Here is a 72,089-nt window from a genome sequence, read left to right as displayed (position 1 = left end):
AGTATTTTCAGAAATCTTCTTCCTTCGGCTGCTCCCGTTAGGGGTTGCCACAGTGGATCATCTTTTTCCATATCTTCCTGTCTTCTGGATCTTGCTCTGTCACACCCATCACCAATATGTCCTCTCTCACCATATCCATAACATTCTCAGAAATAAAATGCTATTTCTTTACTTCCAATACTCGTTTCTACCTCTCCATCTCTACCTGATACTCTTGCTGTGGAAGCAAGCAATTAATGTCTATATTATACTAACGACTGGGAGCCCGATCGAATTCGGCTACAAATTCCACGTTTGTTAAATTCATACTTTCTCTGCAAAGAATTATTTGTTTTTTTTAAGTTCTTGAAATGATTTTGTTATCATGGCACTGATTTGTGCTTAAAATAGACTTTTTCGGCCGATGTATGAGCTTCCCGTTTAAATGGGGCTGCGAGACGTGAACTCAGCTCTTCGGCGCACCTTATTTGATTGTTTCCGCCAAAGAAATTTTCAAAACAAACCGTATTTTATGACTCTAATCAGAGTCGCAGTAATAATTATGTTGGCGTGGTCATTTTAGATCTGAGATCGGCTAAAATTTTAACAATGACTGTTGTTAATACCCACCCGTCATTACTCAGTTTTCCAATAGATGTCAGAAGGATGGATGCCAAAACCGAACTGCCCAAAGATAGATTTCGACGTACCACGCAAATGGCAATACGTTCTAAATTATTTACGTTCCAGAGTGCCGAAGGGTTTAAGTCAGTCGACAATGTTAGTCCTGGAAAGAACGCCCCACCAAACCAACGTTCCAAAAACCAACCGAACTTACCTATCTGCTCAAACCAACACCTACTTACTATACTCGGCCGTCCAGCGGCGTCACTGAAGCATTCGAACATTCTTAGCCAATCATGCAATACTGCGTCCGCGTTTGCCACGTTATGTTCTAACTACAGAGGCAGAGTCCCATTGCATGGTTCTAACTTGTATTGAGTCGAGGTATTGACGCGAACACCATACATACGGATAGTATCAAATTATATATAAGGATATCATCTTTCTAAATAAATACTATGTCAAAGAACTGTGCAAAGGCATGTGCAGTATTAAAAAGTAAAAATGCATACAGTGTAGTAAAGTCAGTAGAATAATGAACGGATGAGGAAAGGACAAATATAGGGCATTTGTTCTTCCAGTTTACAAATAATTTTTCTTCATTCACAGTTTTGGGAGCAACAGGAGTCTGACAGAAACAGGTGCTCCCTGTGCAGGATCTTGTTACCAGAGAGGGAGGAGTGCCAGTTTTAGACATTAAACTCAAGCACAAAGCTCCTCACTCATGTTCTCCATCTGGTTTTTCTTTCTCTGCTTTAAGCACATTCGCATGTGCACAGATACTACATGCAGCCGTTGCATCATCTGAAGCAAGCTACTCAATCTAAATATTTAGAAGTTAATAGGGTTAATAAATTAACTGTAGCAGCTTTGTGAAGAGGACTGGACTATAGTAGAGTTCCATCAGTTACTAAATTCCATTGCTCATATTCATTTCCCATCCTTGACCTTGAATATTAAAGCAATATTGTAAATACACGTGCATGTTCTGTTATCCATACCTATCTAGACCAAGAAAGTATATGTTTTTACTGCAACTTTGTGTCAGTAATGAAATTTGTTTAGGTATTTGTTAGACATTGGTTTTGTCCTGTCACAACCACTAAAAATAGTTGCATACATTGATACCATAAAAAATATAATCCATTCAGGAAAATGTGGAAAGAATTAAAAAGGAGCATATGAAAATAAAATTTAAAAACAAGAGGTGTTTCCAGGACAACATATTGGCAGTGAAACCTGAGACAAGCATAGGCAAGTTTCATCTAGTTAACAGCCAAACATGTCAGCTGACTGTCCCTGGCTTGTTTCAGTCAGGACCTGAATTTAGACAAAGTTATTTAAAGAATAATGATCTCAGGTCTTGTCTTTGCTGCCCCCTACAGTATATACTGCTTTAAATTAAACACAAAAGAACAGATTGTGTGTTATGTTTAATCCTTTCGTCCATCCATTTTCAAACATGCTTATCCAAAGAAGGGTTGCTGGTACACAGTGATTAGCCATATATAGCAACAGGACAAAGGTGGAATGAATCCTGAACAGTCTGCCTGTTAATTAAAGGGCCACACTCATGTATATACTCACACTTGCTCACAAGGGCCCAATTTTGTAAATGAGTAAATTTACAGCAGAAGTTCTGTATAATTTAACTGGAAGCTAGGGGTCGGCAATTATGAGATAATTTACTAAGATGAATTATCTTAATTTTTTGTAACTCTTACAGTTGCAGCAGATTTAATTTATTACAACCCCAAATCAGAAAAAGTTGGAATGATATAGAAAATTCAAATAAAAAAAAAAACATAGTTATTATTAAATTTACTTTGACTTCTATTTCATTGCAGACAGTAAGAACCCAATATATTTCATGTTTTGCCCAGTCAGCTTCATTTTATTTGTTAATATACATCTGTTCCTGCTTTTCAGGCCTACAACACATTCCAAAAAAGTTGTGACACTAAAACAATCCCCAATTTGTAATGTCGCCATTCCTTCCCACTACAATTAAAACACGTTCTGGCACTGAGGATGCCAAGGGATTAAGTGTTTCAGGTGTTATTTTGTTGGTGTGCAGCAGTGCAGGGTCGCAATTGTCACATTTTTCATTTCAAAATTCTCCACACATTCTCTACTGGGGATAGGTAAGGACTGCGAGCAGGGCAATCCAATACTGATACTCTTTTCTTCTGCAGCCATGCCTTTGTAATGTGTGCAGAATGTGGTTTTGTATGTTGTTGAAAAATGCACGGATGTCTCTGGAAAAGATGTCATATTGATGGCAGCATATGTTGTAATTAGTGCTGGGCAGAGATTAAAATTTTTAATTGCGATTAATCACATGATTGTCTACGATTAATCGTAGACAATCACAACAATCACATTGTTATCTGCAAAATTCAATAATGAATTAAAAAGTAGTGTATTGTGTGTATTTGGTTTGCAAATACTTAAAACAAATACGATTCTTTTTAACAGCAGTATTCCCTTTACATAGTAGCAGTTAAAATATTTGTTGTAAATCTCAACTTAAACATTAATTTAATCAAATCAAATATAAAACCAAAGCTATTTGCCACTGCCAGGGCATTACCGTTTTATCTAGTTTGTTATCGAAAAACAAGTTACCCTCAGAGTTCAGAGCCACGATCAAACATTATAACAAGCACCATCCTAGCAACAGTAAGTTAATATTTCTAAATGTGTTTTCTTTTTTATCTGAACAGATACCAGCAGAAACATTTCTTTTATCAGGGAGCAGCATAAACACTTTATGTTCAGTAGCAACTCTTTGAGGGCTAATATTATTTCCAAAAAACTCAGTTTCCTAAAAAGCGCACAAAGCAATGGTGTCACACATAAATCAACATAAAACTTTTGTTGCTGCCTGTTGTGCCTGATGTCGGCACCTGTTTGGAGTTTGCGGCAGCAGTGGATGTAAGGGGGTGGCTCGATGGCCAGCAGGAATAAGTAGTGGGCTGGCTGTCTTTGTTAGACAGGTGCACGGGGGTGCCAGTTGCAGTGAAACACAATATGGTTTGTACCTACTGTCATCGTGTCTGTCCTCCCAAGCGAACGTTGCCATAGGTGCATCAGCTACACGGATGTATTCAACACCACAATCAGCTGGGGACCAATCAGCTGATGCCGGTACCTCAGTTTTGTTTTTGATCTACATCTCCAGATCACTTGCATCAAAATCGGAGTCTGATTCAGCGATAATAAGAAAAAAGTCATCCACAGATTATTTTGCTTTGAGCATTCACTTTGGCATCTCTCCATGTGTCATTTTAGAAGTTGTTTGCTCTTTGCTACTCATGCACACACAGGGAATCAAGGTCAAATCAACAAAGCTAACTTTCCTTCTAGCAAAAGTGAATCGAAAAGCGCTGTAACAAGAAGATCACTGATCTCTATCAATCGCTAGCAAGACCGAGGCTTTCAAAATAATAACTAGTGGACACCCGCCGTAGCATACGGTGGTGTAAAAATAGGAACGGAAAATGGTGAGAAAGGAATTCAGAAATCAAGAAGAAAGAAATACTTCTTGAAAGACGTATTTGTGAATAGGTGTTTTGCTGGAGACGACAGATAATGAGTTGAAAGATCTAATCTCGGAAAGAGCTTGAATTTCAACTTCACCACAATAAACTGTAGATGTTGCCATGTATTGTTAGTACTCGTGACTTGTTGTGATAACTCGACTTGTGTTGGAAAGAATAACAGGAAGAACGTCTGCAAATCTGTTCCAATGTGATGCAACGAAATCTACTGTCCTATGTCGTAGTGACAGCGCATTGCCTTTGTCAAACGTTTGTGACAAGAAATAACCCACTGATAGGAACGAGCAGTTGCCGGATCCCGGAATACAGATGACGTTGTACAAAAACCTGTCGACAGAGAAGATACTGTCGTTCATTTTATAACAAAGGCTTAGGAAACAACCGTCACAGTATAACGAAAATAGCAAGGAGCGAAATCAATGGCAATGGTCGAGAGAGTACCTTCCTGTTGCAGCCTACGGAAAAGACTCCCAGGAGCAGACATGGCCGAAGTGTAAGGTCATGCAGTCAGGCTAGATATTGGGTGGTGACGTGACACCAATGGGGTCATGAGAGAGGAGCGAGGAACACAGTAGTCCAAAGGAGGAATAGGACTTGAGAAAATTGCCGTGGAAGTGTATGGGCGGCCGCAGGCTGCGTGGGGAAGGGTTTGGAAGAGGACGAATACGAATCGAGAAATGCCGTGTGGGTGGGACCGGGTTTGAAGAGGAAGCAGGACAAACCAGAAGAGAAATATATATATAAGTGATAATAACAAAAACTGCGTTAACATGCAATAAAATAGATAGTCGGTGTTAATTAATTAATGCCTTAACGCGATAGTAACATATTAATTTGCACAGCCCTAGTTGCAATACATGTTTCCACTGTGTGATGATCCATTCCAGAGGCCTCCAAACCTGGAGAAATTGAAGCTGGTTCTGGACCTGGTTAACATAAAGCTTCTTTTTTCCACAGTAAAGTTTTAAGTGGCATTTGTAAATGTAACTCCATATTGTAGTGCTTGACAAATGTTTGTCAAAGTAATCCCTTGCCCATGTGGTTATATCAGCTATTGATGACTGACAGTTCTTTGTGCATTGACATCTGTGGGATTGGAGATCACGGGTGTTCAGCTTAGGCATGCACTCTTGCCCTTGAAATTCCTCCACATTCCCTGAATCATTTAATGATATTATGCATTACAGAGGGAGAAATATGCAAATCCCTTCCGATCTTTCTTTGAGGAATATTGTTCTTAAATGTTTCAATAATTTTCTCATGCATTTGTTGACAGACTGGAGATCCTCAGCCCATCTTTGCTCGTCAAAGACTCAGCCTTTCATGGATACTGCTTTTGTACCAAATCATGATTACAATCACCTGTTCGAAATAACATCATTTCTTTTTTGTAATGAAAACAGGACCTCTAAATTTGCATCCAACTGTTTTAGGAAATATATAGGATATGGCATCCAAGGTATAAACCTAAAAATAATTTATTTTTTCATTCCAATCCTACATAAATAATGCTGTTAAAATTGATTCTGCTGTATGATGCAAAAAAGACGTATCAGTCTACAAATGTTTAATCTCATTTTCATTTTCATTATTTGAATGTAAAGGGGAAAATTACCTTTAGTAATTTTTGATGGTTCAATAGGCTTTCTGAAATTCTGATACTCACAAATTATCCTTCCTTCCACTGTAATCAGCCTTGGAGTCAGGTGCAGGCATACACTGATCACCGAGTTTTGTTTCTCAATTAACCATCAAATAAACCTGTCCAAAATGAACTCCTTTGTTTCAATCTGATGTGGAAATACAGTCCCAAATTTTAATACAAGTACATTCTGTTCATTTTCAGTTTTATTTTATTGTTGCATGACACACTTCCTTCTTCAAGGTCACAGTCAAAAAAACTTTTTTAAACATAGTACTGTTACAATATAAGTAACATGCAATATGTAAAACATGCTGAAAATAAAAAATCACAATGTAAATATACTTATCAACTACTTGAACTTGAGCATACAGATTTAGTTTAGAACTCCTGAATTTTAATATTAGTAGAAATAGCATATATTAGGTAAGAGTCAACTGGCAGCAGAAAAGAATAAATCTACATCAAATCCGGTTACAATAAGTCTCTATGGGTGTAAAAAATTAGTAAAAAAGATGACAAATTGCATCTGACATATGCCAAATGACTGTTCAGCGACTTCCAGACTACTATAAAATAATAATCAGTGAGAACTAAGTGTGACAAAGTTCTAAAAATGAGTCTGTCATGTGATGACATGCTGGTTTCAAGTTCATGTTTCAGGATTAAGAGGGATAACTTGATCAAAATGGCAGCAACGTCATGTGTCATAATAGGACTCCAAAAAGAGAATTAGAATAGCCTATTTATCACAGTAGCTCTAACAAGAAAATGCTGTGTCAAAAGCATGTTCAGTACCTTCAGCTATCTTTAATGTTGACAGGTAGATAATTTCCAGATATATATCATCTCTACCTTCTAAATTTTAACAATTTTAGCATTATATGGTTATATCGTATGTGTTTGAGGCATTCTTTTAAGTTCTACAAGTTAGAAGGGAGATAAGCCACTTACAGTCATAGATAGATAGATAGATAGATAGATAGATAGATAGATAGATAGATAGATAGATAGATAGATAGATAGATAGATAGATAGATAGATACTTTATTGATCCCAAGGAAAAATAACAGTATTACAGCAGCTGCCACTAAAAACCATACAGAACACCATAAAGAGGGAACAGTAAGATATTTAAAAAGTAAATAAATTTACAAACAAACAAAAAAAAAAAATCTAATTGCAATTAACATAAAATAACTGCAGAAAAGAGTTTCTGTTATTCTAAATTGGTTTCTGCACTAGCTGGATCCAACATTCATATTTTAATCAGGGTCACATAAGGCCCTGTCTATATTAATATATTTTCTCTGTCGTACCATTCCTTACTCTCTTTAATCACCATGACATTTATCTCTTACTAAAGAATTTTCTTTTTCCCCTTTTTAAAAATAAGTAATTTTCACTCGTCTCATGATGTACCTCACTACTGTATATCTACTGTAAATGATGGTAAAAATCAATAAATATCATTTGATATTATTGATAAACACCTAAATGTCATCAAACTTATAAATTAAGTTAGAAAATTAGTATGATGACTTCTGCCTCCAAACTATGCTTCATAATATCAATAACAAATCTTCAACTGAGGCTGAAATAAAATGTAGCATGTTCAAAAATTTATTCTTAGCACTCATTTATGGTGATTGCATACACAGGAATGCTTTGAAATGATATTTTTCAAAAAGAATAGATTAACAAATATACAATAAAAAGCATGTGGTGGTGAAAGGAAGATATACATTTTTATATAGAAAACAGGGGTATTGAATGCTTTGCTGTGTCTGTTCCGGAAACTCAGTTTTTCTTCAGCATTCCTAGGGCATGTGTGTTAGGTTAACTGATGAGTAAATTGGCCTGTTATAAGTAAGTGTGAATGTGTGTGTGTGTAAATGTGCCCTGCAATGGACTGATGTCCTTTCCAAATAGGACTGATGCCTTTCACCTGATTTTGCAGGTAAGAAAATTGGTACACAGTGAATCCCAACTGGATTAATTGAATCTGATGTTGATAGGATAAGTGAATACATTGTAATGCAAGGAACAATTTAACACTTTTCGGCAAACAGGCAGTACATGATTAAAAAGCAAACAAAATATTCAGAGAAATCCGGCCCAGTCAGTAGATCTATAGAAGTCCAATGTATAGTACATTTTTATAGGGTTTATGGGTTCTTTATTGCCGTGTGTACAGAGTACAATGAAATTCTTACTTTCATTTATTAATCAAGGTGCACCATGTCACCACTCTCTTGCACCTTGATTATGCTTAGGATAACTGAAGTATTTTTGAATTTTCTGATGTAGACTACACAGGACAACCAAAGACCTGAAAGCAAAATTTTTTCTCATTGCCTTTTAGGTTACTTTGGTTTTTGTCTTTATTGATGACATCCCGGTTAAAGTCATTAGTGCAATTTACAGACATTAACATAATCCTCCTTTCCACTACACTGGACATTTCTAAATTAGCTGTTATTCTCAATGACAAAAATCTAAATTACACATTATGATTCCAGATATGTTCAAAAACAAGGAAATACATAGATATTATAGCAGAAAATGTACCTTCTTTAAACTTTTTATTTGCAGTATCTTTCATTTTTCCATAAATGTACTTGTTGAAAGACATGCCATGTTTAGTGGGATGAAACCGGAAGTTGTCATAATTGTACTCACACAAATGGAAAGCTTAGGACGTTCTCCTCAACATACAAAAGTTTGAAGGGAATTTCAGTGAGTTAAGTAAAAGACCCAAGAATAAAATGTCCACTACACAAGACATACAGTAAATCTATAGCTGGGGTCTCAGTAGACTAGATCATAACATAAAACAGATAGGTGGTATTTAATACTTATTCCAAAAAGTCCTCTAAAAACGAGTATTAAAAACACGCACTTAAACTCTTCAATTTAAAATATACACCACCAGGACAAACTAAATTTATGACTGTAATGGAAAACCAGAAATATAAAGAATTCTTAACAATTGGTGAACTAAGAGAGAGAGAGAGAGGTTGGGAGCATACGCTGATTACAGCACGTTGCTGCACCCACCACTAAACCCTAGAAAATATTTTAGAATTTGATAGAAAAAAGATGTGCTGACCAGGCTAAATGTACACTTATTTACATAAGTAGAGTTAGCTGAATAAATAAAACACATAATTTAATTAATATTAATTTCTCAAACTGAATATCAGAATGCAAAGGAAAGTGCTTTAGAAACGTTAAATCTCCAGCATTAGGAATTGGCCTGAACAGAAAACAGATTAGAATAAGACATTTGGAAGATTCATCATTGATAATGCGATCTTTAAAGACCTCAGTTGCTCTGGATCAAGCAGGTGTTTAATTAATCCACACGATACAATCTGTCAAATTCTTCCTTCCAACTCAGTACAAGATTCGTTATTCTTTATCAGAAAAAAAACTAATAATGTAAAGTATGTACTACAGAAATTCTTACATATCAACTATACATGTTCTAAAAACTTGATAGGTCAGATGTAGTAGATAGCTGACTTAAGAACAAAACACAATATATGACACTAGACATTAAGCCTGTTACAATAATGGGCACTAGAACAGTAGTGCATAAACATTAGTAGGAACAGTCTATATTAAATGGGAAGGGACCTTGTATGTGGCTGTAATATGCATCACTGTATTGTGTGCCTTTAATTTTCTCTCTCATTAATACTGGTTTGTATTTCCTTAAAATGCCTGTAATTTTGTCTGACAGTAATACAGTGGAACCTCGGTTCACGACCATAATTTGTTCCAAAACTCTGGTTGTAACCCGATTTGGTCGTGAATCGAAGTAATTTCCCCCATAGGATTGTATGTAAATACAATTAATCCGTTTCAGACCGTATGAACTCTATGTAAATATATATTTAAGTTTTTAATATATAGTTAAATTATACAAATATAGTTAATTACACCATTGAATGCACAGCGTAATAGTAAACTAAATGTAAAAACATTGAATAACACGCAAACTAACATTGCAAGAGTTTACGCTATAGCCTTATAACCCGCTCACTAAAAACACTTTTTTTAATGAGTTTTAAGCACTGAGAAAAAAATGAACATTTGAAAAATCAGTAATTTAATAAACAATCAGGAAAAATAACATTGCAACAACGTACGCGACTGTGTGTGTGCGTGTGTCTCGCGCGTGCCTGTGTGTGTGTCTCGCGCGCACCTGTGTGTGTGTGTCTGTCTGTCTGTCTCGCGCCTGTGTGTGTGTGTGTTTGTCTCGCGTGCGCCTGTGTGTGTGTCTGTCTATAGCGCGCCTGTGTGTGTGTCTGTCTCTCTCTCTCTCTGCACAGGGAATGTACAGGAAGAGACTGAACACGTGCCGTGTAGCCCCGCGCATGCACACTTCACCAGAAGACGGTTCACCGACAAAAACGAGATAGACATATGCACCCTGACAAAATCGCGACGGACAAATGAGCGCCGACAAACCTGCTAACTGGTTTTCAACAAATGCGCGCTGACAAAATTGCCACGACAAAATCGCGAGAGAGGCTAAGAGAGTGGGACGTGTACGTGCGCATTATGTACATTTTATGTGCGAGGTTATAGCTGTTATAACTGCTGATGGCATGCCGCAAACAAATAACTCAGTCAAGGGTTGGCATAATGCGTCGTATACAAAGCGGAATTACCAGCAGTCAGGCAGCCAGCAAGTCTAAATACGCTCAACTATCAAGACATCTAGCTGCAATTCTTCCTACATATGCAGGGCGTGATCTTAAGGACTATCTCCGTGCCGTGCTGATGGCATGCTGTGTCTCATAATATTGACTTCTAAAATAAACATTATTATATATGCTTTAAACTACTAATTCATATTTAATGAAACTTTCGCGATTTTGTCTGCGCGATTTTGTCGGCACAATTTTGACGTTGCGTTTTAATCAGCACTATTTTGTCGCCGCTCATACGTCTATCACGCAAATGTCGGGTCACACCAGAAGACACACACATGGACACCTGGACGCACACAGGGGGTTTATTAAAGAGGATGTAGTGTTCTGTTCAGACTGTTAAGTGATTTGAAGTTATGTGGAATATTTTTAATTCATCATTATCCATTTGAGGTTATTGCTCCATTAAAACTACTCTCTCAGTTCAGGAAAAGGTACATTCTAATTTCCAGCATGACAATGTATTGTTGAAGTGACTCTTCTTCCTAAGCCCATGACTCTATCCCTGGTCTTCATTTTGTTTATGTTAGTTTGTTTATTTAATTGTGTTTTTATTGTTGATTCTATTGTGAAAAAGTTTTTTGCAAATATTTTTAAGTTAGTATTTTTGGCATTTAGTATTTAATTCATTTTTGTTTATTTTTACATTATTTTGTAATTGTTTATAATACAGTGACTACCTGTTGAAGCTCATCGAGAGAATGCCAAGAATGTGCAAAGAGGTAATCAGAGCAAAGGGTGGCTATTTTGAAGAAACTAGAATATAAAACATGTTTTCAGTTATTTCACCTTTTTTGCTAAGTACATAACTCCACATGTGTTCATTCATAGTTTTGATGCCTTCAGTGAGAATCTACCAATGTAAATGGTCATGAAAATAAAGAAAACACATTGAATGAGGAGGTGTGTCCAAACTTTTGGCCTGTACTGTAGTTTATCAAACTCATGCGCTTGGGGAGCAACTTACAGTCTTAGATGATGACAATGTTATCCGAGACCAACCAAGGGCGCTAAGCAATAACAGTATCACTTCTTCTTTCCACTCTGCAGAAAGGAAGATTGACATGCCACCATCTATGATGTCACTTCCAGGGCCAGCCTGTCTGTGTCTACCTCTTCCCCCAAGAAATCATCATAAACAAAACCACTGCCATCTTGGGGCAGACTCGACCTGAACACTAGGACTAATCCAACCTTGAGTTTACACACATTTTCTTTAGCATCTTTTGCATGCTTAACAATATACTGGGTTTGCCATCTGGTGCCACAGACCCTTTAGATCCTGAGGTGCTCCTGCAATATGGCATCACTCCAGATCAGCAGGTAAGGGTCTGCCACGAATGGACCTTCTACTCCGAAAAACCAACCATGTCTCAGGACTATGAAATCTGGGGATATCACAGAATTGGTTGCCTGTGATTTCCTGGTGCAGACCCTCTCTGAACATCTAGCTAGGCAGGTACAGAGTCAGGAGTATATGTCCATGGACAGCCTCATATTGGCCATTGAATGTCACCAAGTCGCCTTGGAAGAACATTTCAACATGCTGAACGCTACAGACCTCCCAAGAGATATGCTGCCCTCATGGATCCCTCTTGGCGCGAATCGGAAGCTGCAGCATGCCCGAAGGAGAAGCCCTCACTACGTTGTTAAGTGCAGAGAGCTTGGACACACTATTCCTAACTGCTCCCACTTTGGGAGAGAGGTATTGTTTATTCACTAATCCTTTATCTTTACCACGGGAGGAGATGGTGATGGTGGTTGTAAATGGGTATAAGGTCTCCTCCTTACTTGACTCCGGCAGCAACAATTCAGTTGTTGCTCTCTGATATGTGCTTTCATGACAACGAGAGAAAGATATAATCAGTTTAACCTGTATCCACGGGAAAACCCACAGGTATAGGGCCACCAATGTATCATCGGCTATCAAAGCTTAATCAAGAAAATTTGGGTGGCTGTAATGCGCAGTACACCCTGTCCAGTGATTCTTATGCAAGACTGGTCAGAAAGTATAAGTGAAAGTACGATTGCCACCTCTAAAAAGACAATAGGCCTGGTGATTGATGGAGAAAACCCATAACAAGTTGTTCCAATACAGAGTATACCACCCAAAGGCAAACCCCATATTTTGTAAAGAGCGCAAAAGGCTCTAAAGAAAACAAGTATTAACTCAAGGTCGGACTAGTCCCATTACTCAGGTCGAGTCTGCCCCAAGATTGAAGTGATTTTGTTTATGGTGATTTCTGGGAGGAAGAGGCCGACACAGGTGGGCTGGCCCCAGAAGTGATGGCATAGATGGTGGCATGTCAATCTTCCTCTCTGCAACAGGGGAAAGAAGAAGAAATACCATTATGTGCTTATTGACCTTGTTGTTATTGAGTTATCCTCTTTATGTTTAGCTTTATTCTCTAGATGTATAGGCTTTTTGATATTATACTGCAATGTTTTTGGCTTATGAATTCTGGACCTTGTATTGGGACTTTATTTGCTTAAGATTGTCTTTTAGGCAACATATTCATACCTCTGTTTGCTCTTCTGAGCTTTCTTTGTTTTTTGCTCTTTTTTGTGAATACACTTCCTTTTGTAAAGATTTTTTTGCATTACTCTATACTAGCTATGTGTTGACAGTTTTCCCCTCCATAGTGGGACATTTTGTGTATATTTCGGGACATTTCATATTTTTGAAGTTTAAGAAATAAGTTCATTTTAGCTAGGTATAGGTCAAAGTCTGGCATTACAATAGAAGCTAGGTTGCCTTTTCACCTCCTCTAGGAAGGCTGGTAGGATTTTGGCTTGCTTCTCTGGATATTTAAGAAGGTCTTACACCTCTTAAGTAATTTCAGGGTGAGCGAATCACAACCCCAGTTTCCAACAAATTAACTAGAGAAATCCCAAATGGGTGGGAGTAATAGTGGAATTAATAAATCTTGTTGTTAGGATTCAAGAGATTATATGATGGAATTATACATTTCAAGGAGTACCATTTTGTAAGGATCAAGTATAGTATTATGATGAGAAAACAATAAGCATAATGCATAACTCAAATTAAATGAAGGACAAGTATGAAATTAAAAGAACAATACCACAATATTATACTAACAGAAAATTTACACATGTACCAAAAATTGTCTCAAACAGTACATTTATACATAATTTAATAATAATAATAATAATAATAATGGTGGTGCAGTGGGTAGCGCTGCTGCCTCACACTTAGGAGACCTGGGTTCGCTTCCTGGGTCCTCCCTGCGTGGAGTTTGCATGTTCTGGCCAAGTTTGCCTGGGTTTCCTCCGGGTGCTCCAGTTTCCTCCCAGTCCAAAGACATGAAGGTTAGGTGCATTGGTGATTTTAAATTGTCCCTAGTGTGTGTGTGTGCCCTGCAGCGAGCTGGCACCCTGCCCAGGGTTTATTTCCTGCCTTGCACCCTGTGTTGGCTGGGATTGGCTCCAGCAGACCCCCGTGTCCCTGTACTTAGGATATAGCAGGTTGGATAATGGATGGATGGATAATAATAATAATCTATTATTATTTATTGATATATTTTATTTATATAGTACCTGTCCCATGCTCAAGGTGCTTACATACGTACATGTACCAAAACTCATCAGAAGCATTGTAACATTAAATTCAAGAAGTTAACTATGCGATACAAAGCATAAGGAAGAAAAAAAGAAACTTACAAATTATTAAAACAAACATAGTAAAAGTATATTTTATAGGTCTGGGCCAAATGCAAGTGGATTACCTCAGCTTCTTGAAAAAATAAAGTACACACACTGACACAATCAAGCCAAAAAGCTAAATTGTTACATCGCTAGTGCAAACTGAGAAAATGTAAAAAATTAAGTAAACTATACATCTACAAAGTTCCAAAATTTTTCATAGAAAACAGAAACATGGCTGCGCACCTATATAAGAATGCCAACAATATGTGATTCAGCCCTCAGAACTTGGAAGTGGCAAAAAACATTTGAAATAGATGGAACTGTTTACAGAAAATATCATTCAGGCTCCTGCAAATGTTTTGTTTAAAAATACAGAATGCTTCATGGTAAAAAATTTGTTTTTTTAAAATCCCCTTATATGGGAAAGGGCTTTATGACCTCCAAAACTGTCAGTAATCCAAAAACAGCAAATGAATAAACAAGCAGGAGGTCAAAAAAACAAGCAAAAACGCAAAACACAGGCAGAAGTGTCGAAACCATAGACAAAAAGCAGAAAAAGCAAGGAAATAAGTCAAGTAATTAATCATTAAACTAAACAGAAGGCTAAAATGACTTTCACAAAGATGGAAGAGATCAATGCAAAAGATTTCTTTTAAAGTTCTGATTTTTTTCTTCTGCACTTCTCATCATGTGACTGCTAAATAATTAGTGTTATCAGGCAACAGAACAGATCAATACTAATGTTCAAACCCAGCTTAAACAACCAACCATAGAAACATTACTTTGAAAAACAAACACACATCAATCTGGAGCATAACGAGTTATTCCACTCTCTGGAACCTGGTAGAGGCAGCTTGAGCACATTATTCTATGAAATAAGCACCTCAGGCACATTCAACTTTGAACGAGTGGCAGGAGGGGTCAAAGAAGATGTCTCCAAATAAGAGGAAGGAGGCACTGCTGAAGGAATCATTGGCCAAGAGGCAGAAATCATTGGAGCAGGTCACATCTCCCAAAAATCAATACAGGCAACACAGAAGCAGAGACACTAGAACAGAAGTGTATGCCATATTGAAGAAATGTATTAAATATGATGATTCTCCTTACAAAGTACTGTAAGCAATTCTTATAAATGTCCACAGAAAAAAACTGGCATGTAGTTTTCAGTGAAATTAAACAATCTGTGTTTTTAGTGTTCCACCAAAATAACAACGGCCTCCATGAGATAGGTGCTGCTGCCCTTTCTTTATTTTTACTTTTCAAACAAATATTACTGTTCTACAATGTTGTAGGGGGAACTATACAATGCTTTCTACAAATGTGCATTGCTCTCCTGCCATGTCTTTTAACCATGCTAAACTGTCTATTTCAGCGCTTCCTTCATCATTACAATGTTGGACATACACATAAGAATTTCATGGATACTACTCCTACTACTCCTACTCCTACTACTACTGCTAACTACTACTACTGCTATGGCTGCTAATACTACTACTTCATAGGAAAATAATTTAATACTCCGGAAAAGCAGACACTAGTGATCAGTAAGTGAATTCGGTATTTATGCTGTTCAAAATTTTCAAGGGCATACATAAAATTTTAAATTATAGGTTAGAACAATTTTTTTTCAAATTAGGTTAGATAGAGTAACTGAGTATTAAAGTGGTAAATAAATTCAACTGGAAAATATTAGGGTGGCATTAGGCCTAGTCCAAGAACCAGAGCTATTTTCTTGACCCTCTGTCTGTATGGAGTTTGCACAAATATTCCATGAATATGTGGATTGTACAAGTATATGGGTTTCCCTGTTTCCTTCCATATCCTAAAGATTTATTGTTTAGATTGATTGGTAGCTTTATAATCCTCATTGTTTGAGTAAGCGTGTCCTGTGATTGCCCCATGTCTGACTAGATCCTGGCTTGAGCCTAATAGTTCTGGGGTAGAAACTAGTCCACCAAAATTTCTATTGTAATTGGCTGTTCAAGACAATTAAGGAATGAAAGAAAAATACTTTGTGCACTCAGTAGATCATTATGCTGAAGACTGTGTAACAACAAGAGACAAAGCAGCATGATGAGTTGGGATACCACTTTGGTGAACCCCATTTAATCTACTGAAAGAAAAATTAATAAGACCAAAAAAATCAATGACATCAGCTGCCTTGGATCAAAAGGACTTTTGTTTTTGAGCAGGAACTCAGACATGGGTAGAAAAATGAATGCTGTCTTCTATTACATTGTGTAATTAGTTCCTGAATTTTTCCAAAATAAAATTCATAGTATATAAGAATTATCATCCCGTCCTCCATCTGACATTTAGACTACTGTATTTTTATTAGCATTAATACTGTTAAGAACTTTAGTTGCTTTACTTCCACTAATTCTTTGCACATGTAAGATCTGAGCTCATATTTATCAAGAGTGAGAGTAGGAAAATGATCCTAAGAGACCAAACAAAATTTGGTTTTACTTTTCAAAATTAGAGTAAAAGCATTTTATCAAGTTTCCTAAGTTAGAAAACTTCTCCCTTCTTCACCAGAATTTAGGAGAGCTTGTTAACTGTCCTTACTAACTGGGAGCTGCCAGAAGATGGTGTTCAGGCACATTCAAGGAAAAGCTGAATGTTGAACAACAATGAACTCATAAAAATATATTGATTTGACAAAGATGAAATACTATTTAAAATATTATAATATTCTTGTACGTTACTCTTATAAAACTACTTTGTTCATTCTGACCACAGACTTGTTGTTGCTATTCTGAAGATCCAGCTTAGATTCAGTAGGCTACCACCTTCTTGGAGAATGAGGCTGTACCTGGCCAGACACCAAGATCAGACTGTTTCTAATGAGTCTGCACACAGTTTGTGTGAGGAACTTTACAGACTTAGGTGCGATGCTGAACCTAATGTAATGTGGCAGACCTATGACAAGACCATAAAGGTTGCTGAGTGTTGTGTTGGTGTTACCAGTGTTTGCAGAAGGAGGTGTTTCATCTCGCAGGGCACCCTGGATATCATTGAGAGGAGTCACAGTGTATGTCTTGATGGCAACTCAGGTCTGTACCGGGAACTCAGACGGATGGCTGTGAGGGCTCTGAGGGCAGATAAAGAGATGATTATTAGATGAATCTCTGAGCAAGTAACACACCATCTATGGTCTAGTGACCTATGACCTGTTTACAGAAGAACTGAAGCATTATGCACATCTGAATCTGTTGCTCGGAGAGTCGCAGTCAGAGTGGGTGATTGAACGGTCCTTACGGATGACACTAGAGTTGTGACCTGCTGAGCTGGCTACTTTGAGCAGCTGTTTAAAGCTGATCCTCTGGCTAGAATGTTGGACTTCTCTGGGTCCATGGTTCTTGATGCTGATCCTCCAATTAGCTGTGAACCACCCAGTCTCACTGAGATTGCACAGATGGTGAACCAGCTGAGGGTAGGGAAGGCTGTAGGGATCTGTGGTATCCAGGGTGAACTTCTCCAGGTTGGTGGTAAGGCTATCCTCCTTGCCCTGCAAGCAATTTTTCCTTTAATTTGGGAGACAAGCATTATTCCAACTCACTGGAAAATGGGATTTGTCTTCCCTATCTGGAAAGGGAAGGGTGATCGTCTGGATTGCAGCAACTACAGGGAGATGACATTATAACTGTGGTGGGTAAAGTCCTTGATAGAGTCATCCTCAATAGGATCCATGATCACTAGCTCAGCTACCAGAGACCATAACAATCTGGTTTTATGCCAAAGAAATCTGCTATCGACCACATCCTGGCACTGAGAGTTCTCATGGAGCACAAATGCGAATATCAGCAGAATTTCTTTGCAGCCTTTGTTGATTTTTCTAAAGTGTTCAACTCAGTTGAGCAAGCTGCCCTGAGACTTTGCGGGATCCCGCCAACGATCCAGGGTTGCTGGATGACATGGCTGGCCTGAACTCTGGTACAGTAAGTAGGCAGAGGCAGAACCTCTGTGTTTTTTCCCACTTGATTCTGGGCTTCATCAGGGGTGTGTTTTTGCTCCTACTCTGTTCAATGCTTGCATGGACTGGGTGTTGGGCAGGATTGTGTGATCCAGTGGCTGTGGGGCATCTGTTAGTGGAGAAAGATTCACTGATCTTGACTTTGCTAATAATGTTATAATCTTCGCAGAGTCAATGGAAGCTTTGATCGGGGCTCTGGAGAGACTAAGCGAGGATTCTGAGTGTCTGGGCTTGCGAGTGTCCTGGATAAAAACCAAGATCTAGGCCTTTAATGACCTCTTGGGCACAGCCATCAGCAGTGTGTCTGTCTGCAGAGAGAGGGCTGACATTGTTAAGAGGTTTACTTGCCTTGGCAACGATTATCATGTGTCTGGTGACTCTTCATATGAAGTCAGTAGACGGATTGGGAGAGCTTGGGGGTCATTAGGGCTCTGGAAAGGGATGTGGTGCTCCCGATTTCTTTGCAAAAGAACAAGGGTCCTAGTCTGTATAGTTCTGGTGCTTTCTGTGTTGCTACAGTGGAACCTCACTTTGCGAGCATAACTCATTCCGGAAATGTGCTCGCAGTCCAAAGCACTCGTATATCAAAGTGAATTTCCCCATAAGAAATAATGGAAACTCAGATGATTCGTTCCACAGCCCAAAACTATTCATATAAAAATGATTAATACAAAATATAAAGTAAAAATACATAAAACAAATTAACCTGCACTTTACCTTTGAAAAGAATCATGGCTGGTGTGAGTGAGTTTCTAAATTCTTGTGGGATTCCACCCAATGGGATGACATGTGGAAGAATGTCCTAAAGCAATCGCAGTCTCCCAGTGCTGTAGCAGTTCGCTGTAAAAAGCGAATCCAGAAAGATTGCGGACATGCTATAAGCACCTGCCGTCAGTGGGTGATACAAGGAACAAGGAACATTATAAATGCGCAGGGCACAGTACTACTTGGCCACGACCCTGCCTGACTGCTGTGTCTATGTATTGGAGAGTGGCAGATCCTGCGCAAATAAATAACCGCGCTGTTGCTGTTTCAAGCTGAATAAAACCGGTGGTGCAAGACAGGGACTCGCACGTCACAGCACACACACGCGCACACACACACACACACACACACACACAGTCACAATGCTGTACTAAACAGTATACGCTCGTACAGATGTTGACTATATGAGTGAGGCACGCTGACTCAGATGGAGAATAGGAGATGATTGCCCACAATCCCACAGCGAGAGAGAGAGAGAGAGAACCATCAGCTCATTTGTGATTACATGACGCTCAGCAGACAAAGCGTATACATACTACTCGTATTGCAAGATGTCGCTTGTTTATCAAGTCAAAATTTATTAAAAATTTTAACTCGTCTTGCAAAACACTCGTAAACCAAGTTATTTGCAAACCGAGGTTCCACTGTATATGGTTGCCAGACATGGACACCATCCAGTGATCTGAGATGAAGACTGGACTTCTTCAGTGCTGTATCTCTTCGGAGAATCCGTGTGCACTGCAAGTTTGACTTTGTGTTGAAAGAGTGGTTGCTCATGGAGTCCCAAATGAGACACATTACCTGCATTGTGAGGGAGCATTACATCAGTTACGGCTCTATGGCTTTGTGGCACAATTACCAAAGGATGAATCCAGCTCACAGGATCCTCATTGTTGTGGACCCGAGCAACTGGACCAGGCCAAGGGGACACCCATGTAACACCTGGCTGTGGCAGAGAGAGGGTCATTTCTGGGGGATGGACTGGACCGCATGTCTGCCTGGGGGATGCCAACCAGCATCCGAAGCTATTTCGTCATGTGGTGAGTGCGACAACGCACTGGACCAGTGCATGTTCCTCAACCTGACCTGACCTGACCTGACATTGTATGTTACATGATTGATCTATGTGAAGAAAGCATGTGCTATTAGATGAAATTAAAGTGTTGATAACACTATGCTTTTTGGCCACAGGAAAAATGCAATTTTACAATAGTGATAATTTGTGTATGTCACAACTAAGTATTTCTTGAATTTTGCACCAAATGTTTCACTTACAACGCCTGAGGTAAAAATGCAGATTTATGTATTTCCCCACCACTCCATGTAACATAATGATAATGCAAGCTGCATTCTTGTAAATCAGCATGCACATAAAGATAATTGTCACAAGTATGGATGAGCATGCATATGTCAATTGCAAGTAATATCACAGTACAGTATCCACACACAGGTGCAAAGTGTATTGTAGTTGCCAGCATATTACCCTGAAGATAAGGCTGGCTTGAGCTTTGTGGGTAATCAATGGCGAAATGTCACACAGGTACGTGGGGTTCTCCACTTCACAAAACCCAGTGTTATGAATACTCTTTACAAGCAGGGAAGGTTCTAGAAGGCAGATGGAGACTCCCAGGGCATTGGATGAAGGAGAGACATGCAGTAGGCAACTTTGGAATACGATCAAGAATGTTGCAAGAGTGAACACAACTTCCATAGCAGTGCAGAACTAGTTGTGGATAGTTTCAGTACATCTGTTACTTTACTAAGCATTTCCTGTGCCTACAACAGCAGTAAGGTGATTCTTCTCAATGTGCCCATTATTTGGCTTAACTCTCATTCATGTGTGCTTTGGCCTTTCCATCTTGATGTTTATTGCAATATTATTCATGATATTAAAAAAGTGAAACAATAACATGCAGCTTAGTACAATAAACTACCTTATTAGGTTTTCCTTTTTCTTCTTGAATATTATTATTGTTATTATTATTTTTATGGTGAAGCTTCAGTATTAATATCAAAAAACTACAAAACATCATGCCTGTTAATTTTGAGGAAAGGGATTACATAAAATTATTCATTCTCAGACATAGCCTTCAACTCCTCACTGGGACTGGGACTAGGATGCTTTGTTAGTTCTTCTCATGTCCTACTCTGAGGTAGGACAAAATCTTACCCTAGTCTGATTTTTCACGCAATTTCTAGGAGTAATTCTGAGACACTCAATAAATATGGACCTTGATAATGAAATCCAATATCTCTACTTGTCCACATGACCCAGCCCAAGCATAACTATCATATTCCTTAAACTTATTATCTCTTGCATTATAAACAGTTCCCTTGCTTCTGGCTTGGTTACTGTCTCTTTGAAAACCACCATTGTCACTCCTATTCTCAAAAGCTCTCCCTTGACTCTGCAGTTCTCAATAGTAACAGGCCTTTCTTTAACCCTCCCTTTCTTTCAAAGGATCTTGAGAATGTAGTGGATTCTCAAATACAGGCACATATGTCTAATAACAATTTGTAGGAACCTTTCTACCTCCTCCACTCTGCTAATTTTGATCTTGTCCAAAATATTACATTTCTCATTGATCTGAACGCTGCCTTTGATAGGTTAATCATAACATTCTATTCAGCTGCGTTGAGTCTCATTTTGGAATTTGTGGTACTGCTTTAGCCTGGTTCAGGTGTTTAGCTACTGCAGGATAATTTTATTTTTAATTGGAAAACATAAACCTTATGCTGCTCCAGTTTCTCAAGGCATTTCACAAAGCATTGTTAAGGTCCTCTTTTGTTTATCGGCTTGCTTCTCCATTCTCAATTATCCATCAGCATGATTTGCATTTTAATTTTTAGATAGATAGATAGATAGATAGATAGATAGATAGATAGATAGATAGATAGATAGATAGATAGATAGATAGATAGATAGATCCATCATTAATCCCAAGGGGAAATTCACAGACACTTCCCAAATATACAGTTTCTGAGTACTCATCCTACTGCTTTCTTTTTCTCCTTCTTCTCTGATAAACTGCCTCAAGGATGTTAAGTGCTGAATGGAATCTAATTTTGTTATGTTAAATAAGTATAAGACCAAGATCATGTTGACAGGGTCCAATGTTGCTTTTCTCATGGTCACTGATATTTCTCTTAACTTTGATTGTATTGCAGTTACTCTCTCTGGTACAGATTATAATCATAGTGTTACTTGTGATTCCACACACTCTTTCTAGACACATATTAACTCTTTAACTAAAGCCATGTCATATCACCTAATATTGCCTGTTTCTGTCCCTCATGTATGTTCCATGATGGATAGATCCTAATTCATGCTCTTATTTCCTCATATGTGGATTACTGTAATTCATTATGTAATGTTTTTCTTCTCAAATCTCTCAGTAAATTTCAGTATATAGTATACAAAACTCAGCAGCCATTCTACCCACCAGTACGCATATCACTTCTGTTCTTTTCCAGTTACTCTGGTTTTTCACATTCATTCCTATTTAATTTAAACTCCTCACACTTGCCCATTTATATCTTTCTACTCTTCTTCAACATCATGCACAAGCTCATTCCCTCACGTCTTCTGACATCAGTCTTCTCTGTGATCCCCACCCAAAATTGTCCACTGTTGGAATACTCGGCTGGACTACTGTAATGCACTTTATGTAGGAGTCAGTGCCTCATTGATTACTCATCTCCAGAGGGTCCAAAATGCTGCTGCTCGTCTTTTAACTGGCACTCGGAAATTTGAACACATTTCCCCTGTTTTAGTTACACTTCACTGGTTGCCCGTTTCTTTTAGGATCCATTTTAAAATTCTTTTATTTGCTTTTAAAACTCTTCATGGCCTTGCCCCACCCTATCTCTCTGAGCTCCTACAGCCTTATTCAACCACTCGCTCTCTCAGGTCAGCTGATCAGCTGCTCCTGAATGTACCAAGGACTAAGCGTAAACTTAGAGGAGACCATGCTATTGCTGTAGCAGCTCCCAAGCTATGGAATGATTTGCCTCTAGAGATTAGACAGGCCTCTTCTCTGTCTGTTTTTAAATCTCTTTTAAAAACCCATCTCTTTACCCTGGCCTTTGATACCTTGTGAGAAGTTCGTTTTAGCTCATTTTACTTTTGTTGTTTTTAGCTGATTTTATTCCATTTTATATTGTTTTATCGTAGGGCTGTTTTATTTATGTATTATACCATATTCTTATTTATGTGCAAAAATGTTGTGTTGTTTTACCTATCAACTATTTATTGTACAGCACTTTGGTCCTGTGCTGGTTGTTTTAAAGTGCTTTATAAATAAAATTGAATTGGATTGGATCCACTCATTTAGTGTACCCACTCCCAGATTGTGGATCATTCCTCCTTAATCTGTCTGGAACTGGATAAGTCTTTCCCCTTTCAAGTCCAACCTTAAAATATATTTATTCACCCAATATTACAATTTTTTTTACTAAGACCTATCAGTTTTTATTTATTTATTTTCTTGTCTGAAAATGTCTGATTGTATTTTTAAGTTATTTATATTCTGTTTTTGTATTATGTCATCAGAGATATTTTGACTTTCTGTGTACCTATTTGTTAGTTCATTTTTGTAAAGTGACCTTGGGTTTGAGATGAGGCTATTTTTAAATAAAAATATTATTATTATTCATTTAACATTTGTGAAGATTATTACATTAATTAATACATTTTAAAACCAATAATAAAGTATAGTACTTGATGCAAGGCAGGAACAAACCTTCCATGGAGCAGTAGAGCATTGCATGATCTACAATCACACTCACACTGACACAAGGTCAATTTGAAATTGGCAACCGACCTAATATATGTGGACGAGGGAGAAAAAACCTGCAGGCATGGGAAAATGTGTAACCTCAAATGAGACAATATTCAGACATAAGATGTGAAACCAGGATGCTGGCTTGATGAGAAAGCAGCGGGTTCAGGAGAATTAACATCAGTAAAATGGAATACAATATAATATAAATAAATTTTGTTAAAATGGAATGCAAAGAGATCATTAATTATATTAGAAATCTAAAGCAGAGGGAGGTGTGGTGTTACTTAACTTTCCTATTACTTTGTGACTATATGTAAATTGAGATTACAGAAAAAATAAGACAGTAACAAATTAGCACCTGCTTATCTAACAAGAGCTATATCTAGTAAATACTGAACCACTTCATCCTGATACATTCTACTCTCTACACAATGATTAAATATAATTAACAAAGCAAAGGGCAGTGATTCAGTGTTCACTTCAAATATGGTACCAGTTTAGGTGACACTTCAGGGTTGAGATATTACTGTCAATTAAACACTTATAATTGTATTGCTCCATAGTGATAAAGTATACAATAGGCATTAAATGGAATATGCTTAGTATTGATATATTTAGGGACCTGTATAGCATTAATATATCCATTACTTATTAGGAGCTTATCACCCCAAACCCCCTCTGGGCGTCCAACCGGGCAGCAAAGTTTTCACACAGTCCATACATGTCAGTGTGCGGTACAGGATGAATGGATGCTTAGACTTGATGCCAAAGTCAATGAGAGGGGGTAGAGGGGGCTGAATGCCTAAGATCAGGTGCTAAAGCAAACACTGCCACTGACCAGTGCCTTCAAAGCAGGTTATTTTTAGATACAGCATTAAGTATGCAACTTTAAATAAGATTAATAAGTAAGGAATGGAAGCTTACTTTAATTAAAATGCTTTCCACTTCAATATTTTTTAAATATGGTATAATGCAACGCAGAACTATACACATGTTTTATGCTTTTCTTGGCTTTAACTGTCAAAAATGAACCTGAGACAAGGTTCTACCTGTGTGAAGTACAGTGACTGCTTTCATGGGCCAAATGTTTATTGGATGTTACCTGCCTAAACTTTATTGCCATAAACTATTTGCCAATTAATCAGACAGTCTAGGCATTGCAGTAATTCCTAAACCTTTAATGGTTTTATGTGAAGTAACTCTCAATGGAAATGTGCTGCTCTGAATAAAAAAGCACAACAGAACAGTTATGTTCTATTTTTTAAGTTAAAAACGTATATAGCACAGCTTTTTTAATATGGAATGCTTTATTCATGCTAATGTAATCAAACACGCTGAACTGTTGCTAACCCTCTGGCTATGTTTGTGCCTTTGAACGATTACATGCATTGCTTACTCAAATTGAGCTGACTGGTGACAGAATCTCATTCAGTTCATGATCTTTTCTTTAGCAGCTACTGTATTTCATAAGATCAAGTATTTCTTTGGCTGACTTAAAAGTCATACATTTTCCTGACCCCACTTATCTCATAACAAGCTCAGAGGGAACCAGTTGCAACATTTGCATGATAGGAATGAACTACAGTTCAGAAACTAGTCACACACTTGGACTGGCGTAATTTTGAAATCCATACAGCATCCAGCTGGCAATGTTTATTTCAGTGTAGATAGATAGATAGATAGATAGATAGATAGATAGATAGATAGATAGATAGATAGATAGATAGATAGATAGAATGGTTTTGTCCCTAAGGGGAAATAAAGCACCATTCATTTAATGTAAAACTCATAAGTGCTTAACAAAGCAAACAAGAGTAAGGGTCTCAAAAGAGCATTGCACTGTGAGAATAACAATTGCATGTTGATCACTGCCTGCAGCCAACATTTTCTATCATTTGCTGTCACTCCCAACTGAGACATAATAATTCTTATTTGGAAAAGGTAAGAAATAGAAACAAGAATGAAAGACAGAAACTCCATATAAGTAAACACTTAAAAGGAGCAGGCACAATTCTACTCAGAATAGAGGTTGAAATACAAAGCAAGAAACTAAGATTGGTGTGTGTAGGTGAAAACGTAGTCATAAATGAAGTGAAAGCAGAAAAGCAGGAACACAATACATAAAGGACTCAGCAGAAACCTGAGAATTAGAGCAGAGCTATGAGAGACAGCTGAGATATGAAACACAGCTGAAATCCCCATTACTGTATACCTCTGGCCCCACGCCACAATCATGTGATTGCCTAGTAGCAACCGTCACCTAGTAATTGTAAGAGGGAGGAGTGGCTCATAACAAACTGCATGTGGTAGGAGTGACAAAAGACAAATAGCAATAGTCCTGACATTGACAGCTTTCAATGTCAAGAAAGGCACTGAGACATTAAAAAGTGAATGTTAAAACAGTGCAAAAACTACAGAACAAAAATATTAAAAATTAAATTAAGCTAGAAGTTAGGAGGGTGACTGTAATGGATCAAAAAGCTGCTTGCTTTGTGGTGGTATATAATGTGGCATAGTTTGCATTTAAACTTGACAAGCATTTGAGCTGCTCTCTAATAGAAATGACTGAAGGACAATGTCTGGTCATCAGTCAGATTATGCTGCAAGACAACAATCAAAGCATATGAATACATTCACATCTGAATGACTGAACAGAAAACCAAAATTAAGATTTTTGGGGTTTTCTAGTCAAAATCCTGCCAAAATCCTGACATGAGCCACACTGAGATGTTGTGCCTACCTTAAATAGAAAGTTTATAGTTGAAAATCCTCCAGTGCGGCTGAATTGAAACAATTCTGTAGAGAGGACTGGGCCAAGATTTCTTCACAGTAATACAAAACGATAATCTCCTTTTAACCAGAAGCATTTGATTGCAGTTGTTTCTGCTAAAGGTGGTACAAACAAGAATTAAGTTTAGGGGGCATTTACTTTTTGACAAAGATGATACAGGTTTTAGTGACATTTTTCCTTCAATATATCAAATGATCATTTAAAAAATTGTGTATTGTGATCACTCAGGTTGTCTTTTGTATGATACTAGATTTTTTTGCCAGTCAGGGAGAATTAAATGTTATGGATTAAGCAAAAATAACAGAAATCAGGAAGAGGGCAAATGCTTTTTTATGGCACTGTAGATGGAATGGAGAGGCAATTTGTGTGCACCCTGAGTGTTGATGACAATGACAGTGATAGATGAAGCACAAAACTAATTATCAGAACTCAAAATAAATGATATGTGTTCATGTCATTACTGTTAATTTTAATTTTTGTATATCACATATAGGGGTATGGTATATATTATGGTATACATTTATGTTTAGGTTTTTGAGGAGATGGGTTTTACAGAACATTAAGGCAGGAACCAGTTCTGGACAGGGCATCAGTCTATCACCAGACTAATTTGTACACACCTAGATTTTGCAAATTTACAATAACTAATTAAGCACAACTTTGGAGATTTGGAAGGGAAAATGGAATATCTGGAGAAAAACCTATTGAAGCATTGGGAGAACATGCATACTCAACACAGACAGAATGGGCACAGCATTCATAACCAGGATACTGAATTTATTTGTAATCAGTTCTAATCACTGGACCACAGGGCTGCACATATACATCTGACATTAAAGTTTAATGATTAAACTTGAACTTGAAATATTAATTAACTTTAAATATCAGAAAGAAATGTTAAAGTATGAATGAGCATCAGAGAAACAGTGGAGTGGTGTGTGGTAACACAGATACGAATTCCTCCATATTACACAACATCACAAAGTGTCTCTCTTAGGAAGTGTATGTAACTCACAGAAAAAATAAACATCTGTATGAAAGCTAAAGTCTTCCATATGGTTAGAAAGTTGAATACTATGACAAATTTGGTAGATACTTTTTATTTATGCATGCAGTTCGTACAAAGGAACAACAAAACTCAATCATTTCCTGTGCATGTATTAAACAGATTTTTACAGCCCCTTTATAAGATGGTATACTTTCCCACCATCAGTGTCTTTGTTTCTTGTCCACTATTCTGTAATCAACAGCTCCTCTTATCCTCTTCCCACTTTAGATCTCTGTCCTGGTCACTCTCAAATGCCTTCTTATCAAGGAGCTGATACAAATTTCAAGCAAAGTTTTTTTTTCCTGTTAGCTAAATCTGCTTCGCTATATATTTTGGCAACTTGCCAGATGCAGCCTGAGCTGAACCTTTAACCCAATTATAGCATTAAAGCAGACAAGATCCCTGGATCTCTGCCCAGTTTGTATCATACAGTTTAGAAACTGCCATTTCCATATATGTCTCCTTGTGCAAGATGAATCCAGAATTGCAATGTACGCCTATTAGGTACAGCAAACAATTAGTAATTTCTTGTAATAAAAACTATCCTGAAGCACAAGTTGACATTAGTAAAAATTTCTACTACTGGAAAATTGGTAGCTGGTAATTGGACATTAGTAAAATTATTTACTATTGAAAAAGTGCTAAGTAATGTATGTAACAGTGGGCTGTTTTCTTTGATTGATAATAGTAAGCCCCAGTTTTGGTTGAGCATTCAATTTCAGGCTTACCAACAGGCTTTATAACAGGTCAACATACACTGCCAGGCCAAAAAAAAAAGTCGCCACCTGGATTTATCTAAGCAAATAGGTACGAGCCTCCTATTGGATAATTGCTGCATGGGCAATTATCTTTCAACTGGCAACACATTATTTAACCCCAACTGGTGCAATGACTTGCTTCTCATTACTTAAACAACCTTGTCGAAAGACACATCTCGTGGTCATGGAAAAGATGTCAGTCTGTTTGAGAAGGGTCAAATCATTGGCATGCATCAAGCAGAGAAAACATCTAAGGAGATTGCAGAAACTACTAAAATTGGGTTAAGAACTGTCCAACGCATTATTAAAAACTGGAAGGATAGTGGGGACCCATCGTCTTCGAGGATGAAATGTGGCCGGAAAAAAATCCTGAATGATAATATCAGAAAGAGTCAGACAAAATAGGTACACTGTAATCTAACTGACTCATTGGAAAATACTAACACAATTGTTTACAATTAAATTAGATCTAAGGTTAAGAAAAATAAAGCAAATACTTGAGCTAATAAGGAAATCTTAGGAAATAAGGTGCAAAAATACATTTCAGAACCAATCAGGGATGAAGAGTAAAGCACACCTTGAAATAAGATATTTTCTGTAGGATTTGAAAGTTACATGCCAAAGACATAGTCCCACATATAAAGCACAGTGCAAATGGAAAAACAGCATACTCAATCAGTGATAATGACTGAACTGAGACTTTCTTAGGTCACAGTTCAATAACTTATCCATTAGGTCACACTGCTTGCACACGACATTAAATGACTTGTTAGCTTTTGACTGTCTTCTTCTTCTTCTTTTGGCTGCTCTCGTTAGAGGTTGTCACAGCGGATCATCTTCTTCCGTATCTTCCTGTCCTCTACATCTTGCTCTGCCACACCCATCACCTGCATGTCCTCTCTCTCACCACATCCATAAACCTTCGCTTAGGCCTTCCTCTTTTCCTCTTGCCTGGCAGCTCTATCTTTAACATCCTTTTCCCAATATACCCAGCATCTCTCCTCTGCACATGTCCAAACCAACACAATCTCACCTTTCTGACCTTGTCTCCCAACCGTCCAACCTGAGCCGACCCTCTAATGTACTAATTTCTAATCCTGTCCATCCTTGTCACACCCAATGCAAATCTTAGCATCTTTAACTGTGCCATCTCCAGCTCTGTCTCCTGCTTTCTGGCAAGTGCCATCATCTCCAACCCATATATCACCTCTGTCCTATAGATCTTCCTTTCACTCTTGCTGATAACTGTCTGTCCTGACACTCTTCTCCACCCAGTCCACCCTTACTGCACTCTCTTTTTCACCTCTCTTCCACAATCCCTGTTACTCTGTACTGTTGATCCCAAATATTTAAGCTCATCCACCTTCACCAACTCTACTTCCTGCATCCTCACCATCTTGTCTTGTTCCTACCTTTATTCCTCTCCTCTCTCGAGCATATCTCCACCTCTCTAGTGTATCCTCAACCTGTTCCCTACCCTTTGCTACAGATCACCATGTCATCAGCAAACATCATAGTCCAAGGGGACTCCTGTCTAATCTCATCTGTCAACCTGTCCATCACCATTGCAAATGAGAAAGGGCTCAGAGCCGATCCCTGATGTAATCCCACCTCCACATGGAATGCATCCGTCACTGCTACTTTTTACTTTTACCTGGTGGAAGGAAGAAGAATGCTGCGGTGCTGTCCTTGATGATGTCTACACATGCTGAACCATTGTTCTTTTTTCGATCTTAGATATAAGATAGAATGCTCAGTGGGCTCTGAGGAATCTATAGTTTGCTTTATCAGATATGCCGCAGTCTGCATTTGACAATGTTATAGTTCTGGTAACCTATGAACACAATCCAACCACCTCCTAGATATTCTACAATATTATAAGTGTGCGATAGGCATTCTAATAAGAGGTTTGAATGCTTTCACCCTTGGATGCCAAGGTTGCCAATGTTTTTGTTGTCACTTCTCTTGAGTAGGAGTAGCAGCTTTGTAATAGAACAGTGGCACCACGTGCCACAGTAGAGTACCAAGAACAGAAACATCCATCTATCCATCCCGCTGAATCTGAACACATGGTCACGGGGGTCTGCTGGAGCCAATCCCAGCCAACAAGGAAGGAACCAATCCCAGGCAGGGTGCCAACCTACCACAGGACACACACAAACACACCAAGCACACAATAGGGCCAATTTAGAAGCACCAATCCACCTAACCTGCATGTCTTTGGACTGTGGGAGGAAACCCACACAGACACGGGGAGAACATGCAAACTCCACGCAGGGAGGACCCTGGAAGCGAGCCTGGGTCTCCTAAATGCGAAGCAGCAGCACTACCACTGCGCCACTGTGCCGCCCCAGAACAGAAACAGAAAAAGGAAAATCAGTAATAGTTTAAATTGTTTGCCACACTTGCATTTTTGTGCAAATTAGAACATTCAAAGAATCTAGACAAGAACAGGCCACTCAGCCCAACAAAACTTGCCAGTCCTCTTCACTTAATTCTGCTAAAATAACATCAAATCTAGTTTTGAAAGTCCCTAACATCCTACTTTTTACCACACTACTTGGCAAATTATTCCACATGTCAATGGTTCTCTGTGTAAAAAAAAACTTCTTAAACTGTGAAATTTGCATTTAACAAGTTTCTATCTGTGCCCCTGTGTTCTTGGTGAACTCAGTTTAAAATAACAGTCTGAAACTATTGTACTAATTCCCTTCATAATTTTAAACACTTCAATCGTGTCTCCTCTTAATCCTCTTTTGCTCACACTGAAAAAGGCTCAGTTCTTTTCATCATACTTCATAACTGTGACCCTGGAATCAGCCTAGTTGCTTTTCTCTGGACTTTTTCTAGAACTTCTATATCCTTTTGTAGCTTGGAGACCAAAACTGCACACAGTACTCCAGATGAGGCCTCACCAGTGCATTATAAAGTTTGAGCATAACCTCCTAGGACATGTACACTAGACAACGTGCTATATAACCTTACCTTCTGTTAGCCTTCTGGCTTCAGAACACTGTCTGGCAGTTGATAGTGCTGATTCCACTACAACTACTAAATCTTTCTCATAAGGTATACTTTTGATTTTCAGACCTCCAACTGATCATTCAGATCTATCATTTTTAATTCCTATGTGTAATACTTTTACTTACATTAAGTTTGATCTGCCACAGATCTGCCCAAGCCTGTATGCTGTCCAAGGCCCTCTTTAATGATTCAATGGAATCTAGTTGATCTGCCTTTCCAAGTAGCTTGGTATCATCTTACATTCCTATCTAAATCATTTATATATATATATTAAAAATAGCAGTGGCCCTACTACTGACCCCGGAGGAACCCCACTCTTAATATCATCCATTTTTGATGGGCTTCCTTGAACCATAACCCTCTGCTTCCTGTGCCTGAACCAATTCTGCACCCATCTACAAACAACACTCTGAACTCGTACTTCTTTTATTTTGATGCATTACTTCTCATGTGGCGCCTTATTAAATGCTTTCTGAAAGTCATGATAAATAATATCATATGATCTACTACAATCACATCCTTTTGTTGCTTCCTCATAGACTTCCAGAGGTTAAGAGCACATTGCTGCACCCACCACATGACAAATCAACTCTGGATCCCCAGATTAGGATCCAAATGCAGCCATGCAATGGGTGACACCTCAGCACCGCACTAGTTCAGATGGAATGGAACAGTGTGAGATTTTTTTATGGTGGCCGGAGTGCCAATTCTGCCACCAACCCCCAGGTTTTTCCCTACAGGATGGAGGACCTACATGCAGAGCTGGATGCAGATTAACGTCATACCCAGGATGGAGCAATTGTAGGTTAAGGGCCTTGCTCAGGGGCCCAACAGAGTAGAGTCAGTTCAGGCATTTACAGGATCTGAACTGGCAACCTTCCGATTACCAGTGCAGATCCCTACCTCAGAGCCACCATTCCGCCCATAAACGTAGACTTCAGCATATTTGTAAAACATGACCTCCCTCTTCTGAAACTATGCTGACTGTTCAATAAAGATCCTGTTCTTGAGAAGTGTTGCTTAAGCTTTCCCTTAATAATTTCTTCCATTAATTTACCTGTGATGCACATTAAGCTTACGGGCCTATAGTTGCTTAGATCTGCCTGGTCATCCTTGGGATAATATTTACCATTTTCTAGTCCCTTGGAATTTCCCAAATGCGCAGTGACGTCCTAAAAATATGTGTCAAGGGTTTATACATGTACTTACTAACTTTCTTAAGAATGCAAGGTAAATATTATCTGATCCTGGAAATTTGTTTGATTTCAGCCTATTTAATCTGAGCAGTACTTCCAAATCACTCAGTACCTCCTTAGTAGTCCATTTTATTGTTGTGAGTTTATCTACCTCCTCACTTGTGAAGATCTGTGTGAAGAGTTTAAAGCATCTGCTATGTCACCATATTTTTAAATTCCCCTTTACTATTCCAGATGCGCTTCTCCTTGACTGTTCTATTACTGCTAAAATACTGAAAGAATCCCTTTGGGTCATATTTCACCTTTGTGGTAAAAGATTAGGCAGCAGACAGGAAAAGGTTTGGAGACTGCCACCCCACATAGTGAAAAAATCAGCAAAAGAAAAGAAACACATCTTTAAAAAATCAGAACTGAACTGACTAATATGTTTAGTATGCTATAAATATGGTAGATAGGAAGAAGAGGTGGAGTGAAGGCAACCAGGACAGGAGCTGATGTGGCAGGAAGGTGGATTCTGGGTATTGGAAAGGTTGTCAGTGAGATTTGCTGGCAGTTATGTCAACAGTCAGTGGAAAGGTGGTGATGTCATTGAGAGGCAGGGCCATCAGCTAAACTGCAAGGAAACAAGAGGAGAGAAGATCAGGTGAGAGCACCAACCCTGGTCTTGCTGATGAATAACATTGAGCCTGTGAACTGTCCCCCATACACATGTGTCTGACACCTTATTAGCTAAATCTCCTCTCCGACTGCCTTTTGGCCTCCCTAATATCTTTCTTAATGGTTGATCTGATGACTTCATACAACCTACGATTCATATAGGTTGTTAATTTTATACGCCTTATACAGCTTTTTTTTTTCTTTGCAGCTTCTTTTTCAACTCTTTATTAACCCAATGAAATTTTTTTTTTTTACATTTTCTACCAATTGCAAATTTAGGTACTGTATGTGCTTATCTATGGAGGAATATTTCGGGCAAAAATAAATAAATAAATAAATGCGTAAATAAAAAAAAGTACTGTGAAATGTGAGCATAAATAAAATAAATGTGTCATGAAATGAGAGCCTAAATAAATAAATATGTCATGAAATAACAGCATAAATAAATAAATGTGTCACGAAATATGTTTTTTGTTTCTTATTTATTTATTTCATTTTGTCTGTAACATTCCTGCAAACTGTCATGAAATACGACATGAAATAAAACTGTCACTTTCACTCGTCAAAGTTGAGTGGGTGGGCTCTAACACGCCCTCTAGTTACTGATTGGTGAATCGAAGCACAAGAATTAATTAGAAAATGCTTACTACTGCCGATGAAATGGATTCTGCCGAAGATATTACGTATTTCAGAGAGAGAATTGAAGATTTATCAGAAGAAATTACAATGTTGCGGCCCTTTTAGACTCCGATGTAGATGAAACTATTTTTGAAATTATCGAAGAATAGGTGGAACGGACTCTACTACACTCCAGTTCAGGTGACACAGTTCTCTGCTCTGGACGTCCATTCTTTGACATTCCAGCTGAGTCAATAGAACACCTTCTGTTATGCGGTTTAAAAGTGCGACAGATTGTAGATCTATACGGTTGTATCGGAGAAGACGATCACAAGGCGAATGAGCCAGTTTGATATACGGTAAGCTGCAACAGCTGCATTAGTTTAGATACTTTGAAATGGAATGTCCAAAGCAACTCCAACTAATATTTTGAACTGAGTATTTGACCCTTGTTTTACGAGTATAAAGTCAGGTGCATATTCGCAGCCACTTTTTCAAACAACTTTGCCACTGATCAGAGCTGTAGAGTATTCTATTGACTCTGCTGGAATGTCAAAGGATGGATGGCCAGAGCAGAGGTGCTTTAACATACTGTGTTAAAAAACAGTCACTGATTTCTTCTAAAAACTCCACTATTTGCAAGGTTATCCCAGTTAATAGTAATAATAATTCGAGTAGTTAAAGTCCCCCCATGACTATAATATCTCCCAGTAAACTTGCCTTTTTGATATTACTAAAAAGATGTGAGTTGAAATTACTATCTGCATTGGGCAGTCTATAACACACTCCTAAAATAATACCTCTTTCCCTAATGCTTTCCAGATAATGCCAGATGTCCTTACTAAGATGGGGGTCATTGTCCAATTGAAGAGGAGTTACATTTAAATTCTGTTTGACATAAACAGCAACCCCAATTCCTTTTCTACTCTGTCTGTCCTTCCTAAAAACTGTGTTATCTGGCTATGTTACACTCATTCCCACCATTGTTATTTATCCAGGTTTTTGTTATTGCTGCAATATAATAATTATGCTTCGCTATATACAACTCCAACTCACTTGTTTTATTTTTGAAACTTCTACATGACTAACAAATAGAATTACCATATAAACAGTTAATCAGCTGCTCTAATCATTGTGTACTAGAATAAAGTACCAAGTGTCCAGTCTGGATTTAAATGTCGAAACCAATGGGATCTTTTACACAGGCAAGCACATTATTCCCTAGCTTTGGCACCCTGTAGCTAAAAGTTCAACTTCTTGTTATTCAAATTAATCCTTCTATTTAGCAGACTGGCATCATGTGGTTGTAGCATAAGCTCTAATATGTAAGCAGTGACAAGTTTACATAAATGTTAGCAGAGCACAAGCCCTCTTGAACTTTATTTTTGAAAAAAAAGAATTTGGAAATTAGAAGCGAATGTAACTGGAAGCTCATTGAAATGCTTTAACACATGAATTATGTGGTTGTGCTTTCGAGTCACAGCAATGGTTCTTGCTGCAGCATGTTTAAGTAATGGAAGGCTCCAAATATAATTATTTTAATAGCCTGTAAATAAAGCATAGTGGTAGTCAAATCTACTAGAAATAAATGCACAAATACATCTCTCTGTAATCTTCCTTACTTAAAAAACATTAAAGTTCCCATATTTTTTAAGTTGGAAAAAAACAGAACATTTTTATATGTATTATTCTCATCAATTAATAACTTTTTTTCTGTTTTTAAAGGCGGAATTGGCTAAGGACACCAAAGGAAAAAATCATTTACTCTATAGGAAAATATAGTTGAGTATAATATGCAGTGGAAGCAGATTACATTTTCTAACAATTTTTTCCAATGGCAGCATTTAAATATAAAATGTTTAACAGACTGAGTACTGAGCCATGGGAGACACTATATCTAAATTCAGTACATAATGATGGCATACTATTGTTACATTTTTGTACAAACTGAAATTACTTTGCTAATATAGTTAACACTTTGACAGTCATTTAGCACTTTAACAGCAACTGTTCCTCTAAGAGAAGTTATTAAAATGTCATGAGTTAATGTCGTGTCTGTGACTGTGACTTGTGTGAAAGCCAGACTGCAGTTTTCTCAGGATGCCTTTAATAAGTAATGTGAGACTGAGGCTGGGTGACAGCTACTTTTCAAGTGTCTTAGGAAGAAAGGTTAATCTGATCTATAAGCATTATGTTTATTTGGTCTAGCCTTGTTTTTTTTTAAGAAGGTGCAACAATTGACACATATAGTGCTTTCAGAGTTTTGATGGTCCATCAAGTTTCATTTATGACTTTAATCATAAGTGATAACATAACCATGATTCAGCTTTTTTCCAGTTTTCTTGGGAATGAGTCTAAGGGACAGACAGTAGGTTTCATTTTGGAAATTATGATAAAGTTTTGATTTCCCCTTTTGTTATTAGGTGTGGCCTGAAGAGGATGCTCCTGCCACCCAAACCCAACAAAGGCAGAAACAGGACACAAGTTCAGCACACATGTTTTTTATTTTTTCACGTGGGAAATACCGTCCCCTGTTTCCCACCTGTACAACACAGTTAAACACAATTCACTCCACTGCACAAAACATTTTCTTTTCTTCTTCTTTCTCTTCCTCTCTCTCACCTCCACTCCTCCTCCAGCGAGCTTAGTACACCTCCTCCTGAACCTCATGGAGTAGTGGCAGCTGGCTCCTTTTATAGGACATCTGGAAGTTCTCCAGGTGTCCGACGACCTGGCACCACTTCCGGGTGTGGAAGAAATTCTGCAAACAAGAGCACCACAATTCTCCAGTCGCCCACTGGCAGTGGCCATGGGTCCCAGCAGGGCTGAGCTTCCATGCTCCAAACGCGCGGCACTGCTGTAAGCTGGGGAACGACCCTCTAGCGTTCCGGGAAAGGTAATGTCCTGGATAGGCTCTATCCCCCTGTCTTTCCACTATATAGGCATCCCACCTGGGCATGGACCTCGGCCATACGCCACATAGGTCAAAACTACTCTAAGGCAGTGTGCACAAAAAGAGATTAGGTTTGACATTGCAATACTATGGTTTTAAGATAACATTGAAATCTATAAAAAAAAATCCTGTGGGAGGGAATGACTAGGAGAAGATACGTGATCTTCATGTTTAGATCACGGAAGACAAATAAAAGACCTACAAGACGAAAGATCGCGGGGATATAGAACATGAGATTCTTGCAAGACACGCCCTACTTACAAGCAATATCAGAGCACGGCCAGCAAAAAAAATCAGCAGTGTAAAGTGAAGCAGCACACACAGATACAGGTGTCACAGTGCATATAAAGCGTATAAAGGACAATATGTTATAAATGAAACATCGACGATTAAAAGATCACATTAGCGCAAACAAAAGGAAATTAATCATCAGGACCAGGTGTAATTGAAAAAATAGTAGGACAAGGCGAGGTCAGAAAAGAGCAGAAAACAAAGTATTTTTGCATTTGCATCATTTAATGCACAAAATGTAGATTTACACAATAATGGAACATATGCTATGAGAATCTGTGGTCCCGCAACAGTTAAAGCAACGACAAGTTTACTTTCAAAGAAAACACAATTCAGTCAGGTGTATATTCATTATCACGGAGAAGCGATCACAACGCGAGCAGCAGAGACACGAAGTGGCAAAAAGGAGAGCGGCTGTACAGGCTTTAAAATGATCGAAGCGACTCCCCCCCCATACACAACGTAAGCAGTGTTATACGTCCTGCAAGAAAGAGATTTAACCACACCCGGGGCGGAAATAAAGGACTATTTGTTTTTACAACATCACGCGAGACAAGGCAGTGAGCCATCATTTAAAACAAGTCCACAGACATCTAACCTAGCAGTTGTTGGATTGCATTTGGCAGACAAGCATCATGTGCTCCCAGCTCTTAAAACAATGACATGCGACAAGCAGAACAGGCAGCTCACAAGCAGCAAAAAGACAGCAGATGATCAGACAGCATATTTTTAGTGTGTGTTCAGCCAACCCCCTTCACAACGCGAGCAGCATTATACGTCTGGCAAGAAAGAAATGTAACCACACACGGGGCCGGAAATAAAGTGAAAATTATGCATATGTAACAATTCCCATGAAAATAACAATCTCTTTAAATTGTACTGTATATCCGGTAAACCAAACATGGGGGTGGGTGGGCGAGCGAAGTGAGCTGGGGGCAGAGCCCCCTAGTTTTCTTTAAAAAAAAGTATAAAATCAGTGCTATTTGGAGGGATTTTATATGAATTTCATATTTCAATTTTTTATGAATTGTTCTAAATAGTGCATAAGGGTTATTTCTGTTTTATCTACTACTCTGGAATAGCATTCAGAGCAGACCAGAAAAAGAGGCTGGGTTCAGTTTAAGGCACAAGTACTCTCATTAAACTAAAGTGAGTTTCTTTGTGCTCTAATCACTAATGTTTGGAGTTGGGATACTGTATCTAAGGCCTCTTTCATAGAAGCATTATAATTCTTATATTTAATATAGTTAGTAATATTTAACTACAATTATGTTAACTGATCTACAGCATATAATTTTCCGACACTAATTTAGGTATCTGATAGTGATCCAATCTAGATGTTGCACTGTTGCCACTTGAATCTGTGATTGTGTTACTGATGGCAGGAACAAGACAAATGAAATGAAGTAAGGACCAAAAATTATTTAATTCTGAAATTGAGTAATGCTTACATTTTGAGCATCAATACTTTAAGTACCAGATTCAATGTATGAACATTATAGCTGGTTGGACCTTTAATGACCTGATAAAACCATAGTGACTTAAGAAAGGTGCATAAAATGCATCTGTTTACATATGTGAATATTAAAATAACCTTTTAACACTATACGATTATAAATAGTAGTAAGAGTTGTATCTGTGAGACAGGTGTACTAACTCCTTCACCACCACAAAGCAAAATTGCCACTATTAAATGAATTCTTACAGTGTTAAAGCAATTTACTTAGTCTATCTCACAGATGCACTGGGGTGTGTCCACAGGGGTGTAACCTGGAGTCAGTGAGTGTTTTAGGTCTGCCAATATTAGACAAACTTATCCAGGCCAACCACCTAGGGTGATCAATCCCTGGCCTGTGAGCCAGCAGCAGCCGACCATGAGGCCTCCCTGTTTAGCCAGCACCATCTAGTGGTGGTTTCCGTGGCATCAGTGATTATCCTGATGGTTTTCTTCTTTGCCAATCCTACCACCAGCATCTGGATTACACATTTACAGAGTGACTGGCTTGTGAAACCCTGACAGCCCACCTCTATTGGCTTGCAGCAAGTGTTCCAGCCATATTTCACATACTGCTCTACCAGTTCCTGGCACTTGACGAGCTTTTTTTTTATATACTGTACCTCTTCCATGTGTTTTTTTCAGGGTATGGTGGGTATGGTGTGTTCTAACATTATCACATTTTTGGTGGAGTTCAAGAAGACAGTTATGTTTGGGCAGAATTTTATTATGCCAATGTCTTCAAGAAACCTTACCTACTTTACTAAACCAGCTCTCAACTAGCCTGTATGTCCAGTCACTCTTCAGGTGAGTTGGAGTGATTCACTCCTGCAAGTATTTGTGTGTTCTCATCAGTAACAGGCTGGATTTATCTCACACACAGGAACTATAGTATCTAAGAAAGGGCAGAGCAGAGTCTTCTTATTTAGCAGACTGAGCTCTTTTAATGTCAGTAGTGATGTCCTTCACATCTACAACAAGTTTGTAACGGCCAGTGCAATTTTCTACTCTCTGGTGTGCTGGGCTGGTAGCATCACTTCAAGATAGCTCCACCAAATCAAGAAGATAATTAAAAGGGTAAGCTCAGTTAAAGGGCACACTCTGGACCCCCTGGAGGCAGTCACGAAGGAGAAAGTGAAAACAAAGTGCCATTATGAACAATGCTTAAACATCACCTCTTTGACACACCAACACTGAGGATTTTCAGCAAATATGACAAAAAATACTACTGGGGCTTCTTTATCCTCATTTTTTAAAATTTTCTTTCTTTTCAGTCATTCTGGTGTGTATACGGGCCATAGTATCTATCTATCTATCTATCTATCTATCTATCGATCTATCTATCTATCTATCTATCTATCTATCTATCTATCTATCTATCTATCTATCTATCTATCTATCTACAGTGGTGTGAAAAACCATTTGCCCCTTCCTGATTTCTTATTCTTTTGCATGTTTGTCACACAAAATGTTTCTGATCATCAAACACATTTAATCATTAGTCAAATATAACACAAGTAAACACAAAATGCAGTTTTTAAATGATGGTTTTATTATTTAGGGAGAAAAAATCCAAACCTACATGGCCCTGTGTGAAAAGTAATTGCCCCTTGTTAAAAATAACCTAACTGTGGTGTATCACACCTGAGTTCAATTTCCGTAGCCACCCCCAGGCCTGATTACTGCCACACCTGTTTCAATCAAGAAATCACTTAAATAGGAGCTGCCTGACACAGAGAAGTAGACCAAAAGCACCTCAAAAGCTAGACATCATGCCAAGATCCAAAGAAATTCAGGAACAAATGAGAACAGAAGTAATTGAGATCTATCAGTCTGGTAAAGGTTATAAAGCCATTTCTAAAGCTTTGGGACTCCAGCGAACCACAGTGAGAGCCATTATCCACAAATGGCAAAAACATGGAACAGTGGTGAACCTTCCCAGGAGTGGCCGGCCAACCAAAATTACCCCAAGAGCGCAGAGACGACTCATCCGAGAGGTCACAAAAGACCCCAGGACAAAGTCTAAAGAACTGCAGGCCTCACTTGCCTCAATTAAGGTCAGTGTTCACGACTCCACCATAAGAAAGAGACTGGACAAAACGGCCTGCATGGCAGATTTCCAAGACGCAAACCACTGTTAAGCAAAAAGAACATTAGGGCTCGTCTCAATTTTGCTAAGAAACATCTCAATGATTGCCAAGACTTTTGGGAAAATACCTTGTGGACTGATGAGACAAACGTTGAACTTTTGGAAGGCAAATGTCCCGTTACATCTGGCGTAAAAGGAACACAGCATTTCAGAAAAAGAACATCATACCAACAGTAAAATATGGTGGTGGTAGTGTGATGGTCTGGGGTTGTTTTGCTGCTTCTGGATCTGGAAGGCTTGCTGTGATAGATGGAACCATGAATTCTACTGTCTACCAAAAAATCCTGAAGGAGAATGTCCGGCCATCTGTTCGTCAACTCAAGCTGAAGCGATCTTGGGTGCTGCAACAGGACAATGACCCAAAACACACCAGCAAATCCACCTCTGAATGGCTGAAGAAAAACAAAATGAAGACTTTGGAGTGGCCTAGTCAAAGTCCTGACCTGAATCCAATTGAGATGCTATGGCATGACCTTAAAAAGGCGGTTCATGCTAGAAAACCCTCAAATAAAGCTGAATTACAACAATTCTGAAAAGATGAGTGGGCCAAAATTCCTCCAGAGCGCTGTAAAAGACTCATTGCAAGTTATCAAACGCTTGATTGCAGTTATTGCTGCTAAGGGTGGCCCAACCAGTTATTAGGTTCAGGGGACAATTACTTTTTCACACAGGGCCATGTAGGTTTGGATTTTTTCTCCCTAAATAATAAAACCATCATTTAAAACTGCATTTTGTGTTTACTTGTGTTATATTTGACTAATGGTTAAATGTGTTTGATGATCAGAAACATTTTGTGTGACAAACATGCAAAAGAATAAGAAATCAGGAAGGGGGGCAAATAGTTTCTCACACCACTCTATCTATCTATCTATCTATCTATCTATCTATCTATCTATCTATCTATCTATCTATCTATTTGCCAGTCTGCAACTGAGGCGAGGAGTCCTGCTACTGATCTTGGCCATGGGGTGAGCTTTTATCTAGCACTGAAAAAGAAGATGATCTTCTTTATAGGGCAGCAGTAGCTCAGTCGGTAGAGCGGGTGGTCCAGCAATCGGAGGGTCGCAGGTTCGATCCTGGCTCCCGGCATGAGAATGCAGCTGTTGTGTCCTTGGGCAAGACACTTAACCTACCTTGCCTGCTGGTGGTGGTCGGAAGGATTGGTGGCGCCAGTGTTCGGCAGCCTCACTTCTGGCAGTGTGCCCCAGGGCAGCTGTGGCTACATAGTAGCTTATCATCACCAGTGTATGAATGTGTGGGTGAATGACTGTTGTGTTGTAAAGCGCCTAGGGGGGTTCTTGAACTCTAGTTAGGCGCTATATCAAATACAGGCCATTTACCATTTCTTTGGGTGGTGGTTCTTGCTGGTGAAAATGGCTAAGGCTACTATCTCAGCAATTACTTTGAGTACCTGGTTAAGCTGCCAGAGATAGCAGCCTTTTACTAAGACATTTGTGTAGCTGCTGAGAATATGTTAGAAGGATCCTTTTCCAAAGCAAAGAGCACAGGGTGGTGTTTCATTCTCTCCCCAAACATAGTAGTTTCCTGGACTTGGTAAACCACCACATACAGACATTATTAGAAACAACCTGCCCTCAGGACGTTTTCCCATTTAACCTTGTGCTAACTGCAGATTCCAATTGTGTCCAGGCTCCCTGCTGTCTTGGACCCACCATCCTGAGAGTTCTTTCTTCCACAATACATGTTCACACCTCATCCTAGATTAGATATACTGTACATACTTTCTCTATAATCTAGGCTTTCCCTATCCACCATATGGGGAGACAAAACATGACCAGCCACATTCCCTACTAACTCCCTTTTTCTCAGCCGAGACTCTGCCACCTCCAATGGCTTGGCTGCTCTCCACTTCCTGCCCATTCTGACCTCAAAAAAATGAAAAAATGTATTTGAATATCACTGGCAATATCACTTTGAACAAAATCTTCAGGCCTTCTCACTACAGTAAAATATTTTCTGTCTTCGTAGCCTTAACTTTTAAAGAGCATACTAAGAATGTAAGCCTTTCTAGTCTTCTGGCACTTTTGTATAGAAAGCAATACTTTGCCTAAGATTTGTTGGGGTAACTGCTGCCATCTACTGGTTTCTCTATGGAAGCTCTATTCAATTGGTCCCTCTGGTGAATTTCCTTAGTAAAATCTGGGAGCACCTGCTTATAGTTGAGCATTTCTAAGAATTGCTATGGAACCGGCTGACCTTAATTTTGATAGCCCTAAACTGTTTGGTATAAAGAAGGAGGAGGGTGAACGTGGAGGGCCAAGGTGTGACGTGTCAGACAGGATCTTTAAGGGATGACATTTTATTCTGGAAAAGTATGGTGAATCCTCAGAGGAAGGATGCCATTCTGTGATTTTAGATCTGGCCTTCCCCACTATCTCTTATTCTTGCTTTTGGCAGAGAAATTACAACACTATGTAGTAAGAGTGGAGTTGATAGTTACAAAGGATAACTTAGAAAGACCATCAGATAATACTGAAGAAGAATGATCGACACTGTCTCAGGAAGATTGTTTTACTACTGCTGGCAACAAAGAACAATGCAATTTTACAGTATTTGACTTAATTACTTTTTATTTATTTTTTTTTAATCTATCAAATGAAATATGCTTATCATTTTCTTTCTTATTTTTATGTCAAATATTTATCTCCAAAATCTGCAGAATGGTTGACTCTCATGTTTTTCCAAAATGATCCTAAAAAAGGTGGCAGCTCCTGAGGGTTTGAAAAAGAATGGACTAACTTATGGTATGTCCTTCAAAAATATTATCAACATTGGTTCATTAATGCAGAGGAGAACTCTCACAGTAAAGTAAAGATCAAGCAGATTGCTTCTTTATTACTAACTAGCTGTGCTCCTGTTAAAGATGGGTTGAAATCTAAATAATTAATGTAGACCTCATCATTAAGTGCACCATCTATGGGAAGGTATTCTGTAATGCATGTAGTAATAAAGCTATCATAAATATCATTCCAACAGATAATTCATTAAACAATTGTAGTGATAACATGCATTGCTATAAATGTTTGTGATGTGCCATCTGTTGGAATGACAGAGACATAACAATCAGACAAGCGCAAAGGTACACAGACCCACAGAGGCCTTGTTCTTTTATGAAGACAGAAAGGAATTTCTAATTCATGAAAATGTAACAGGTCACAGTGAACCTAGTACATTATTTTCTGACTTACGTTCATGACAATAATAATATTAATAATAGTCATCAGCTGACCCTGTAATGAAGTGCTAAGTGAAGTAAACTCACATCTCCAAAAAACATGGCTGCATATTTCTGTCTGGCTACTGTATTTTCTCTGAGAAGCTTTGGTTCTCTTTGCGCATTCATTCGAAGTGCATATTACATGAATTGGAGATACTAAATTAGACCGGCATAAATGTGTGTGTGTCAGTGTGTAGGAGTTTGTCCTTGGTGCACTGGTGCCACCCACTAAAGGCTTTTTTCTGTCTTGTTCTCACAGCTGAAGAAACAGACGCCAGGCTCTTGTATTTATTTAAAAAGAAGGTGTACTCAAAAAACAATCGGATGGATGATTAGCTTGTTCTCTAACAAGTTATTCGTCTCCAAGCGCATGGTTACAGTTGGACCGCCGTATTTTACCAGTTGCACCCTGATAGTGCTATTTTCATTTCATAACAGACTTAGTAATCAAAACAAACATTTTAAAAGTGTGCTCATAATATTCGGTAAGTTATCAAGTAGTATGGTAGATTGTAGGACTTTTTCTGATCTTTTAAAGTCGACTTGATTTTCTTTTTTTTTTAGAAAATGTAGGTAGTATAGGATTGATGAGTTTGGTTGGTTGAATAGCCTGTCCTAGTCAAAATTGTTCTAATGTTCTAAACGAAATAAAAAAACTCTTCAGTCCTAAGTAAGATTCTCTAAGTGACACGTTGTTGTCCGTTCAGTGCCCAAAGTCGCAATATATGCATGTACCGATAGAGGGCGGACGCCACACATCATTTTGTTCTTTCGTCGATAAAATAGCACATGTGACATCATGTAGACATCTTCTGAAAAAAGAACAGTATATTTTAGGAAACACGCTTGCAGGTCACGTACAACCGAGCCATGCTTGTCCCAGCAACTGTAAAGGCTGCCAATGGAAAGTGTAACTGTAACTGCCTTTCAGAGCAACTGTGTAACAATGAAAACACAAAAGGCTACCCTTTCTAATGGTGAACCGATCATGTCGTGCTTTATTTTATTATCAGTAAATATTAGCACAGTTTATACTTATTGACGCAATGTGTTGAAACATCAAAAGTGACTGGGCGGCGTAAATGGAACTCTTGGAAAAATGTGACCTTTTCTTTCAGCAATGCGCCCAGAGCTATACGTCAATTCAAATTTATTGCCATGTATACACCGCACGATTAAATTAATGCTACCATATCTCTTCAAAACAGTTTACAAAAATACAATAAATATTTAAAAGTATACTTAGCATGAAACATATAAACATTTATAGAGAATAAAGTATATAATGTATTTGCATGTGTTATTTATTTATACACACTTTGCTAGTTGTGTTGCTGTCTATTTAATTTCTTAGATTGCCTGATCAGCATCCGTACGACTTGTGGGTTGAAACGCTTCCTGAATTTACAGGTGTGAGTGCCAATGATTCTGTACGATTTACCAGAGGGACGCAGTGACTGAAATGATTGTGAGATTTTTCCTTAAGTGTTTAAGTGTTGGATGTGTCCTGATTAGAAGGCTCCTCTGGGTATTATTATGTGTCGCTTTCACCACCCTCTGCAGTGCTTTACATTCTCGTGACAAGCCGGTGCCTTGCCAGAAGGTGATGCAGCCAGTAAGGACGATGGACTCCACTGTGCACCTGTAGAACTTCTGGAGTCCTCTGAGGAAGTAGTGCCGCTGATGGTCCATTCTGAGAAGAGGTGAAATAGTGTCTATTTTAGTTTTTTCAGTGCCAGATTCACTTTAAGAAATTTAAAGCTGCTCACCAACCCAACAACAGCATCCCCTCCGATATACGAACGATAGAAATGTAGGATGCTTTTGCCTTCTAAAATTAACGACAAACTTCTTGGTTTTATTGACACCAAGGGGGGAATTATTGTTCTGGAATCACCAAGTCAGCAGGCGAATCCCATCTTTTTTGGTGTTTAGGCCTATGAAGGTGATGTCGTCATTAAATGTAATAGTAGAGTTGGAGCTGTGTCTGGTGGTGATCAAGTAATATTAACTCCTAGAACGATAGTTCATCGGGTACCGTAAAATCTCAGTTCCTCCATGCAATCGTTCCTCTTTCAGGTCAGATGCATAATGTTTTCGGCGCATTCTGAAATCATCTTGGCTGTTCATCCATTCATTGATTTTACGTATCCAATTCAAACTGCGCGTACGTACATAGACGCGAGATGGCAAAGGCATGTTAGTCCTGATGTGTGGGTGTGCGCGTCCACCCTCCGATGAAAGTCGGACAGCCTGTCCGTCAATTGTTACTGCCTTTGCGAATGAAGTTTGCTAGAATGGCGACCATGCTCTGGATAAGCGTGTTTACAAAATGAATTGATGTGCTACATTTGGGAAAAACTACACCTCATACGACGAATATTCAAACATCACACACGCAACAGACTACAAATCTGTCATAGGCTACACAAATACAGATAATCTTTTATTGTATATTGCTGGTCCTGGTGCGTTTATTTCTATTTTTATTTATTTTTTACCCTTAAACGTAGTTAAAACACATTTGTTTTTATTAACTACTCAAACAATTAAAATACGGTTCAGGTGTACAAAAAAGTGTATTATAGCAGCACTGTTAAATATGTAAAACGTTGTCGGTAAATAATATATAACAATAATTGTAAATGACGATATTTTCTATCATGGCTCCATCACTGATGGTCAAATATTCTGAAAATCTAATGCCGATCCAAGCTACGCAAAAGCAGACCAAAGCCTGAATTTTAATACAAATTTAAGACGTTTAAGGCAAATAATTTTTATGCAATTTTAGAAAGTGTTTTTGTTTTTTTAATGCCCTTCTACATTTAATAAATTTGTTGAAAACTTTGTGGTAATAAAAAATGACCATCCAGTACACAAAGAGCTCTGGTCCAGGTTCAAACAGAGCTCAGAAGAATTCATGTTAAAGAGTAGACCTGTAATTGTAAACTGAAACATTTTAATACAAATATATGTTAATTAATACAAGTAATATAGAGTTACAAACTTGAAAGCAGCAACAACAACAATAAAAATAATGATATATTTGAATTATATATCACTCTTTTCATGTTCAGAGCACTGAACAACAGGGTATATACAATATTGGAAACAAATAATATCTAAAAAAACACTAAATAAATATAAATACATGAAAAACACAAAGCGTCGGATTAGATTAAAAGACAATAAACCAGAATAAAAATACAAAATATCAAAAAGACTATAAAAAAAACATGAACAAATAATATCATTTGTGGAAATTGCAGGTGCCAGCACACCCAGAGTGCAATGGATGAGCCTCACCCTGGCAGAACCACCTTGGTGATCATGTTATCTCCCCTGCCAGGTCAGTATAAAGATCTACTTTGTTTTCTTCTGAGCATGATGATTGGTAGTAAGTGGTTGTCTATAATTTGTGATACAAATGCAAATCATTCTAAGCTCCTGGACAGAAGGGGTAAACTGAAGGAAGGGTGAGAAAGACAGGATAACTTGTATGCCTTCCTGAACAAGGAAATTTTAAATTGCTGTTTAAAGAATGAATTGAGTCAGCTGATCTCAATAACTTAGTGATTTCACTCCACAGTCTGTGTACTATAGAGGTGAAGGAACAACAAGATTGCCACCATCAGAAGACCTTAGTGGGTGAACAGGAATATAATGGTTGAGAAGGGTATACTGAAGTCCGGTACTAGGTCATTTAAAGCTTTATATGTTAGTAATACAATTTTATATTCAATCTTATAAGACACAGTTATCCAGTGAAGGCAGAGCAGGTCTGTGTAAGGAATCATATAGAAGAGTTTTGAACCAACTGGAACTGTGATAAAAGTTTAGAAAGGGAACCTGACAGTATGGAGTTGCAGTAGTTGATGAAGGATGTAATAAAAGCACAGACAGGTTTTGTAACATCAGAATAAGAGAGGAATGAGCAAACATGGGATATGTGGAAGTTATAAAGTTTCTTAATATGGTTTGTGTGGGTAGAATAACAAAGGGAGGAATAAAAAATTACACCGAGATAATGTGCAGTAGAAAGTCTGATGATATCATCACCAACAGTAATTGAGAAGGACCATCCATCCATTATCCAACCCGCTATATCCTAACATAGGGTCACAGGGTTCTGCTGGAGCCAATCCCAGCCAACACAGGGAGCAAGGCAGGAACAAATCCCGGGCAGGGCGCCAGCCCACCGCAGATTGAGAAGGACCTGATGTTCTTAAGATGATCTTCAGTGCCAATCAGCAAGACATCAGTGTTGTTGCAGTTTAATTTTAAAGAATTATATTCTATCCAAGTTTTAATTTCACGGAGGCAAGATGTGAACCAAGAAAACCCTGAGGAGCTTTCACTCTTAACGCTGAAATAGATCTGAGTATCAATCACATAAAAATGATTACTCAGTCCAAAGCTACAAATAATATGGCCAGGGGGAATTATGTAGATATGGAAGAGCAGGGGGCAGAGGTTCTCCTGTGACTGGTGCTGAGCTGGACCTGCTGTTGCCAAGACTAACAAACTCTTGCCTATCAGTCAGATAGGACTTAAATGACTGGAGGGCAGTGCTAGAGATACTCAGAATGGGCTCCATTCTGGACAGTAGAATGATCAAGGTGATGCAAGGTCTAAAAGATGCTTTTTTTCCCCCAGAGTCTCCTGCCATAAACAAATAATTAGTTTTACCCAAAGCACAGCAGTTTCACAGATGTGCTGTATTCTGAAACAAGACTGAAAGGGATCCATCAGATTATTGCATATTAAGTAGCTTGTGAGTTGGGAGGGCACAAAGCACTCAAGAAATTTTGACAGAAATGGTGAGAGATGGGCCAAAAATGTTGAGATTGATCAACATTGAGGCCAGACATTTTTAATGTTGCTGTCACAGAGCCATTGTCAAGGGATATATTTATTATTGTCATAATAGTCTGGATTATGGCATGAAGGCAGGGTTTGAAAAGTGTGGTGGGGATGGGGTCCAGTACACAAGTAGTCAGCCTCATCTTACAAAGGAGGTCATTAATAAATGTAAATGAAACTTGTGAAAATTTGGAAAAGGAGCTGGATGGAGAGGGTAGTCAGGGAAAAATAAAAAGGAGGATGAAATAGTATTAGTTGATTTATTTAGGTTTTCAATCTTATCAAATAAAAAGTGACGCAATTTTTCAGTCTTTAGTGGAAGAAGTGATAGGGCCAGATGAAGGTTGAACTCATTTATTAACCAGAGAGAATAAAACCTTTGGGTTATCATGCCCACTCTCTATTATTCTGCCATAGTATGCATTTTGGCTGCAGCTAGTGCATCTCTGCAAGCCCTTTTTGGCTGGGCATTCACAGTGATGCCAGACTAATGTGACATTCTCTCAAGGCATTGGCCAGCTGCTTTCATAGATTGTAGTGTTAAATTACACCCGAGAGATGAGCACTTCAGGGATACCTTTTTGTGTTTTACAGGAGCTATTTTATCTAGTGCTGACTAAAAGGCTGAGATACAGTGGTCAACAAGACTATCTAATGTAGATGGAATATGGGAAAATAGAAAAACGTCATAAATGTTTCCAGCAAGGACAGAGGGACTTTTGGACAGAGGGTATTTTCAAGGTTTCTGAAAATCATTTGACATTTACAATTAACAGCAGGAAGAGGCATTGAGACAGTGAAAAGAACTGCTTTGTGGTCACACAGACCCATATTGGTGCTGTAATTGTTGCCATCAGATAAGCCAGATGTGCAGACCAGGTCTAAGATGTGACCACCAGAGCAGATTAGAAAGTTAGCACGCTGTAGCAAGTCAAAACAGTTCAGCAGGGACAGGAATTTCTTTGTCATGTTACATATAGCAATGCCAATGTGGATTTTAAAACAACCTACAAGAATGACTGCCTGGGAGACAGAACTTAACTGAGTTACCAGTTCAGTCAGACCAGTTAAAAAGGTACATTGAATTAGAGAGAAGATGATAGAGAATGATAAGCAAGATAGGAAGAGATAACCACCAAAAAATATAAACAAAATATGTACAGATTAAATAGACAATAAGTAACAAAAATAGATACCATATTTAAAATAGAACAATCTACTCTAATAATAAAACAAACTGAAATATACCAAACCATCAAAAATGATGGAATATGGAGATTGCATGTTATCTTGGTGTTCCTTTGGTCTTCTTCCTATGTTCAAAGGACATCCATATATGATCTCTACATACCCTTTTTGTCTTGTTCAAGGTCTTGATAGCTGGAGACTATAATGAGATTATTAGGTACAAGTCAGGCAAGGATCAATTCAGGGTACATTCAGTAAAGCCAGTTCAGCTTTCAGTCACTGGTAAACCTAATATGGACATATTTAAGATGTTGGGGGAAGAAAATAAATAACATTCTTGGGATCTGAATCTAAGGTTCTGTAGCTGTAAGGCAGCAGTATTAACCATTGTGACCTCTAACTGCTATATGCTGTATACTGTATATCACAGTTATGTTAATTGTCAACTATAAATCTGGCCTAGTGAAAATACATTTCAGGAGGAGAATATTCAGGATAACTCTAGAAGACACTCTAGTTGAACTGGTCCATGCAGATTAAAACAACTCCTGCATTACTTATACGTATCAACCTAAGAGTCCAAAATGAATGGTTGGCTATATTGAATGTGAACCACAGTACCAGTCTTTGGGCATACATTTCAGTTTATAAATGGTCTTCTGTTCCAAAATTCATTGCTGCTACTTAAAAGGGAAACCAGTCAACCCAAAGGAGCAAAAACAAATAGTCAATGGAATCCTTGAAGAAAAGGTGAATATCCTAAAGCAATGCTACACTTTAGAAGTAAGAGAAATCACTTTGAAATTAGATTTATGTTTTTTAACTCTGAGGTGCAATATTTAGGAATGTCCATGGACCATTAAAATAAGATGTAGAGAATAACCATGGATAAGTTTTTCTAATCCAAAGTAACCTTATGTATGAAAGATCAGGCATGCGAGAATGTCTTAAATTGACAATTGACTCCACTGCACCCTTCAACTGGATTAAGTGGGTTCTGAAAATGGATGGGGGGACTTTTAAAAAAAGTTCACTTTACAAAGCAATACATTTAAATGCTGAGAATCATACAAAAATAAAAAAAATCCAGAACTTCAATGCAATAATACATATGTAGTAAGGAGTATGGCAACAGTGAGAAGGACAAGTTAAGCAGAGTATGGAAAAGTAAGGCAAGTTAACATGACACAGTTGTAAGCAGTGGACTTGCTTTAATGCAAAACCATAGCCATACTTTCTTGAAGATATTGTATGATCATACTTTACAGAGGTGTTTCCAGCACAAGTACCCATATTATGAAAAGTTAATCAATTGTTGAAAGATATTATGTCTGTAACATCATTTAAAATCTGATAAATACTGGACCATCTTACTACTTTTGCCTAACATTCACCAGCTATATGTTTTGCAGTTTCCTAAATATGGTGCTTTACAAATCTCTATCAACTGCTATAATTTCAATGAATTTTCTATGTTTTTGACTAAAAATGTGAAAAATTGGGGTTGATAATGAGTGGAAACAAGGTGCAAAATACATTAGGTCCAGGGGGGTCTGGGTCCCTTTCATTAAACCTTTGGAGCCCTGAAAAATCAAAATTGAGGGGATTTATGACAGTAAATTGTAAAAGCATGTTGTTTTATAAATCACTTACTGCCCATGACTGGGTTTTTTAAAAAAATAAAATCATCTTTGCCACATAACTCTTTACAATCTGGTTATGCAAACAGTTCGCAAGCTAAGTGGAACAAGATGCTTACAAGGCAGCAGCCCATCTCTGGCAGGGAAGGAAATGATGTCCTTTGACAAGCCCCAGGAGGCTTCGAGAAGGGGAGAGGGGACTTTTATCATATACATAGGAGCCTCACACAGGTAGTAAACCTTTCTATGGTATCAGTGATGCTGAAGAGTATGACAACTATTTGTACTGTCGCAATAATGACAGTGTGAATGTTGCAGGGGAACAGTTTCAGGCTTGTATTTCTGTTGTTCCCAGTAATTTCTGCTTTACAGGTGCTTCCTACAGCTTGTAACAACAGAAAAGTAATCAGCTTATGCTCATAGAGTCTGTTAATTATTATACAATAATAAATGAACTATTATTTAATGTGTTCCTCATTCCTTCCATCTTGGTGCTTGCTACAATATGCTTAAACCAGTAACAGCGCACTGCACAATAACATGCAATGAATACATTTCACTTGAGCATTCATAGGTTTCATGCTCTTTCTCTGTAAGTTTAGCATTTGTTTGCTCAGAGGTTGATGTGCTTGCTGATTCGTGAGCAGCTCTTCTTTTCTCCACCCTAGCGGTTCGCTTCTTCTCTTCTTTCGTCGGCAACTTTTCTCGTTCAAACTGTTTAAGTCAGTGTTTGTGTTGTAATTACTTAGTATGTTTTCCTTAATTTTTCACTTAAGCTGGCACTTAAGTCTTCAATCTGCCTCAAGAATGATTTAAGATATGAAGAGGTAGGGGAAGTGATGGCGAAGGTGGTAGGGATGAGAACAGCACCCGTACACATGCGCCACACAGCTGCCTTGCTGGCCGTTGCCGAGAATTGATTCTATAATAAAATAAAAATAAAAAGAGGAATAACCTTGGAGGTCAATCATCACCCCGAAAGCAGATAGTAGACATCACATAGTATATGTGTACCAAATTATAGGTCAGTAGTTCAAACGGTTTGTGAGCTACAGGTGATTTAAAATCCTGGACAGACAAACCAATAGCCACGATAGCATATTATATATAAAGATAAAGATAGATGCCAATTCAGAAAATAGTAGCTGCTAAGGTTTTTCCTTTCATTTTAGCTCTGCTTTACCCTCAAAATCGTGTACTTCTGCCTTCTGTTTTCTTAATTGACAAGAACAACAGTGTGGAGCAGTAGAAAACTGGTTAACAGCTTGCATGTACCTTCATCTGCATGATGATCAAGCTATTAGAGTGTTGAACACACATCGCCTAAACGTGCATGTGTTATGAAAACGTACCTCTTCATTGTGATGCTGGTCAGAAGTACAAGGAGGCAAGACTTTTGCTTGCTAATTATATATCCTTGTGTGATGTGATTCATCTTCTCAGGATATGCATATCTTAACTGAAAGCATTCTACATAGTTTTTTTATTATATATTCTATAATACCAAAGTAGTGTAGTGTTATCTGGGCTTTCTATATGTCTACTTTTAATCAGATTGTGTTTTTTTTTACCTTGATGATTCTATTTTTATTATTAGTTTTTTTTTTTTGTTTCAGTAAGGTTGGCATTCCAAGATTACAATAAAAGCCATTTTACTCTGTGACAACAGACACGCAAACATCACCAAAAAAACTATATTCAGGAATGCCTAAAAAGAACAAACCCATTAAAACCACATCCCAATACTTTCTTCTTTACAGTTCAAAGTAATAGATGCTAAGAAATAAACTCACTTTGAGGAACCCTGTGTGCCATTTTATAGAAATAAAATAATGAGATAAAAGTTTTTTAAGCCTATATCTCAGAGATGCATTGCATTATGTTTGTACTAGCTGAAGCCCGCCATAGCATGTGTAAGAATAGAAACGGAAAACGGTGAGAAAGGAATTCAGAAATCAAGAAGAAATAAATACTTCTTGAAAGACGCAGTTGTGAATAGGTGTTTTGGTGGTGACGACAGATAATGAGTCGAAAGATCTAACCCTAGAAAAAGCCACGTACAACTGACTGTGGCTGAAGACTGGTTGTTAGAATTATTGTGAAGAGTAAACAGCATGTGGGTATGAGGAAATTCAGTTACGTAAATATAATCAATAACAACATCAAAAAGATGTTGTTGTAGAATGTCTCCAAGTAATTCCTGCAGCTTAATCCAAAAGACACGTACTACAATATCAGGTCTGTGCTCTGGTCTTTGGGTATCTGACAGTGCATAGAATTTCCGGCCAAGCAGGATTACATGTGAAAGTGATAAATAAATGAGGCTGTCCGAATTTGCGTACTATGGCCATGGCATCCTGATAGTTTTGTTGCATGTATCTTGGACGTCCTGGAAATGTGGATGGTAATATGATCATTTCGTCTACACGTACGTTGTTATTTTCAGCGTTTGCTTGGAACAATACAAAGGACTGTCAGACGCACTGTCTGACAGTCTTTTGTATTGTTCCACGCGCAAATCTTGTTGATCTAATCTGAGATAGTTGAGACGCGTGCCCTCTGTTCTAGCATATGCATCTACAATGTACTGTTGGAATAGTTCGCTTCTGGAGTGCAAAATACTAAATGTATTCCTCATTGATAATCTATATGTGTAAAATTGGCATTGAGTAAGCCTTCTTCGCTTGGTGGTTCTTTTATCGGGAACATGTTGTAAATCTTTGTGCCAGCCAATGTCTCCGTAAGGGAATAAAAGTGGGTAAACCATAGGATTGCAATTCATATTGAGCGTGGAAATCTGTTTACAGGAGTTGCCTACGGGACAAGGCAAATGTCCCTTTCGGGAGGCGGTTCAACATCTTCTCCGACGAAAATCGCTGCAATATTGGTGTGAATTATTGGGGCATTGTATCGTCGTAAATCCTGCCTAGGGTTTTCCTCTAAAAGCATTCGTATAGATGCTGTTGGAGTGATTGTATGCATGTGTTTGTATGATTTAGCGAAGGGTTTGATGGTTCTGAGCATGGAATCTAGCTGGATAAGTAAATTTTCGCTGCATGTAGAGTTTGCTGTATTTTGTAAGCGTACTTTAGAAACTTGGCGAGAAATGCCATGTCGGCTTCGTGTGGGCGGGACCGGTTTTGAAGAGGAGCCACTGGCAGCATGGGGAGGGGTTTGGAAGAGGACAAATAGGAATTGAGAAATGCCGTGACGGCTGCGTGTGGGCGGGATCGGTTTTGAGGTGGAAGCAGGATGATGTAAATCAGAGTTTTGTAGACAAAGGTTTTCCCTGTTCCTGCAGGACCATCTAAGAAGAAAGATGTTTGTCGCGGATGGGAATCGCTGTATGCAGCGTGTAAACATGTGTTTGGTGAGGTGTTGGGGGTGGGCACATGAGCAGGCAGTGCGCATGCCTCGAGAGCGAGGGTGGCCGCGGGAGGAGAGTTAGAGTTGGTGGGCGGGGCTCTGTCGTGCGTACCCCATGACGCAGGAGTAGGGTTAGAGTTGGCAGGCGGGGCTCTGTCGTGCGTACCCCATGGTCAGGCGACTTGGTCGATTATATATATAGAAAAGCAGCCGGAACCGAAAAGAACAATGAAAAGTCAACGTGGCTCAGAGGTGCATGTGGACTGTAGTAGAGATGAAAGCGACTGAGGCTGTGTTTGGTGAGTTGTTGCGTGTGGGCACATGAGCAGGCAGTGCGCATGCCTCGAGAGCAAGAGTGGACGCGGGAGGAGGGTTAGAGTTGGCGGGCAGGGACTCTGTCGTGCGTATCCCATGGTCGGACGACTTAGTCAAATATATATATAGATTCTGAAGCTCAGATGTACAAATAATTGTTCTAGTAACTTATACATAGCCTACCTGTGCTCAGTGTTGACAGTGGTTCACATTTTGTTTTTCTTGTTTACTGGAAACCAACACCAGCAATTTCTGAGTGGACATCCAAAAACTGTACCTTCTGGAGTCAATGAATGGCAGGTCTGTATAAACATCAAGTAAATGTGTAGAATAAAGAAGCAATTCACAGTCAGTAATTGTTTCAGTGGCTTTACATTTTACGTTCTTTGAAGACATTTCTATGTTCTTGCATTCCTTTATGACACAGAACTTCAAAGAAGGACTTTTATGCTAATGAATCTCTTAGTCTTATTTTTTTTTTCTGTCTAGAGAAAATAATTATATACTTAAATTAATATTTTTCATCTGTCTATGAAGGGGTGAAAATAACTTCATATTTCTAAGACTGTCAAGTATTTCATTTGTGTTAAAATATAAAGTTTGACTGTTTACTTTATGGTATTCCAATACACCAAGGTGGGTTCCTGCCTTGTGGTTGTTGCTGTTGAGTTAGGTTGTACCTCACTATGAAGGTGATTTGGAATGAGTTAGTTAAAAAAAAATTAAAAGATAAATTAATAAATGAATGACTAATAAATATCCATATGTCTGTGACTCCACCAGGATTAAACTGGCTTATGATATGGTAATGGTAATATGTATCTGTTTTTTTAATTCCACTTCTTTTAAATAAATGAACATCCCTGTGTTTTTAATGTGTACATTCTGTGACAAAACAAGTGATTGCACCCAGAAACAGGGAACAACTGTTTATGAATCTGAGCGCTGGAAATCAGCATGGTTAAGTATCGGGAGTGACATTGATGATTTGGTAATTGTGAGTCATCTGCTTCACCATTAAGACTGTACCTGCACTATTGGCAGAATCAAAAAGCCTGAAATACAGTGAATTGGTGTCTGGTCCTACTTCTTCTTTTAAAAATGTTAATGTGAAGTGCCATCTTCCATTTTTTGCTGTTAAAATGTAATTTGAAGGTATTAGGATGTGAGAAGGATGGAGAGCTGCCATTTTCTAAAAGGGTATCGCCCAAACACACATGGTTGTTGTCTACCAGGAATGCCTTAGTAAAGGTTGTCACCATCTTTCCTTTCTCCTTGAAAAAGCAACGTGGGTTATTCTTGGATGCCAACTATAGACTTCAATGGACAGTTTTATGTGCCCATTTATGTTCCAAGTAGGATTTTACTTTATGTTTATTTCATATTATTTTCTAGCTCTGCTCTGGACCAATTGGTTGTTATACTGGAGTGATTTCTTACTCACCTGTGACATTTTTTGCATGAACCTTACCCTGCATACTGAGCAACTGCTTTGACCATAAATAATTTTGTAGACACCAAGTGTATTATACTTAGGAGACTGATACAGAAATGGGCAGATAAGCACAAAATATTTACTGAAGCCATCCAGAACTTTGTTGAACTCAGTCAATCCAGTTCTACAGTTGTATTACACTAGGCCCAATTTAGACTTGCTAATTAATATATCATGATCATCCACTCGTTTTTAAGAATGTGGGAGACACGACAATGAGTAACAACAGGACTCGGGACCCAAATACTGGATTGTGAAGTGGCATCTTTGCACACTGTGCCTGTAAAATAATGCACTTAAATCAACTTAATCCAGATCAGGGTTATGAAGGCTAGAGTCCATCCTGACAGCACTGGGTAAGGAAGGAATCAAAATTTGATCAGAAGCCACTCATTCAAAAGGCTCATGTGTGTATTCGCCAGTTAATCTTAAATGCGTGTCTTTGGGTTATAATGAGGAAAACCTTTTCAGATGGGGTGATACTACACAGACAGTGACTGGGTTTAAGATTCCAACCTAGGACAATAACTCTGTGAAACAGCAGCTATACCCACCACATATTAGTATCATCAACTAATGTAACATATTTACTGTATATCATTCCATTTTCTCATTACAACTTATTTCTAATACCAGGCTGATGGGGGCCAGAACCTATGTGGTATCAATCTGGTGCAAGGCAGAAATCAAACCTGCCAGGGATATCAAGCCATTGCTACATTTGCATAGTAAAAATATTGGAAATGCAAATTTTATTATCTCTGTTTATCAAAGGCATATAAGCATTGCAGATCTTTAACCCACACAAAAGTTAAAATTCAAGTGTACCTAAAGTCCTTCAGCTTGGTTGTTGTAGAAGTAGTAGTAATAGTAAAGTAGAAATATTGTCAATTGCACAAAGTATAGTGAAACTCTTACTTCAAAGTCCAGCCAACATACATTGTAACACATTGTTGCTCAACGGCACCATGATAAAAGACTCTGTTAAAATACACAACTATGTCTTATTTAATAGCAAACACAAATCATCTTAGCTAGTGAGCTCATGAAGAATAACTGAAACTTTCTGGAATAAACCTTAAGAAAATCTCCAGCACAGTTAACAATCAAATAGATACTCTGCACTTTAAGGGCAAGTACTGAAACTGGAAATGTTTCTCTCCATACTCTACCATTAGGAGAAATAGTTCAAAAATGAAATGACTTCCCCTATTTCAACAAACTTCTTCAATGATCCGAATAAGACCATTGCAGTGCATTCTATACACAGAAGAAGCAAACATGTTCTATTCAAGTTCAAGCTCATGATTCTTGTCATGTTTACATAGTACAATGAAATTCTTATAACCTGCATGTCTCTACAGAACAATATGTATTTGCTTTTATTTTTGCTACTAAAAATACATCATATTTATGTTAAAATATTTGTTACCATGGCTGGCTGTCTAGTAACCTTATGGTCTGTGTATTTAAACTATCCCTGAATCTGCCAGTGTGAGTGTCTATGGTCCTATACCATTTGGCAGAAAGGAGGAATGGGAAAAGTCAGCTGTGCAGGATGGCTGACGTTTTCCATTTTACTCTTTGCCTTTCTAAGGCAGGTGGTGTTGTATATGTTCTGAACAGAAAGCAGCTGGATACTTTTAACATTCTATGTCATCTTCACCATAATCTGCATTGATTTATGTTCTTGCACCATTCAAGTGCCACACCAGGATGTAATGAAGGCAGTGAAGCTTGCCTCCACTGCGCCCCTGTGGATGTTTGTGAGAACTGATGGAGAAATTTGAGCTTTGATTAGAAGCCCAAAGAAGTAGAGGTGCTAGTGACTCTTCTTGACAATAATGTGTTGTGCCCACATCGCATGAAATTTAAAGCTGTTAACCCCCTCAACAGTATTTTCTCTAATGTAAATGTTAGTGTGTTCTGCCTTCTGCTTTCTGAGGCTTTTGAACAGCTCCTTGGTTTACAGATATTCAAGAGATAGACTTGCCAGTTGACTGTCTCAGCCTGGTGATATAACAGGCCTAATGCTGCCATCAGCAAATTTAATCATGGAGTTAGAGTTGTGCTTGTTCACCCCTAACAAGGAGTATAGAAGAGGACTGACCACACTACCCTGTGGAGAGGCTGTGTTGGAGGATGTGATGCTATGAATTCACATTTTCTGATGTTTGTTAGTTAGGAAGCCCAAAAGTCAATTGCCAAGAAAGGCAAGTCCTAAATTGATTGCATCAATTATAATAATTATTGTTGTTGTTATTAATACTACCAAAAATAATAATAACAATAATCATATTTCTTTATTGATTATATGAAAAGTTATCTATCTACTGTATCTATCTATCTACAGTGAAGCTTGAATGTTTGTGAACCCTTTAGAATTTTGTGTATTTCTGCATAAAAATGACCTGAAACATCATCAGATTTTCATTCAAGTCCTAAAAGTAGATAAAGAAAAACCAGTTAAACAAATAAGACAAAAATATTATACTTGGTCATTTATTTATTAAGGAAAATGATCGAATATTACATATTTGTGAGTAGCAAAAGTATGTGAACCTTTGATTTCAGTATCTGGTGTGACCTCCCTTTACAGCAATAACTGCAGCTAAACATTTCCGGTAACTTTTGATCATTCCTGCACACCAGCTTGGAGGAATTTTAGCCCATTCCTCCGTACAGAACAGCTTCAACTCTGGGATGTCGGTGGATTTCCTTACATTAACTGCTCGCTTCAGGTCCTTCCACAACATTTAGATTGGATTAAGGTCAGGACTTTGACTTGGCCATTCCAAAACATTAACTTTATTCTTCTTTAACCATTCTTTGGTAGAACGACTTGTGTGCTTTGGGTCGGTGTCTTGCTGCATGACCCACCTTCTCTTGAGATTCAGTTCATGGACAGATGTCCTGACATTTTCCTTTAGAATTCTCTGATATAATTCAGAATTCATTGTTCCCTCAATGAAGGCAAGCCGTCCTGGCCCAGATGCAGCAAAACAGGCCCAAACTATGATACTACCACCACCATGTTTCACAGATGGGATAAGGTTATTATGCGGGAATGCAGTGTTTTCCTTTCTCCAAACATAACGCTTTTCATTTAAACCAGGAAGTTCTATTTTGGTCTCATCCATCCAAAAAACAATATTCCAATAGCCTTCTGGTTTGTCCACATGATCTTTAGCAAACTGCAGACGAGCAGCAATTTTTTTTGGAGAGCAGTGGCTTTCTCCTTGCAACCCTGCCATGCACACCATTGTTGTTCAGTGTTGTCCTGATGGTGGACTCATGAACATGAACATTAGCCAGTGTGAGAGAGGCCTTCAGTTGCTTAGAAGTTACCCTGGGGTCCTTTGTGACCTCGCCAACTATTACACGCCTTGCTCTTGGAGTGATCTTTGTTGGTCGACCACTCCTGGGGAGGGTAACAATGGTCTTGAATTTCCTCCATTTGTACACAATCTGTCTGACTGTGGATTGGTGGAGTCCAAACTCTTTAGAGATGATTTTGTAGTCTTTTCCAGCCTGATGAGCATCAACAATTCTTTTTTTGAGGTCCTCAGAAATCTCCTTTGTTCGTGCCATGATACACTTCCACAAACGTGTTGTGAAGAGCAGACTTTGATAGATCCCTGTTCTTTAAATAACACAGGGTGTCTGCTCACACCTGATTATCATCCCATTGATTGAAAACACCTGACTCTAATATAACCTTAAAAACTAACTGCTAATCCTAGAGGCTCACATACTTTTGCCACTCACAAATATGTAATATTCGATCATTTTCCTCAATAAATAAATGACCAAGTATAATATTTTTGTCTCATTTGTTTAACTGGTTTCTCTTTATCTACTTTTAAGACTTGAGTGAAAATCGTATGATGTTTTAGTTCATATTTATGCAGAAATATAGAAAATTCTAAAGAGTTCACAAACTTTCAAGTACCACTCTCTATCTATCTATCTATCTATCTATCTATCTATCTATCTATCTATCTATCTATCTATCTATCTATCTATCTATCTATCTATCTATCTATCTATCTATCTATCTATCTATCTATCTATCTGCTTGTCAGGTGAATTCTCAGGCCGTATGTCATAGTCCAACATTCTTAAAAAAACGGGTTCTTCAATGGCACTTTATGGTTCCTTATTGCTTCATTGCTTGACAAAGCACCATTTCATGCTGAGAAGGGTTCTTTGAATATGAAGTTGTTCTTTGTACTTGTAAAACCTTCCCAAGACGTAGAAAAAAACTGAAATTGTTACTTTATGGTAGACTACCTATCGGTACACTAACAGATTAAGAAAACCTGTACTTAGCCAGTGTTATTGCATGTAGCAAGAGTCCTTTTAAAATCAGGAACCCAGTGGTATTTCACAAATCTGTTACCATCTGTTCATGACTATTTATGTAACGGATCTAAATAAATAAATAAAAGGTTCCTTCTGGAACCTTCATGTAGATGGGTCTTTTGGGAATGTCATCGCTCTGAAGAGCCACTCTAGCACCTTTATTTTAAGAGTGTACTAAGTTATTAAATTGTGTCAGAACGTAGTATTTCGTCATATTAAATATGCAAATAAAATGAAAAACAGCTGCTTTAAGTCTTCTCTGTCCGTTTTATGAATCGGATCACACTGACCCTGGTGTGCTTGCACCCTCCTGCTGAACATGAAACTGAAGTCTTCCTCAAATATGGTATAATTCCTTTGAAATCTTAAAAAAAAATCGATGGATAACATGAGGTGTGGTTGTCACATAAGATAAGAATAATTAAATCAAATGTTTAAAATTAGTAGCGAGAAGAGACGTACATTAATTAAGCTGTGTCTGTACTGGCGCCATTCAGTAGCAAAACTCGATTGTCTTATGTTTGAGAAAGTAAAAGAAAAACTTAAAACATAATAAATTAACATTGCCAACCACGCTACAATTTTAACATATTTTAACCAATAAGAAATATCGCTATTTTATGGACTATCGCCGTTATTGTAATATATGTTTGTACTTAATCAATTCAGCTCAAGATAAAGTACTTACCCAATCAATTTATTTTGAAGCAAGCAAGTGAAATAAGCTTTCTTTACAATTCCCTAGTTTTTTTATTGTATTTTATCATTATTATTTTAACTTTATTAAAGGAAATCGCCTTAAAATGTCTACGGTTATGTGAAAGTTCAATTTAAACAAATCCTATGCGAAAGCGCATTGTCAGACGCAACCAACAGCTTTGATAAAGCACATTGCAACGGCCAGTACTTAAAAATCATACGTTCAGACAAACATCATAAAAAAGCGTGCAGTTTTTGTTAGCGATCTGAAGAATACATGATTAGAAAAATAATGCTCTAAACTATTCCCTTTAAAACAGCAATTCAAAGTACCGGGATTTGCAGTCTGCTTTTTGTCTCGTTCCGTGTGCCTTTGGAGATGAAATTCGCCCCTTTAACTTTTCATGTGGTGCAAAGTCTTTCATGCAGATCGACACTTCCACGTCTGTCTCTTAGTTTCTTTTATTTCGCATCATCCACACGATCGCTTTATTTTAAATCACGACCCAAGTTTAAAGCTTCAATCAGTATCCGTGAAAAAAAGGCAGACGAGCAAACCCGCTCTTGGCGCATGGGACGCAAGTTTGCGACGCAGAGCGAGCAGCCGGCACAATAAACCTGTTGTTAACCTTGCTGTGAAAATATGTTTGAAGAACATTGGCAATTGTTGTATGCAATGTATTCAAGTATAAAATAATGCCTTTTGTTGTGAAAACTTGAGCAATGTGAGGGTACAAAAGTCCCCTGTGGCATTTACTTGCTCCCTTTGTGATGTTTGCGCTTTGGCGTCTCCACTTGGCGCATTACCCAGACCCCTTTAAACGCGATTGTTTCATTCTTTCTAATGACATTTACCGGATCACAACATGCTGTTAATTCGATCAGAAAGCTTTACCATTCTTAACAATGCCAGAATAATTTCTCCCAAAGTTTGTTAAGTTGACCAAAATTAGGCAAATGAATAGAGGTCTCCAGGCTACTCCTCTCGCAGGTGACAGCGAATAATGCACGTTAAGAGCAGCTGCATTCCTCTTTATTTCTCTCTTTCTTTCCCAGCATTATTAAAATTTAGGCCGATGCAACTATTCATTCATTTCAATAGACATTTTCTTATAGGATAATAGGCTACAAATTGAGCCTCTCCAGAAAGAATCCAGTGGTGGGTAACCCTCGTGTGCCAAAGACTGCTGGAGCCGCTGGCTTGGAGGAAGGCGAAGCTCGTGTGCCAGCCCCAATCCCACACCTGCCGAGGTCCCGGACAAATAAAGGACGTAAACAAAAAGCTTGCCATCTCTCATAAAAGATGGACGTGTCACCAAGTCGTGTGAGAAACCCTGAGAACAAACGGGGGGACTCCATCTCCAAAAGATCTCCCTTGAACTTGGCGGAACAGCCTATTAAAGGCTTACTTAATTACTTTAATGACTCTGGACAGGCCTTAAAAACCCGAAAGGGTTTGGATGGAAGTTAAGATCGCTTGCTGAGATTTGTAAACAGGCGATCGTGTGAGAAACGCGAGGTGGAATAAAGACGGTTTCTTTATTTGTGGCGGAGCTTTGTTTTCTTGCGCACAGTGCGCTCTGAAGGATCAGGGCCGACTCGAGGCTCAGTTCACATTTCCCGCCTGGGTTGTTACTATGCAAATAATATTCTAACGCCGATCACGTGTCCTTTGAAGAGCCACGTGGATTAACAAAGCATTTCTGCCCCCTGCTAGCCCGTGGCTTCACTTTTTTTTTTTACCATTTCTTTAACTGATCCTAAACGCACACATATCCCCAAAGCCCTCCTCTCTAATCCCACTGAATAATCTCTGCTATGAATGCACGATTCCCTTAAATGATCGCTTTATAAGCAAACTCGTTTCTTGCCGAGCCCCTCAGTGCAGCTTGCCCACCTTTGGGGTAGCGCACCCAAACTCGCAGACCACTGGTGCCCCACATTACGGACTCGATTTCAGTTGTCTTGCTTCCTACCCGAATGATGTCCACCAAGATGAAGGAGCGCAAGGTAAAGAAATGATGCATGTGTTCAAATGTCCAGGGATGCGAACTCGAATTATGTTTACAAAGTAAGGAAGTCGATGGTACAACATGTTACCTCAACTGATCCCCATTGGCAGTCTCGTACAAATGACATAGTGCAATATGTAAACGTTCCCGAAAGGCATTCTTTAAACCACTTGGTTACAACTTCTCCAAACTATTCGTTTTGCTCTTATTTGACTGTACAATTTTAGAATGTTGTCAACCTCTTGTGTGTATATTAATATTCAAAGTATGTATATAAATGTATTGCTGAATTGAGTTCTACTGCTAGACAGTTTTCAAACAGAATCCGTTTCAAAGATCACGACTCGTCTAGACGAAGCTTCTTTCCTGTCTTGGGTTGCGCCCTAGCCAAGCGGATCTGCGTAGCGCATGACCATCATTTGAATGGCACAGATCCTTACGGCTATGAGCAGAATAGCAAAATAAATATGTAAATAAATACAATTTCCATAGCAGCCTGGCAATGCAATTACGTTGAACTGTTAATTTTCATATTTACAGGTGAAATATAATATCCATAATTATAAATTGCCAAGTCGCCTCTGATTTAATCTTTTTTTTTTTTTTGCAATTTTATTGTATCTCACAGAAGACTCCAGTTTCTCATAAGGTAATTGAGAAAAGGAGAAGAGACCGCATTAACCGATGCTTAAATGAGCTTGGCAAAACCGTGCCCATGGCCCTGGCAAAACAGGTGAGGAGGTGTTCTTTTCCTTATTTTCAAACTGCCAAATAGGGCATCTTGATTCCACCTAACCGTATGTATTGTCTTCTGCTTCAAACGCTCCTTTTTACACATCGTGGTTTTTCCTCATATTTTTAAAAGGAGAATACTTCAGGATTTAATTGAATGTTACTACACTCGCCGAGAAGTGCGCATGTTATGCTTCGCTGTGCTTTAGTGTTTTTGTATGTCCCAAAGAATTGAGTGAGCTCAGTAAACACATTTTAAATATGAACATACATCACACTGACAGAAAATACCAGAACAAAAACTTGATATTAAAGTGTGTTATGTCTTTTGAAAAGAATTAACTTTTCTTGATGACCCACTTAGCCCCCCTTTACGTGTTTGTGTTCTTGTGCGTTTGCTGTGTAGAGCTCCGGCAAACTGGAGAAAGCTGAAATCCTGGAGATGACAGTTCAGTATCTCAGAGCATTGCATTCTTCGGATTTTCCACGGGGCAGAGAGAAAGGTAAGCAAAGATTCACTTTTCTCATTTTGGTATACTGTATATTGACTGTCTTCAGAATTGCTTTATTTCAGTAAAATATAAAGCTGAGATTACTAATATATTCGTTAATATAACTGAAACAATAACAATGTGGAATTTAAAATTTTTAACACACTCTTCTCTCATCCACTGCGTTGGACTGCTGCCTAGTCTCCGCCCAATTCCTGCCTTACGCCCAGTGCTGACGCGGCGAACTCTAATTCACAATGTTACTTTATGTATGTTACATCGTTTCTGTCTATCCATTGTGTGCACCTACTTTCTCCAGTGCAGATTCAAATGGAGTGGCGGCAGGCCCAACTTCAAAATGCGGACAGCCTCACTCACTTTAATCCAAATTGCCAGTTATTTGGAGAACACCGGAGTATCCTCTGAAAACTAATGCGCGCTCGGGGACAACGTTCAAATTACACGCAGGCTGTAAGAGAACCAACAATCGAACCAGGCACGTTGGTCATTGTGGTAATATTATTAGGTTCGTAATTTAATAACCATACAGGTTTGAAAGATATTATATCTTTTTAATAACAGTGCCTGCAGGCAATACCTTTTTTACATGCTTTTTAGGCAAACACCATCGATCTCTCTTACATCATTCTCTGCTCATCAGACACACAAGACATTACAATTCATATTGTACGTGTTCATTAATCGAATGCCATTAGTTTCCGAATTTTGCAAATCGAAACTGTACTGTGCCTTGAAAAGTAATAGTGCATGGTGTGTGCATTTCAACACAGTTAAACCAGGGTTTCCAGCCTACGGGAGCAAATTTCCAGGCTTGTAGGAACTTGAAGCAGGTCGTCTCTGTCCTTTAATTCTAAAAGAGACTTCTCAGAATGAATGATGGATCAGTTTTCTTCACAACTTACTGAAATGTCTTAGTATTAACGTTTTTAAAAAGGGTGTAGTGGAATGAGATACTTCTATTCAGGGTGAGGATGTACACGGTACACGGAAATGATCCAACAAATCTCTAAATTGACTCGGATGACGCCTGCGCAGTCTTCGCAAATCTTCAAAGGGAACTGCTATGCGAAAAAGGTGAAAAATCACGAGGTGAGGGTGTACACTCACGAAGGTTCCCCCGTTTATGCGAATGTTCCCTCAAAGACCGTACATTTATTAACTCTAACGTCGGGGCAGTTTCTCTGTGTACCTGAGGGCGCGCAGTGCAACAGACCATGTCTGTCCCCAACTCCTAATCATTCTTTGTATATTTAGTTTACCCTTCTCTGAAGCCAAAATAACACTTCTCAAGAGTAAAGTGTGGCCTACGACAAGCATAGGTTCCGTTACTAAGCGGGACTGCAGAAATTCCAGTTGTTTGCGCATTTGAAGACGCCACTCTTTGTATTCGGTGATTGGGATTCAGGAAGCAATTCATACTGTACATAAATAAGTACGCGAAACTGGCTGATGTTGATGCTTTTACATTTTCATTCTTATTATATAAACACAGACACACACGCTTGTATACATATATATATGTGTATATATACACACGAGTTTATATATATATATATACGAGGGACGATCAAAAAGCTTCCGCAATTGGATATGGTGAAGACAGGAGGAGTAGTAATCGGCCATTAAAAAGTTGGTACGATGCTGGGAAAACTGCATCTCAAACGATGTGAGTAACGCAATTTGTTTCTGAAATTCTTAATAAATACAGTAGAGGTCAAAAAATTGCGATAACTTTTTGAACTTCCCATGCACTCAGGTGGGTGCGGCAATGCACTGTATCAGCGCGTGCTCCTAACTTCTCTCTCTCTCATATATATTTATATATAGAGAGAGAGACAAATAGACACACTTAGATATAAAAACACACTTTTACTCCTTTTGTTTATACTGGTAGGGTTGCAGATAATGCAGACAATCACTAAAAACTACAATATTCAAATTGATCCTTCCCCCTTTTGTTCCGTAACCGGAAAGCATACACCTGGCGAAGTTTAATTCACTCACAAACACACATCGGACTAACCAGTTATATAAAATGCCTGTCTTTTAGGATGTGGGAGTGCCCTGAGGAAACTCCGCAAAGACTAGACTACTGGATTGGCAAGCAGACGCTACGGCTGGGGAGAAGCAGCGCTAACCACTACGCTACTTTGCCTCCCGGAGTTTAATCAGCCTTAACTATATTCAGCCTGGAAAATGTCACACACGACCTTCGCAGGACCTCAACACTGTAAGGCAAATGGTACAAGCCTTACACGGAATGATATCATAATGCAGAGCATACTCAAGCAAAACGTCAATATACTGAGGTGTCAAGTAATTCAGCATGCTTATCTTTATGATGTTAAGTGACGCAGTGAACCCTAAAGAAACACGGCGAGAACGTTGTAACTCTTCAGTGTTATTCGAATTCACTGGTGCTGTAAGGCCGTAGCGCTCAAGTCTGCTACATGACGTTTTTGTAAAAGCATCCAATGACGAGAACGAGGAAAGGCACCAGTTACCCCTGCCATTTAAGGCCTTTCCGCCCAAGTACCAGTCTACTGCGCTTTACATGCAAGCCAAAACATAAAACTAATAAAATTAAAACAGAAACTGTCAAACGAAAGATACAAAGACATATAAAGCATCAATAGTCTATTGGACAAATTGGGGAATTGAGACGCGCTTAGAAGGACTTAAAAATCCACAATAACTCACAATTAAAACAGTTAAGCCAATGATCCTTAAGGGGTCCACGGCATGTGATATTAGGTATCCGATCGTCATTATACAGGGTGGTCCAGATCTAATTATGCAGATCCAGATCATCTGGATGACTTTGATTTATGCAGGTTCGATTCCAGTTCGGCGCGAAGATGATTCTTCATGTCGTCAGTTCGCACACTTCTCGATGGTCCGGGATTTTTCGGGTGATTTTCTATGTAATGAACTTAATATGTTATAGCGTAATGAAAATTGCATAATTAGATCTGGTCCACTCTATACAGTACAGAATCGGAATTGCGAAAAGCTGTAGATTTAGGATGATCAACAAAAAAAAAAAAAAAAAAAGACTCATAAAATTTTACAGGTGTTTCCCGACTGTTAAAACTAATTGTAAAGCCAGATAATTCCAAAGAGATTGTGATTAGCTTAAGGATTTTTTTAAAAAATGTATTGGACGGTGTTCTTTGTAAAAGGCGCTATATCACGAAAAACCAAAACAACATGAAATACTGTTAATTTCAATTACTTTTATTACATTGCAAATGCGAATCAACAAGCTCAGGTAATAAGTAGTTATGTTTAAAAGACGTCCTGCGATGGACTCGCGCCATGTCCAGGGAATGTCCTCTGCCTTGCGTCCTATGCTTGCTGCGGTAGACTCCATATTTCCAGTGACCCCGCCCAGGATAAATCAGGTTCAGAAAATGGATGGATGTTTGAAAGATTTCAGCACTTCGGCATCATATCTCCAAGGGCGCTCTGTCTAGGAAGTCTGTCATTAGGTTTACTCAATTCACCCACATTACAAAGGCATATAAATTAGTTAAGTGTCCGATTAGGTTTATGTTTTTAGCGACCGGATAGGCTGCGACACTCGGAGACAACGGAAAATGAATGAGTGTTAAATGTGGTGTAAATCTGAAAGTACTGATATTAGGCTTGTGTGCAGACGTCTGATTTACTCTAATTGCATCCTTTTTTACTCCATTTGCTTGCAGGAGAGCTCTTGGCAGAATTTGCCAATTATTTTCACTACGGCTATCATGAATGCATGAAAAACCTGGTACACTACTTAACCACGGTGGAGAGGATGGAGACGAAGGACACCAAGTACGCCCGCATCCTGGCTTTCCTGCAGTCAAAGTCGCACTTTGTAACGGAACCATTGTTCAGCTCCCTCGCTGCCCTGCCGGATCCCACCGAGTACATGTGCCAGCTCCACTCCACTTCGGACTTTCAGACGCACAGCGCCAGTGACTCAATTTTTCCACAAAGCCACGGACATTTCTCTTGGCACAACACTACCAGGAGCCCGGCTCTTGCGTACTTACCAAATGCAGTCGTGCCACAGGTGCAGCAGCAACAGCAGCAGACTGGGACCTGGTTGTCACCGGTCCAGGGGCTCGAGCAGCACTACTTGAACCTGCTGGGACATTCGCATGGTCCCGCATTCAGCCTGCACAGTGCGCAGCACGCTGCCATGTGATCAGCTTGGACTTCGGCCATATTTATGAGCACCCACTTAGGTTCTCTCTCTTGGCTAAGGACAATGTAAAATAGTGCGTTTAAAAATTAAAGTAAATTCTGCTTAAATTAAAAAGTTCCAACGTCACGTGGCGTCTTATTTTCTCTAGTCCTCAGGACATATCTAGTTTGGAATTGGTCTGTTGTAGTTTACCAAAAGGTAAGAAATATTGTAAGAAGATGCAATTACGTCAATGAGCAGCACATGCAATCCAGTGTGTGTGTTAATATTACACTCAAAGTTTATGTATGAGATCCCCTGTGTAGAATTTTCTCTCAATATGATAGTAATGTACAGTACCTACTGCACTGTCACACAATTGAAAACTCTTAAAAGAATTGTTTCTGTAAGGGCATTTTACTGGGCTGCGCAGCTCCTTCAAGAATCACTGCTTATCAAGGAACCATTTCAGTCTGTGAGGGGTTCTTTGCAAATTAAATTGTCCGGGCATTGAAAAGGTTCCTAATATATGGACGAAAAAATACTGATAGACCAAAAAAACACGAACTTAACTTGTGCTATTGTATGCAGCGAGAATCCGTTTAAAATCAGTATCTTATTGATATTTCACAAATCTGTTGTCATCTCACCTTGGCTACGCCTGTTATTGATCTAATAAATAAGTTACTTTTGGAACCTTCATGTTGATGGTTCGTTAGGCAACCAAAATGGTTGTCCTATGGCATCGCTTTGAAGAACCACTTTTGCACCTTTACTTTTAAGAATGCAGATGAGTTTTGTTAATAGTGCTTATTCGTGCTCTTCAGGCATGCGTGATTATGTTAGCTCGACTTTAATTGTATTATTGGTAAATTAAAGACTATAACGAAAGGCATAACACGCCTGAGGAAGGCTAAATCATTGAAACATAAATGTCTTTAAAGTCTCTTTTTTGACATTTCAGCAAGCAAACATCCTTTACATGTTTTGTTTTTGAGTTCTGCTTTATTTACCATGCTGTTAGGAAAACAGCCATAAAGAAATCTTTGGTGCAGATAAAACCAGAATTTAAAAACAAACATTAAATATTAATTCTGAGATGCTGCTGCTCAAGAAAATTGGTAATCTACGAATTATTGTTAAAATTGTCTAATGCAGTGGTCGTCGAGATTAGTCCTGGGAGCCCCCTTTGGGTTGAGCGTTTCATGCCAACCTGCTTGGATTCAGACCTTAATTAAGCAAGCCAGTAGATCCAGGCTTGTATGTTTGATTTTTGTATCAATCCAGACATTACTAAATGTATATACTAAATATTTACAGAATGGAACAAAAATGTGAAAGATAAAAAAGTTCCCTCTTATAGTTTTAAATTTTTTTGTTTAGGGGATTTCCAGGTATCAGGGTCGTAGCTCCCTCATGGACATTCCTGCGCATTTTTAAACGTATATTAAAATGAAGAGCGGGGTTACACTATCAGCTATAAAAATGGCCAGGGGCTATAGACACATTTTATCATATCTTAAAAACGGAGGTGCCAGAGTGGTTCCATCCACATGAAGGTTCCAGAAAAAAACTTATTTATCATTTAGATCTGTAACAGTCTCCATACCGTAAATCGCCATGAACAGACAGTAACAGATTTGTGAAGTACTAATAGGTCTTGATTTTAAAAGCACTCTTTCTGCATATAATAACACAGGATAAGCCGAGGAATCTGTTAGTGTCCTGTTTCCCACCATACATTAAATATTTTATTTTTTCCCTACATATTGCAAAGATTTCGAAAGCAATAATAAACCAAATTTATATATTCAAATAGACCTTCCCAGAATGAAACGACACTTGGTCAACCAATAGTTCTAAGAAGAATCATGCAAGTCATAAAAGAACCATAAAGTGTCATTTTTAGAGTGAATAGACAAAAAATCATATAGGTGTTTAGGAGCTTAAGTCCTCAAAGCCTCAACCAAAGAGACCATTGGTTGTGCTCTTTTCTAATATTCTGGTTAATTATATAATTGGGAATTGGTTGCCCATTTACGGACGACAGCGCATTGTTATTTATCAGCAGTCGGCAACAAGGAGTGAATGAAAAGAAAACGAAAAAGCGAGGTTAAGCACTGAAAGATAGAAAAAATACATTTTTTGTTTTATTTTTATAACTATGCATCTCATTTTTATAAGTACTGCACTTTTCTAAGTACAAGAGAAGGAAAAGGGCAGCTAATTAAACAAATAGAGCAGTTAAAGGCAAAGTGACTCACTGATTATGAAACTGGTTGGCACAAAAACCTGCAGACACGTTTGGTGCAGGACTTGATCTGAGAACTTCTGGTCTAATGTTTAGTGACTTGTACCAAAAGATATACCTTTTAATCCCGATATTCTCTCGGTTATTCTTTACATTGTCCCTTTAAATCCATGTCAGGGTTACACACACACACACGCACAGAGCCAGTTTAGAGTTCTCAGTTTACCTTCCCCACTGTAAGGCTTTTGGGCTGTGAGAGAGGAACTGGTGTATTCTCAGAAAAGCCCATAGAGACAATGGGAGAATGCGCAAACTCCTAAAGGACCACGAAACTGGTGGTTTTCTTCAACGGTACTTGATCTTTATGTTGCTTTTTTATAATGTTTAATAGACATGCTTCTCCTTCAGGAAAAACAAGCTTATGGAAGAATATTAGATTTTTGTACGTTCGTAATTTGCATTTTTTTCATGGGCATGATTAAAACCTAAAAGGTTACAGTGTTGTATCAGCACCTATGTATTGTACCAGCTAT

The 72,089-nt window shown here is 38.5% G+C and overlaps 1 protein-coding gene and 1 non-coding gene across 5 annotated transcripts; one reads left to right on the top strand and one right to left on the bottom strand.

Annotated features, from left to right (window-relative positions):
- Window positions 1–19,922: 19,922 nt before the first annotated feature.
- helt (helt bHLH transcription factor) lies at window positions 19,923–69,438 on the top strand. 4 transcript variants are annotated; one of them, XM_039751005.1, is made up of 3 exons: window positions 19,923–19,979; window positions 64,516–65,122; window positions 68,839–69,438. In XM_039751005.1, exons 2-3 carry the CDS (start codon window positions 65,062–65,064, stop codon window positions 69,324–69,326), a joined length of 549 nt encoding a protein of 182 aa, XP_039606939.1. In that variant the 5' UTR covers window positions 19,923–19,979; window positions 64,516–65,061; the 3' UTR covers window positions 69,327–69,438. The 4 variants fall into 4 exon arrangements, 2 of the variants coding, with proteins under 2 accessions (XP_039606939.1, XP_039606941.1); XR_005633351.1 differs by lacking the exons at window positions 19,923–19,979; window positions 64,516–65,122 and adding an exon at window positions 66,707–66,797 and having other exon boundaries at window positions 68,839–68,921; XM_039751007.1 differs by lacking the exons at window positions 19,923–19,979; window positions 64,516–65,122 and adding an exon at window positions 67,065–67,373.
- Window positions 47,145–47,301, bottom strand: LOC120529172. Its single transcript, XR_005633683.1, has one exon. It is a non-coding gene; the product is annotated as a U1 spliceosomal RNA (small nuclear RNA).
- Window positions 69,439–72,089: the final 2,651 nt, after the last annotated feature.

Source organism: Polypterus senegalus, chromosome 4, assembly GCF_016835505.1.
Source record: "Polypterus senegalus isolate Bchr_013 chromosome 4, ASM1683550v1, whole genome shotgun sequence".
In the NCBI taxonomy this organism is placed as follows: Eukaryota; Metazoa; Chordata; class Cladistia; order Polypteriformes; family Polypteridae; genus Polypterus; species Polypterus senegalus.
This window is presented reverse-complemented; position numbering and strand designations above follow the sequence as displayed.

Coding starts and splice junctions, on each gene's coding strand:
- helt (XM_039751005.1), top strand. CDS start 65,062: ATGACAGTTCAGTATCTCAGAGCATTGCATTCTTCGGATTTTCCACGG. Junction 65,123..68,838: donor TCCACGGGGCAGAGAGAAAG/GTAAGCAAAGAT, acceptor ATTTGCTTGCAG/GAGAGCTCTTGGCAGAATTT.